Source organism: Salvelinus fontinalis, chromosome 1 (genome assembly GCF_029448725.1).
Source record: "Salvelinus fontinalis isolate EN_2023a chromosome 1, ASM2944872v1, whole genome shotgun sequence".
Classification (NCBI taxonomy): Eukaryota; Metazoa; Chordata; class Actinopteri; order Salmoniformes; family Salmonidae; genus Salvelinus; species Salvelinus fontinalis.
The window spans coordinates 81,858,396-81,930,035 of record NC_074665.1 but is presented as its reverse complement, the minus strand read 5'-3'; the positions used below and the strand labels follow the sequence as shown (position 1 = coordinate 81,930,035).

Here is a 71,640-nt window from a genome sequence, read left to right as displayed (position 1 = left end):
GGTGTCTCCTGTTCTATAATATGGCTGCTCTGTGGTGTCTCCTGTTCTATAATATATATGGCTGCTCTGTGGTGTCTCCTGTTTTATAATATGGCTGTCCTGTGGTGTCTCCTGTTCTATAATATGGCTGTTCTGTGGTGTCTCCTGTTCTATAATATGGCTGCTCTGTGGTGTCTCCTGTTCTATAATATATATGGCTGCTCTGTGGTGTCTCCTGTTCTATAATATATATGGCTGCTCTGTGGTGTCTCCTGTTCTATAATATGGCTGTTCTGTGGTGTCTCCTGTTCTATAATATGGCTGTTCTGTGGTGTCTCCTGTTCTATAATATGGCTGCTCTGTGGTGTTTCCTGTTCTATAATATGGTTGCTCTGTGGTGTCTCCTGTTCTATAATATGGCTGCTCTGTGGTGTTTCCTGTTCTATAATATGGCTGCTCTGTGGTGTCTCCTGTTCTATAATATGGCTGTTCTGTGGTGTCTCCTGTTCTATATTATGGCTGTTCTGTGGTGTCTCCTGTTCTATAATATGGCTGTTCTGTGGTTTCTCCTGTTCTATAATATGGCTGTTCTGTGGTGTCTCCTGTTCTATAATATGGCTGTTCTGTGGTGTCTCCTGTTCTATAATGTGGCTGTTCTGTGGTGTCTCCTGTTCTATAATATAGCTGTCCTGTGGTGTCTCCTGTTCTATAATATATATGGCTGTTCTGTGGTGTCTCCTGTTCTATAATATGGCTGTTCTGTGGTGTCTCCTGTTCCATAATATATATGGCTGTTCTGTGGTGTCTCCTGTTCTATAATATAGCTGTCCTGTGATGTCTCCTGTTCTATAATATATATGGCTGTTCTGTGGTGTCTCCTGTTCTATAATATAGCTGTCCTGTGGTGTCTCCTGTTCTATAATATGGCTGCTCTGTGGTGTCTCCTGTTCTATAATATATATGGCTGCTCTGTGGTGTTTCCTGTTCTATAATATGGCTGCTCTGTGGTGTCTCCTGTTCTATAATATATATGGCTGCTCTGTGGTGTTTCCTGTTCTATAATATGGCTATTCTGTGGTGTCTCCTGTTCTATAACATGGCTGTTCTGTGGTGTCTCCTTTTCTATAATATGGCTGCTCTGTGGTGTCTCCTGTTCTATAATATGGCTGTTCTGTGGTGTCTCCTGTTCTATAACATGGCTGTTCTGTGATGTATCCTGTTCTATAATATGGCTGTTCTGTGGTGTCTCCTGTTCTATAATATGGCTGTTCTGTGGCATCTCCTGTTCTATAATATATATGGCTGTTCTGTGGTGTCTCCTGTTCTATAATATGGCTGTTCTGTGGTGTCTCCTGTTCTATAATATAGCTGTCCTGTGGTGTCCCCTGTTCTATAATATGGCTGCTCTGTGGTGTTTCCTGTTCTATAATATGGCTGTTCTGTGGTGTCTCCTGTTCTATAATATGGTTGCTCTGTGGTGTCTCCTGTTCTATAATATGGCTGCTCTGTGGTGTTTCCTGTTCTATAATATGGCTGCTCTGTGGTGTCTCCTGTTCTATAATATGGCTGTTCTGTGGCATCTTCTGTTCTATAATACATATGGCTGCTCTGTGGTGTCTCCTGTTCTATAATATGGCTTCTCTGTGGTGTCTCCTGTTCTATAATATGGCTGTTCTGTGGCATCTCCTGTTCTATAATATATATGGCTGTTCTGTGGTGTCTCCTGTTCTATAATATGGCTGTTCTGTGGTGTCTCCTGTTCTATAATATGGCTGTTCTGTGGTGTCTCCTGGTCAATAATATGGCTGTTCTGTGGTGTCTCCTGTTCTATAATATGGCTGTTCTGTGGTGTCTCCTGTTCTATAATATATATGGCTGCTCTGTGGTGTCTCCTGTTCTATAATATGGCTGCTCTGTGGTGTCTCCTGTTCTATAATATGGCTGTTCTGTGGTGTCTCCTGTTCTATATTATGGCTGTTCTGTGGTGTCTCCTGTTCTATAATATGGCTGTTCTGTGGTGTCTCCTGTTCTATAATATGGCTGCTCTGTGGTGTCTCCTGTTCTATAATATATATGGCTGTTATGTGGTGTCTCCTGTTCTATAATATGGCTGCTCTGTGGTGTCTACTGCTCTATAATATGGCTGTTCTGTGGTGTCTCCTGTTCTATAATATGGCTGTTCTGTGGTGTCTCCTGTTCTATAATATATATGACTGTTCTGTGGTGTCTCCTGTTCTATAATATAGCTGTCCTGTGGTGTCTCTTGTTCTATAATATATATGGCTGCTCTGTGGTGTCTCCTGTTCTATAATATAGCTGTCCTGTGGTGTTTCCTGTTCTATAACATGGCTGCTCTGTGGTGTTTCCTGTTCTATAATATGGCTGCTCTGTGGTGTTTCCTGTTCTATAATATGGCTGTTCTGTGGTGTTTCCTGTTCTATAACATGGCTGCTCTGTGGTGTTTCCTGTTCTATAATATGGCTGTTCTGTGGTGTCTCCTGTTCTATAACATGGCTGTTCTGTGGTGTCTCCTGTTCTATAATATGGCTGCTCTGTGGTGTTTCCTGTTCTATAATATGGCTGTTCTGTGGTGTCTCCTGTTCTATAATATGACTGTTCGGTGGTGTCTCCTGTTCTATAATATGGCTGTTCTGTGGTGTCTCCTGTTCTATAATATAGCTGTCCTGTGGTGTCTCCTGTTCTCTAATATATATGGCTGTTCTTTGGTGTCTCCTGTTCTATAATATGGCTTTTCTGTGGTGTCTCCTGGTCTATAATATGGCTGTTCTGTGGTGTCTCCTGTTCTATAATTTGGCTGCTCTGTGGTGTCTCCTGTTTTATAATATATATGGCTGCTCTGTGGTGTCTCCTGTTTTATAATATGGCTGCTCTGTGGTGTCTCCTGTTCTATAATATAGCTGTTCTGTGGTGTCTCCTGTTCTATAATATGGCTGCTCTGTGGTGTCTCCTGTTCTATAATATATATGGCTGCTCTGTGGCATCTTCTGTTCTATAATACATATGGCTGCTCTGTGGTGTCTCCTGTTCTATAATATGGCTGTTCTGTGGTGTCTCCTGTTCTATAATATGGCTGTTCTGTGGTGTCTCCTGTTCTATAATATGGCTGCTCTGTGGTGTTTCCTGTTCAATAATATGGTTGCTCTGTGGTGTCTCCTGTTCTATAATATGGCTGTTCTGTGGTGTCTCCTGGTCTATAATATGGCTGTTCTGTGGTGTCTCCTGTTCTATAATATGGCTGCTCTGTGGTGTCTCCTGTTCTATAATATATATGGCTGCTCTGTGGTGTCTCCTGTTCTATAATATGGCTGCTCTGTGGTGTCTCCTGTTCTATAATATGGCTGTTCTGTGGTGTCTCCTGTTCTATATTATTGCTGTTCTGTGGGGTCTCCTGTTCTATAATATGGCTGTTCTGTTGTTTCTCCTGTTCTATAATATGGCTGCTCTGTGGTGTCTCTTGTTCTATAATATATATGGCTGTTATGTGGTGTCTCCTGTTCTATAATATGGCTGCTCTGTGGTGTCTACTGCTCTATAATATGGCTGTTCTGTGGTGTCTCCTGTTCTATAATATGGCTGTTCTGTGGTGTCTCCTGTTCTATAATATATATGACTGTTCTGTGGTGTCTCCTGTTCTATAATATAGCTGTCCTGTGGTGTCTCTTGTTCTATAATATATATGGCTGCTCTGTGGTGTCTCCTGTTCTATAATATAGCTGTCCTGTGGTGTTTCCTGTTCTATAACATGGCTGCTCTGTGGTGTTTCCTGTTCTATAATATGGCTGCTCTGTGGTGTTTCCTGTTCTATAATATGGCTGTTCTGTGGTGTTTCCTGTTCTATAACATGGCTGCTCTGTGGTGTTTCCTGTTCTATAATATGGCTGTTCTGTGGTGTCTCCTGTTCTATAACATGGCTGTTCTGTGGTGTCTCCTGTTCTATAATATGGCTGCTCTGTGGTGTTTCCTGTTCTATAATATGGCTGTTCTGTGGTGTCTCCTGTTCTATAATATGACTGTTCGGTGGTGTCTCCTGTTCTATAATATGGCTGTTCTGTGGTGTCTCCTGTTCTATAATATAGCTGTCCTGTGGTGTCTCCTGTTCTCTAATATATATGGCTGTTCTTTGGTGTCTCCTGTTCTATAATATGGCTTTTCTGTGGTGTCTCCTGGTCTATAATATGGCTGTTCTGTGGTGTCTCCTGTTCTATAATTTGGCTGCTCTGTGGTGTCTCCTGTTTTATAATATATATGGCTGCTCTGTGGTGTCTCCTGTTTTATAATATGGCTGCTCTGTGGTGTCTCCTGTTCTATAATATAGCTGTTCTGTGGTGTCTCCTGTTCTATAATATGGCTGCTCTGTGGTGTCTCCTGTTCTATAATATATATGGCTGCTCTGTGGCATCTTCTGTTCTATAATACATATGGCTGCTCTGTGGTGTCTCCTGTTCTATAATATGGCTGTTCTGTGGTGTCTCCTGTTCTATAATATGGCTGTTCTGTGGTGTCTCCTGTTCTATAATATGGCTGCTCTGTGGTGTTTCCTGTTCAATAATATGGTTGCTCTGTGGTGTCTCCTGTTCTATAATATGGCTGTTCTGTGGTGTCTCCTGGTCTATAATATGGCTGTTCTGTGGTGTCTCCTGTTCTATAATATGGCTGCTCTGTGGTGTCTCCTGTTCTATAATATATATGGCTGCTCTGTGGTGTCTCCTGTTCTATAATATGGCTGCTCTGTGGTGTCTCCTGTTCTATAATATGGCTGTTCTGTGGTGTCTCCTGTTCTATATTATTGCTGTTCTGTGGGGTCTCCTGTTCTATAATATGGCTGTTCTGTTGTTTCTCCTGTTCTATAATATGGCTGCTCTGTGGTGTCTCTTGTTCTATAATATATATGGCTGTTCTGTGGTGTCTCCTGTTCTATAATATGGCTGCTCTGTGGTGTCTCCTGTTCTATAATATGGCTGTTCTGTGGTGTCTCCTGTTCTATAATATGGCTGTTCTGTGGTGTCTCCTGTTCTATAATATATATGACTGTTCTGTGGTGTCTCCTGTTCTATAATATAGCTGTCCTGTGGTGTCTCCTGTTCTAATATATATATGGCTGCTCTGTGGTGTCTCCTGTTCTATAATATAGCTGTCCTGTGGTGTTTCCTGTTCTATAACATGGCTGCTCTGTGTTGTTTCCTGTTCTATAATATGGCTGCTCTGTGGTGTTTCCTGTTCTATAACATGGCTGCTCTGTGGTGTTTCCTGTTCTATAACATGGCTGTTCTGTGGTGTCTCCTGTTCTATAATATGGCTGCTCTATGGTGTTTCCTGTTCTATAATATGGCTGTTCTGTGGTGTCTCCTGTTCTATAATATGGCTGTTCTGTGGTGTCTCCTGTTCTATAATATGGCTGTTCTGTGGTGTCTCCTGTTCTATAATATAGCTGTCCTGTGGTGTCTCCTGTTCTCTAATATATATGGCTGTTCTTTGGTGTCTCCTGTTCTATAATATGGCTGTTCTGTGGTGTCTCCTGGTCTATAATATGGCTGTTCTGTGGTGTCTCCTGTTCTATAATATGGCTGCTCTGTGGTGTCTCCTGTTCTATAATATATATGGCTGCTCTGTGGTGTCTCCTGTTTTATAACATGGCTGTCCTGTGGTGTCTCCTGTTCTATAATATGGCTGTTCTGTGGTGTCTCCTGTTCTATAATATGGCTGCTCTGTGGTGTCTCCTGTTCTATAATATATATGGCTGCTCTGTGGTGTCTCCTGTTCTATAATATGGCTGCTCTGTGGTGTCTCCTGTTCTATAATATGGCTGTTCTGTGGTGTCTCCTGTTCTATAATATGGCTGTTCTGAAGGTGTCTCCTGTTCTATAATATGGCTGCTCTGTGGTGTTTCCTGTTCTATAATATGGTTGCTCTGTGGTGTCTCCTGTTCTATAATATGGCTGCTCTGTGGTGTTTCCTGTTCTATAATATGGCTGCTCTGTGGTGTCTCCTGTTCTATAATATGGCTGCTCTGTGGTGTCTCCTGTTCTATAATATATATGGCTGCTCTGTGGTGTCTCCTGTTCTATAATATGGTTGCTCTGTGGTGTCTCCTGTTCTATAATATGGCTGCTCTGTGGTGTTTCCTGCTCTATATTTCATTTTATTTTATTTGTCTCTCTCTTTCTCTCTCTCCACAGGTGCTCTTTAAAATGGTCCTGGGCAGTGCCAAGTTTGGGGAGGCAGCGCTCTTTCTGACGATCGTCGGCGGGGCTAATTTTGTGTTCATCAGCTTTGTGCCAGTCATCCTGTACTTCACCCATGTGGAATACTTTGGTTCTCTTGAGGACATCCCCTGGTTATACCTCTGTGGGGTAGCAGGCCTGCTCTTTGGTAAGCACTGACTTCTGTAGATCACTTTAAGTGTGGAGGCTGATGCAAACCTGCAACCAGTGTGGAGACTGATACAAACCTGCAACCAGTGTAGAGACTGATGCAAACCTGCAACCAGTGTAGAGACTGATGCAAACCTGCAACCAGTGTAGAGACTGATGCAAACCTGCAACCAGTGTAGAGACTGATGCAAACCTGCAACCAGTGTAGAGACTGATGCAAACCTGCAACCAGTGTAGAGACTGATGCAAACCTGCAACCAGTGTGGAGACTGATACAAACCTGCAACCAGTGTAGAGACTGATGCAAACCTGCAACCAGTGTAGAGACTGATGCAAACCTGCAACCAATGTGGAGACTGATGCAAACCTGCAACCAGTGTAGAGACTGATGCAAACCTGTAACCAGTGTGGAGACTGATGCAAACCTGCAACCAGTGTAGAGACTGATGCAAACCTGCAACCAGTGTAGAGACTGATGCAAACCTGCAACCAGTGTAGAGACTGATGCAAACCTGCAACTAGTGTAGAGACTGATGCAAACCTGCAACCAGTGTGGAGACTGATGCAAACCTGCAACCAGTGTAGAGACTGATGCAAACCTGTAACCAGTGTGGAGACTGATGCAAACCTGCAACCAGTGTGGAGACTGATGCAAACCTGCAACTAGTGTAGAGACTGATGCAAACCCCCCCTCCCGCCCACCCAATTAATTTAGTCAATGAGCTGCATTGAAAAGTTGCCTTATACTTGCTGACTAGTTCCTCTTTTTGACTGTGAGTAAAATATTTGTAGTTAATAAGTAAAGTTGAACTTTTTCTCCTCCACAGCTTTCAATATCCTGGTGAACTTTGGCATTGCCATCACGTACCCCACATTAATCTCCCTGGGCATCGTCCTGAGTGTCCCTGTCAATGCCCGTAAGTCTCTGCTCCTTCTCCTCCAACTCTACTGTGTCCTTTCCTCCAGATATTTATCCCATCCAGTGGAACAACTTTAACTCAGGCCGGGATTCAATTATAGAAGTTGTGGCTTTTGAAGGTAATGTTCGCAGAGATCCCATTCACGGTAAACGCTGCATATGTCGGTTCAATCGGGAAATTGCTTTTAAAAGCCGCAGTGCCTATAATCCGCGATGGAATTGAATCTCGGCCTCACTGGTTAACGTTCCTATTCCCTGGAAATAATCAGAATTCATGTAAACATTACAGTTTGGAAAACATAGCTTGTCCAAAAAAAAAGTGGTCTCTTGGCACAACTTTCCCCGAGTGAAACAAGGGTGTCTCAACTTCCCCCTTTGACTCAACTTCCCCCCTCTCCCCTAGAGTTGACTCAACTACCCCCTTTGACTCAACTTCCCCCCTCTCCCCTAGAGTTGACTCAACTACCCCCTTTGACTCAACTTCCCCCCTCTCCCCTAGAGTTGACTCAACTTCCCCCTTTGACTCAACTTCCCCCCTCTCCCCTAGAGTTGATTCACATTGATGTGTTGTGTTGTGGACCTGTTTGTGTTAATGTTATATCACTTCTGTCAGCGTTATGTTATGAAAGGCCTGATCATTGGTTAAGTTTTAGGTAATATAACCCCTTGTTGTGTTCCAGTGGTTGACCTGTACACGTGTGAGATCCACTTCAACGCAGTGCGTCTGATCGCCGTGTTGATCATCTGCCTGGGCTTCCTGATGTTGCTGCTTCCAGAGGACTGGGACCAGTGTTTCATCCAGCTCCACGCTAAGCTGCAGAGTAAACGGGAGGAACCAGCCGAGGAGGAGGCAGGGCCCGGGTCCAGCCTCAACTGGAGCAGGAGAGCAAGGACCTCCATGTCTACCTTTACACACTGACCACCGTTAAATGTGGAGGGATGGACGGGCGGACACACTGAAACAGACAGCGGCAAACATGGACACGAATGGATGAATGAACAGATGGACACACACACACACACACACACACACACACACACACACACACACACACACACACACACACACACACACACACACACACACACACACACACACACACCCCCCCAGTCCACCGTGGACACTTGATTGCCACGATGACCTGCATGGTCGACCTCTGCCCTCCGCCTTCTCTCTCTCTTTCCCCTTCCCTCTCACTAGTTTCTGCCTGGAAACCTTTCTGTTGGTCTGTCGGTCCGTCTGTTCATTTCACTGCAAAAAGCACTGATATCAATATTTGTTAATTTCACAATCAACAAACAATGATTTCCTACTTGACCTCCACCATATTAGAAGTCATCAGAGTTGGTGCATGGGCTCACGTCATTTAGCAATACCTCAAAGTCATTCCATTGGACAGATACATTTATTTACATCATGCCTGGGAAGACTTGCGAACTTGCCTTTGCTTTTCAAAAGACAAGGATAGATTGACAGACAATTGTTCAATTTTCTGTCTGTTTTTTGTCAGACTGATGATGGACTTTCTGGCTTTAACATCATGTTCCCATCAACCTTCAAGATCCAAAGAAGAAGAAAACTAGGAGAGGGAGTTCTAGTGGGCATGTCCCGGTTGTCCCTCAGGTGTCAACATAATGGCAAATACCTGGCTTTAGTGCACTGTAGATCTCCATAGCCCAATTCCAAACAGACCCTAGCCCCTAAACCCTAGCCCCTACTACTTTGGCAGTTCATGTAGATCTGAAAAAATTAGATAGGTATAATCAGTAAGGTAATGGTTCCATATTGTCCTCTATTAGATAGGTATAATCAGTAAGGTAATGGTTCCATATTGTCCTCTATTAGATAGGTATAATCAGTAAGGTAATGGTTCCATATTGTCCTCTATTAGATAGGTATAATCAGTAAGGTAATGGTTCCATATTGTCCTCTATTAGATAGGTATAATCAGTAAGGTAATGGTTCCATATTGTCCTCTATTAGATAGGTATAATCAGTAAGGTAATGATTCCATATTGTCCTCTATTAGATAGGTATAATCAGTAAGGTAATGGTTCCATATTGTCCTCTATTAGATAGGTATAATCAGTAAGGTAATGGTTCCATATTGCCCTCTATTAGATAGGCATAATCAGTAAGGTAACGGTTCCATATTGTCCTCAGAATTTCCACCATATTGCTTATACCTTTTCAATTCTCTTAGATCTTCACAACTGCATAGGGGGTAGAGGGTAGGGGGAAGGGGGCGATTTGGGATTAGACGTTAATTCACATTTTGGTTGCCCTCCAGCTCAGGAGCCTGTAGATGTTAGGGTGTGAAGGAATCTGTCTGGGCTTTTCACTATCAATCTGAGCCATGGAATGTCTCGCTGTGCCTCCAGCAAATGAGAAGAGCCAGAGCCATCTACAGCCACACTGATTGGCCACCTGCTGTGATACACTTCCCCCTTAGGTCAGATCCAGAGCTCCAGCTGGTTCCAGGCTGACACCCTCAGATCCAGAGCTCCAGTTGGTTCCAGGCTGACACCCTCAGATCCAGAGCTCCAGCTGGTTCCAGGCTGACACCCTCAGATCCAGAGCTCCAGCTGGTTCCAGGCTGACACCCTCAGATCCAGAGCTCCAGCTGGTTCCAGGCTGACACCCTCAGATCCAGAGCTCCAGCTGGTTCCAGGATGACACCCTCAGATCCAGAGCTCCAGCTGGTTCCAGGCTGACACCCTCAGATCCAGAGCTCCAGCTGGTTCCAGGCTGACACCCTCAGATCCAGAGCTCCAGCTGGTTCCAGGCTGACACCCTCAGATCCAGAGCTCCAGCTGGTTCCAGACTGACACCCTCAGATCCAGAGCTCCAGCTGGTTCCAGGCTGACACCCTCAGATCCAGAGCTCCAGTTGGTTCCAGGCTGACACCCTCAGATCCAGAGCTCCAGCTGGTTCCAGGCTGACACCCTCAGATCCAAAGCTCCAGCTGGTTCCAGGCTGACACCCTCAGATCCAGAGCTCCAGTTGGTTCCAGGCTGACACCCTCAGATCCAGAGCTCCAGCTGGTTCCAGGCTGACACCCTCAGATCCAGAGCTCCAGCTGGTTCCAGGCTGACACCCTCAGATCCAGAGCTCCAGCTGGTTCCAGGCTGACACCCTCAGATCCAGAGCTCCAGCTGGTTCCAGGCTGACACCCTCAGATCCAGAGCTCCAGTTGGTTCCAGGCTGACACCCTCAGATCCAGAGCTCCAGCTGGTTCCAGGCTGACACCCACTGCTCAGTCCCATGGCTTCAGTCATGACACGCCAGACCAGCCAAACTTAACCAAGCAGCTACATTTGCATTATTTCAACCTCATATAAACCTCCTTAGCCACCACTAAGCCTCTGCTTTGATACCTGTCAGTAGATTTCCCACCTTTAAAGTCACCTTGTCGTGAAGCAGACGTACTATAGTGGTATACTCTGTCAGTTAGCCAGTGTTGCAGCAACACTAGCCTGGATTCCAGTCTGTTTATGCCCTCTTACCAACTCCTTATAGAATTGTCATGGCTTGGGAGTTGGAAAGAGCACAACCAGATCTGGGATCAGGCTAATGACACACAGGGACAAATCAAACTGCAAATGATTATCTGTAAGGGTGTTGTCTCCTGTGCAAACCTTATTCCAAGATGCACAGCCAGGGGTGGGTAGAAATTATTACTCTGGCTGTGGCGTTTTGGTTGAGGCCCCATTAAGGAAGTCCTATTGAAGTCATAGGGAGATCTGCTACGACATGTTCTGGCTGTGGTGGGATCCAGCTTTGTCTTTCAGATACTGTTTTATTCCATTGATTATGTTTCTAAGGCAAGTTAACCACTGTGAAGACTCTTCAGGGTTACTGATGAGGTAACGAACCCAGAAAAACACAGACCACAATGTTGGCGCGGCTTCAAACAGGAAGTGGGCAGAACCTCTGTCTTGTTGTGAATGTATACATGACCACTGCTCAACACTCACCATGTGCTATCTATCTTTTCTATTTCTTCGGAGGGGGGCACCATTAGACTGGACATGCCACAGCCTCACACTACAACGACCATTCTTCTTGCACTCATCCTTCTTCAACGAACTCTGTGATGCATCTTATTAAAAAATGGACATGTTTTTCTATTTCTGCATTTAGTTTGACCACTGATGTGAAGGGACAGCGAGTGACTGACATGCCATCTACAGAACAAGCATGCAGAGATGACCAGATATAACTGAGCAGTCCAGTCCATTCACTGCCTATTCTTTTTGTTCTGCAATAGAGTACAGGGTTGGGCTCAGTTTCATTTCAATTCAGTCAAGTCTGGAAGTAAACTGAAATTACAATTCTCCTCATTGAAAAGCATTGAGGAACATTTTAATTGAAGTTTGGAATTGGAATTTCAGTCCTAAGTTGGCTGAATTGTAATGGTACTCAACCCTGAATAGAAGTACTACATCAGCACTGTAATCTCCCATTGTCATTCTTCGAAATGACAATATAATAATGATATTGTATTCCTCTGGAATTATTGCTAGACATAACTGTAAACCTTTGTAAGGAATGAAGCTGACTTTTACACTGAACTAATAAATGCAACATATGATTATCACATCTGAAGAAGAACACAGCGTGGTTGGATTACATGATGACGCCGTGTGTTAGATCAGTTAGTTCTTCAACAAGTGTCATCACATGTACTATATACAAATGTTCTTTTTGAAAACATTTATTTGTTTACTGGATTAGTATAAAATATGTATCTCACACTGAAGTTTTTTATTTTTACAGGATTTGCAATGTGCGTCTTTGAATGTGTTGAATTGTCCCTATATGTTGGACATGTGAAAAGGAAATAACTATCAAGAAGGAACTAGACAGTATAACAGATTTAATTTACAAAGGAACTAGACAGTATAACAGATTTAATTTACAAAGGAACTAGACAGTATAACAGATTTAATTTACAAAGGAACTAGACAGTATAACAGATTTAATTTACAAAGGAACTAGACTGTATAACAGATTTCATTTACAAAGGAACTAGACAGTATAACAGATTTAATTTACAAAGGAACTAGACAGTATAACAGATTTAATTTACAAAGAAACTAGACAGTATAACAGATTTAATTTACAAAGGAACTAGACAGTATAACAGATTTAATTTACAAAGGAACTAGACAGTATAACAGATTTAATTTACAAAGGAACTAGACAGTATAACAGATTTAATTTACAAAGAAACTAGATAGTATAACAGATTTAATTTACAAAGGAACTAGACTGTAACGTGTGCGCTGGGAGTCAGGAAGCAAGTTCAAGGAGTGAATCGTTTAATAAATAAAAGAAAACATAATACAAAACAAGAAACACGAACAACACAGACATGAAACTGGAACAGAAACAATGACGCCTGGGGAAGGAACCAAAGGGAGTGACAGATATAGGGAAGGTAATCAGGGAAGTGATGGAGGTGCGCGTAACGATGGTGACAGGTGTGCGCCCTAACGAGCAGCCTGGTGACCAAGAGGCCGGTGAGGAATCACACGTGACAGATTTCATTTACAAAGGAACTAGACAGTATTCCTAATGAAGGTGTAGATTACATATCACATTCCAGTGTTCCTAATGGAGGTGTAGATTACATCTCACATTCCAGTGTTCCTAATGGAGGTGTAGATTACATCTCACATTCCAGTGTTTCTAATGAAGGTGTAGATTACATCTCACATTCCAGTGTTCCTAATGGAGGTGTAGATTACATCTCACATTCCAGTGTTTCTAATGAAGGTGTAGATTACATCTCACATTCCAGTGTTCCTAATGGAGGTGTAGATTACATCTCACATTCCAGTGTTCCTAATGAAGGTGTAGATTACATCTCACATTCCAGTGTTTCTAATGAAGGTGTAGATTACATCTCACATTCCAGTGTTCCTAATGAAGGTGTAGATTACATCTCACATTCCAGTGTTTCTATTGGAGGAGTAGATTACATCTCACATTCCAGTGTTCCTAATGAAGGTGTAGATTACATCTCACATTCCAGTGTTTCTATTGGAGGAGTAGATTACATCTCACATTCCAGTGTTTCTAATGAAGGTGTAGATTACATCTCACATTCCAGTGTTTCTATTGGAGGAGTAGATTACATCTCACATTCCAGTGTTTCTAATGGAGGAGTAGATTACATCTCACATTCCAGTGTTCCTAATGAAGGTGTAGATTACATCTCACATTCCAGTGTTTCTATTGGAGGAGTAGATTACATCTCACATTCCAGTGTTTCTAATGGAGGAGTAGATTACATCTCACATTCCAGTGTTCCTAATGAAGGTGTAGATTACATCTCACATTCCAGTGTTTCTAATGGAGGTGTAGATTACATCTCACATTCCAGTGTTCCTAATGAAGGTGTAGATTACATCTCACATTCCAGTGTTTCTATTGGAGGAGTAGATTACATCTCACATTCCAGTGTTTCTAATGAAGGAGTAGATTACATCTCACATTCCAGTGTTCCTAATGAAGGTGTAGATTACATCTCACATTCCAGTGTTTCTATTGGAGGAGTAGATTACATCTCACATTCCAGTGTTTCTAATGGAGGTGTATATTACATCTCACATTCCAGTGTTTCTATTGGAGGAGTAGATTACATCTCACATTCCAGTGTTTCTAATGGAGGTGTATATTACATCTCACATTCCAGTGTTCCTAATGGAGGAGTAGATTACATCTCACATTCCAGTGTTTCTAATGGAGGTGTATATTACATCTCACATTCCAGTGTTTCTATTGGAGGAGTAGATTACATCTCACATTCCAGTGTTCCTAATGAAGGTGTAGATTACATCTCACAATCCAGTGTTCCTGATGGAGGTGTAGATTACATCTCACATTCCAGTATTCAAACTTGTAAACAAGACTGTATAGGGTTTCTGTTAATCAGACTCCTTGCAGCCAATGACAATGTCTGCTATAGGTATAATGCCGGGAGCCACTTGTGGAATTGACAGCTCTAACACAGTTCTGCCTCCGACACCATCAAAACAACTGCTATGCTAATGTTGGCTAAAGCAGATCTGATTGAATCGAGCCGTTAGTCTTCTGTTTGACCCCATGTCCTCTGAGGTTGGAGCGCAGGGTAAGTCATAGTACAGCACTCCTGGAGACGTTTCAGTGCCTTGCTCAACGACAGATCGATGGTTCATAAAGATCTTAATCCGTTCCGACTAGCATACATCATGCTCTACCCTCACTGTGATCTGTCCATAGAAGAAGGTTGCCTGTCTGTCTCTGGTGGCTGCAGAGAACGGCAGACTGCTGCCCTCTGCTGTCCTGGTGGGAACCTGCAGGCACTCCAACCTCCTGTTTGAACTCCTCTCCCCACCTCCTCCAACTGAGTCCTGCCACAGGTGGCAGGAGGAGGAGGAGTATCCAGAGGAGGTGGAGGAAGAGGCGGAGCTACCGGGGCGGAACACACCACATACACGCTCCCTGGAGCTGTCCGAGAAGTTGGAGTCGACTGTGAAGACGGAAGAGCAGTAGGCCCGCCTCAGCCCCTCTCCTACAGGTGGGTTGTGGATGTCAGACCCAGGTCCAGGGCATACTAGGCCAGGATGGGGGCGGGGCCACTGGGGGCGGGGATGGACAGAAGTCAGAGTACATGGGTCACATGGTTCACTGCTCCTCCCCTCCTCTCCCTCCCTCCTGGTCTCGCTTCCCCCCCTCCCCACCACGTTCCCCTCCAGGCGCACTCTGATCTTCTGCTTCAGGCACTGCAGAGCCCCCTGGAACCTCTGACTGAGCAGAGCATACAGCAGAGGATTGATGTCTGAGTTCAACAGAACCAACCAATAGGAGAAGGTGACCGCTGAGGGCGGGACTAAGGAGGACTTACACGATAGGGCGGTCTCCGTGGCCTGCACTAGCGCTACGCCTATATATGGAGTCCAACACAGGAAGAAGACGGAGATAACCAGGAAGAGACGTACAACCCCGTGGTGATGGAGGTGATTGGAGTTGGAGTTCTGGTGGGGCGGATGGGGGTGGCCATGGGGGGCGTGTTGGGCCAAGAAGGGGAACAGTCTCCGGGATGCAGCATTGGAGCTGGAGGCAGAGCCTGGGTGGCTGGAGGTCTGTGGAGCTCCAGCAGTTTGATCTGACCCTGAAGGAACCCCGTCCCCAACCTCTCCATGGGTCTCCGATACAAACCGCCCACTCAGATGATACACCAGCCTGGAGGTGGAAGGACCGTGGGCACCTAGACACCTCGGACTAGTCCGCTCAGAAGTAATCTGGGTCGGGAAGGAGGAGCTCGGCATTCCAGTGTTTCTCTGGAGCTGGTCCTCCAGGGTGTGGATCCTCCTGGCGTGGCTCCGGGCTACACGGACGATGATGACGTAACAGAAGAGGATCACTGCAGCAGGTATGAGGAAGGACAGGGCAGCCATGAAGGCTGTGTAGCTGGGACTGCTCTTCCAGTTCACCGCACAGCTGAAATAATAGTACATGGTGATAGTTTACATTCGTGACCTTATTACTGTAACATGTCCTGGAAGTACTGTACAGTCTAACAAGCATTGGAATTTCTCACTGTTACACAACACTGTAAGAATGAGTAATAGCAATTATTGATACATTGTACTCACAGGAAATATTACATATTAATATGGGCATTGCACTCTTTTACCTAAAGCAAACGTACATTTTAGTGCTTACAGTGAGGGAAAAAAGTATTTGATCCCCTGCTGATTTTGTACATTTGCCCACTGACAAAGAAATGATCCGTCTATAATTTTAAAGGTAGGTGTATCAGGACAATAGGCAAGCAGCTTGGTGAGAAGGCAACAACTGTTGGCTCAATTATTAGAAAATGGAAGACATTCAAGATGACGGTCAATCACCCTCGGTCTGGGGCTTCATGCAAGATCTCACCTCGTGGGGCATCAATGATCATGAGGAAGGTGAGGGATCAGCCCAGAACTACACGGCAGGACCTGGTCAATGACCTGAAGAGAGCTGGGACCACAGTCTCAAAGAAAACCATTAGTAACACACTACGCCGTCATGGATTAAAATCCTGCAGCGCACGCAAGGTCCCCCTGCTCAAGCCAGCGCATGTCCAGGCCCGTCTGAAGTTTGCCAATGACCATCTGGATGATCCAGAGGAGGAATGGGAGAAGGTCATATGGTCTGATGAGACAAAAATTTAGCTTTTTGGTCTAAACTCCACTCGCCGTGTTTGGAGGAAGAAGAAGGATGAGTACAACCCCAAGAACACCATCCCAACCGTGAAGCATGGAGGTGGAAACATCATTCTTTAGGGATGCTTTTCTGCAAAGGGGACAGGACGACTGCACCGTATTGAGGGGAGGGTGGATGGGGCCATCTATCGCAAGATCTTGGCCAACAACCTCCTTCCCTCAGTAAGAGCATTGAAGATGGGTCGTGGCTGGGTCTTCCAGCATGACAACGACCCGAAACACACAGCCAGGGCAACTAAGGAGTGGCTCCGTAAGAAGCATCTCAAGGTCCTGGAGTGGCCTAGCCAGTCTCCAGACCTGAACCCAATAGAAAATCTTTGGAGGGAGCTGAAAGTCCGTATTGCCCAGCGACAGCCCCGAAACCTGAAGGATCTGGAGAAGGTCTGTATGGAGGAGTGGGCCAAAATCCCTGCTGCATTGTGTGCAAACCTGGTCAAGAACTACAGGAAACGTATGATCTCTGTAATTGCAAACAAATGTTTCTGTACCAAATATTAAGTTCTGCTTTTCTGATGTATCAAATACTTATGTCATGCAATAAAATGCAAATTAATTACTTAAAAATCATACAATGTGATTTTCAGGATTTTTGTTTTAGATTCCATCTCTCACAGTTGAAGTGTACCTATGATAAAAATTACAGACCTCTACATGCTTTGTAAGTAGGAAAACCTGCAAAATCGGCAGTGATCAAATACTTGTTCTCCCCACTGTACATGCCCATCTGAAGTTTGCCAATGAACATCTGAATATTTCAGAGGACAACTGGATGAAAGTGTTGTGGTCAGATGAGACCAAAATGGAGCTCTTTGGCATCAACTCAACTCGCTGTGTTTGGAGGAGGAGGAATGCCTATGACCCCAAGAACACAATCCCTACTGTCAAACATGGAGGTGGAAACATTATGCTTTGGGGGTGTTTTTCTGCTAAGGGGACAGGACAACTTCACCGCATCAAAGGGATGGTGGACGGGGCCATGTACCGTCAAATCTTGGGTGAGAACCTCCTTCCCTCAGCCAGGGCATTGAAAATGCGTCGTGGATGGGTATTCCAGCATGACAATGACCCAAAACATACGGCCAAGGCAACAAAGGAGTGGCTCAAGAAGAAGCACATTAAGGTCCTGGAGTGGCCTAGCCAGTCTCCAGACCTTAATCCCATAGAAAATCTGTGGAGGGAGATGAAGGTTCGAGTTGCCAAACGTCAGCCTCGAGACCTTAATGACTCGGAGAAGCAAAGAGGAGTGGGACAAAATCGCTCCTGAGATGTGTGCAAACCTGTTGGCCAACTACAAGAAACGTCTGACCTCTGTGATTGCCAACAAGGGTTTTGCCACCAAGTACTAAGTCATGTTTTGCAGAGGGGTCAAATACTTATTTCCCTCATTAAAATGCAAATCAATTTATAACATTTTTGACATTCGTTTTTCTGGATTTTTTTGTTGTTATTCAGTCTCTCACTGTTCAAATAAACCTACCATTAAAATTATAGACTGATCATTTCTTTGTCAGTGGGCAAACGTACAAAATCAGCAGGGGATCAAATACTTTTTTCCCCTCACTGTACATTCCATGCATTTTGAGATCATACATTGTTAGTATATTTGACCCCAGTGGGAATCGAACCCACACCAACCTGTACATGGGAGCCATGTAGGACACAGTGCTCCAGCCCAGCAGAGGAGGACAGCTGGTGACCAGGGCCTGGAGCCAGATCCACAGCACCACAACACACTTCCTCCACAGGGTACAGTGAGAACTGGAATAATAATAAAAATAACTCGAAAAGTTCAATTTTCTGAAGGAAATGTCGGTGCTTGATTGAACTGTTTCTAATCTAGATCTATAGTCTAATGAGATGTCCTAGGTTTAGTTCGGATTGGTCTATAGTCTAATGAGATGTCCTAGGTTTAGATCTGATTGGTCTAGATCTATAGTCTAATGAGATGTCCTAGGTTTAGATCTGATTGGTCTAGATCTATAGTATAATGAGATGTCCTAGGTTTAGATCTGATTGGTCTAGATCTATAGTCTAATGAGATGTCCTAGGTTTAGTTCGGATTGGTCTATAGTCTAATGAGATGTCCTAGGTTTAGATCTGATTGGTCTAGATCTGTAGTCTAATGAGATGTCCTAGGTTTAGATCTGATTGGTCTAGATCTATAGTCTAATGATATGTCCTAGGTTTAGATCTGATTGGTCTAGATCTATAGTCTAATGAGATGTCCTAGGTTTAGATCTGATTGGTGTAGATCTATAGTCTAATGAGATGTCCTAGGTTTAGATCTGATTGGTGTAGATCTATAGTCTAATGAGATGTCCTAGGTTTAGATCTGAGTGGTCTAGATCTATAGTCTAATGAGATGTCCTAGGTTTAGATCTGATTGGTCTAGATCTCCAGTTAGTAGTACAGTACCTTCAGAAAGTATTCTCACCCCCTGGGAATACTTTCTGAAGGCACTGTATCATTTGTCTAGATCTCTTTTAGTTGGTTCAAATGTATAGTCTTGTAATTAGTCAGGATCATTGAATTACCTGTAGCGCAGACAGTCCATGATAGAGTGGTAGCGGTCCAGGGCGATGGCTGCCAGGGTCAGGACTGAGGCTGTACAGTAGACTGAGGAGGTGTACCCAACATACAGACACAGGTCCTAGCAAACAGAAGTAAGGAGAATGAGATTCACCAGTCCAGTCACTGTTGTGGGACACATTTCTCACACACAGACGATCAAATAAAGGTTTGAAAGACTCACTAGTGTTATGGAAGGGGCAGCCAATGACAACCCTGCTACAGGAGAGTTACCCACCTGACAACCCTGCTCCAGGAGAGTTACCCGCCTGACAACCCTGCTCCAGGAGAGTTACCCGCCTGACAACCCTGCTCCAGGAGAGTTACCCGCCTGACAACCCTGCTCCAGGAGAGTTACTCGCCTGACAACCCTGCTCCAGGAGAGTTACCCGCCTGACAACCCTGCTTCTGGAGAGTTACCCGCCTGACAACCCTGCTCCAGGAGAGTTACCCGCCTGACAACCCTGCTCCAAGAGAGTTACCCGCCTGACAACCCTGCTTCTGGAGAGTTACCCGCCTGACAACCCTGCTCCAGGAGAGTTACCCGCCTGACAACCCTGCTCCAAGAGAGTTACCCGCCTGACAACCCTGCTCCAGGAGAGTTACCCGCCTGACAACCCTGCTCCTGGAGAGTTACCCGCCTGACAACCCTGCTCCAGGAGAGTTACCCGCCTGACAACCCTGCTTCTGGAGAGTTACCCGCCTGACAACCCTGCTCCTAGAGAGTTACCCACCTGACAACCCTGCTCCAGGAGAGTTACCCGCCTGACAACCCTGCTCCTAGAGAGTTACCCGCCTGACAACCCTGCTCCAGGAGAGTTACCCGCCTGACAACCCTGCTCCAGGAGAGTTACCCGCCTGACAACCCTGCTCCAGGAGAGTTACCCGCCTGACAACCCTGCTCCAGGAGAGTTACCCGCCTGACAACCCTGCTCCAGGAGAGTTACCCGCCTGACAACCCTGCTCCAGGAGAGTTACCCACCTGACAACCCTGCTCCAGGAGAGTTACTCGCCTGACAACCCTGCTCCAGGAGAGTTACCCGCCTGACAACCCTGCTCCTGGAGAGTTACCCGCCTGACAACCCTGCTCCTAGAGAGTTACCCGCCTGACAACCCAGTAGCATTAGGAGGGTTGGCCTCCCCTGGGTTATGGTACACCCCTGGGTTATGGTACACACCTGGGTTATGGTCCACCCCTGGGTTATGGTACACCCCTGGGTTATGGTCCTCCCCTGGGTTATGGTACACACCTGGGTTATGGTACACCCCTGGGTTATGGTCCTCCCCTGGGTTATGATACATCCCTGGGTTATGGTACACCCCTGGGTTATGGTACACCCCTGGGTTATGGTACACCCCTGGGTTATGGTCCTCCCCTGGGTTATGGTACACCCCTGGGTTATGGTTCTCCCCTGGGTTATGGTCCACCCCTGGGGTATGGTCATCCCCTGGGTTATGGTCCTCCCCTGGGTTATGGTACACCCCTGGGTTATGGTTCTCCCATGGGTTATGGTCCTCCCCTGGGTTATGGTACACCCCTGGGTTATGGTTCTCCCCTGGGTTATGGTACACCACTGGGTTATGGTCCTCCCCTGGGTTATGGTCCACCCCTATGTTATGGTCCTCCCCTGGGTTATGGTCCTCCCCTGGGTTATGGTACACCCCTGGGTTATGGTTCTCCCATGGGTTATGGTACATTGTGAGTTATAACACTACAGATTAACTATATGACTGCTTAGAGGCACTATAACAGCAATGACACTCTCTCTCTCACACACACACACACACACACACACACACACACACACACACACACACACACACACACACACACACACACACACACACACACACACACACAGATGAATAGAAGCCCCAGGTCAGACTTACAGTAGAGTCGACCCATCCGTTGTTCATGATGGAGAGAGCTATGAAGGGCATGACCCCAACCCCGACCAACAGGTCACTGATGGCCAGGTTCATAATGAGCACCGATGTCACACAGTGGAAGGTCTTGGTGGCCGCCACTATCACAATCACCAGGATGTTACCTACAGTGTGAACAGACATTTTTGGATGTATAAATGAACAGTGTGGACTCGAGTTTGACTCCCGTCAGAAATTGGATGACTTGAGGATAGACTTAGAGCCTCAAAACTCGGACTTGACTTGAGGGTTATGGTCTAAACAGTCAGTTTGCTGGCCCTCTCATTGGACCAGCAAACTGTCAGTCAACACAGGTCAGATGAGCTAGTGGTTGTCAAAGTGGGGGTTGGTCGTGAGAGGGTTTTTGGGGGTCAGAGTGTGAAACTGAATGGAAAAAATATATTTTTCATAGAAATTGTTTTAATAGGCTACATGGGTATAGCCTACCATTTGCATATTTTATATGTATAACTAAGCCTATTCGATCTGGTCACCAACATAGGCCTATGGCATTACACCAAATTCCTTTCTCAAAAACATCTCATCTGTGCTTCAGAACTGAAAAGATGTGCCTACTGACTGTTGACCAATGACCAGTCTGCAGCATCGGCCGCCCTGCGCATATCCAGATAAGTGACCAAAAATCACTTGTTTCACCCTCTCCGGTTTTGCCTGGTAACAACAGAGTAGCCTACGTTGATATTATCTATATACAGCTCAGGAATCTGTTACAGAGCATCTTTGCCAGAACAACAGGCAACATGGCAATTTCATTGATAATTTTCATATTTCAGATAAGCCTAGTTTGGGTGAGTTAATTAAGATATATATATAGTACCTCAGTTCTGCGCATTGGCTATATGTTATAAGATAGCTGTAACATCGCACTGCCTTCAGTACTTATGAGATGAAGATGTAACATACTGTGGAATTTATATGTATAGCGAATGCTGAACCTCCGCTGCATACAGTGAGTAGGCCTTGTAACCGAACACACCACAGTAAATTTGCATTTTGGAACACCAGAATTACATTAATTTCCAATGAAACGCTGCGTTTGCTTTACAGCATTGCGTTGCAGAGGCAATTGCGGTGCGTTCGGTATGGTGCATACGTTGGATTTATCGAACGTATGCGTCAAACTGTATGCGTTAACGGCTTGACAGAAATGGTAGCAGAAGGTGAATGTTGAACTTTTGTTGCATACATATCCATATTATGCCGCATACTATTTAGCGCCAAAACACTGTCGGTGTGTTCGAAGCGTTATGATGCTGTTTGCTCTGGACTCTAGAGAAGTGACAGGATATCCCTAGTTAATATTGACAGACATGAATGACTTTCAGATCAAATGCAGGTGTAAAACACAGTTTATTTCTGTATCTTGTGTTTTGAAAATGCATAACCGTTTATGGCTGTATGAATTCTTATTTCTATGTCAATGACAGGCTACATCTGCTCAGAGATTGTGTTCGCGTGTGCATGTGCGTGCGCGGGAGTTCGCGAGCGTTGAACCACTCATTTTTGGCGCACTCCGGTCAAAACGTTTAGGAAACAATGATCTAGCGAACAGATTGCTGCTTTGCTGTACAACTATAGGATCGGGTGCCGGCAAACGTCACATTATAGAGAGAGAGGATTGCCATAAATAAATATGCAGCTCCAAAATAATATTAACTGTTTACTTTACAAGCGCACCAGCAATGGGCCGGCCATCAAGCAGCACAATTACTAGCATAGGCCTACTTGTCTTTTGGTATGTCGAAATTGCTTGAAACTGATCATTTACTTATGAAGCTTGCATTTGGAATTTGTTGTTCAAATTCATTATTACATAATCAAAATGTGTTGTAGAGAAAACAATGAAAAGGACTGTCTGGTAGCCTCAATAAATAGACACATATTTGTAGTTGAACAAGTCATTGCATGTATCGTTTTTTTTATTTTACTTGACTTGAAAAAAAACCTGTGACTTGACTTGCTCTTACAATGCACGACTTGGACTTGACTCCAAACTCGACCAGTTCTATTTGTGACGGGACTTGTGATTTGGACCTTATGTCTTGAGACTTGCTTGTGACTCGAATAATAGTGACTCGGTCCCACCTCGGTAAATGAATGATACAGGTAACTGCCAAAATAAAGGAAACACCAACATACAGCGTCTTCATAGGGCGCTGGGCCACCACGAGCCAGAACAGCTTGGCATAGATTCTACAATTGTTTGGAACTTTATTGGAGTGATGAAACACCACTCTTCCATTAGAAATTCCATCATTTTGTGTTTTGTTGATGGTGGAAACCGCTGTCTCATGTGCAACTCCAGAATCTCCCATACAGTAAGTGTTTAATTGGGTTGGGATCTGGTGACTGCCTGGGTGACTGACACAGCCACAACTGAGATCTCTTCTAGCCATGGTAGCCAGAATAATGGGCAACTGGGCATCTTTATACATGACCCTAAGCATGATGGGATGTTAATTGCTTAATGATCAATATACACTTTGTATCCCTCATTTACTCAAGTGTTTCCTTTATTTTGGCAGTTATCTGTATGTACCCATTGATTCTTGAAGAATTTAATTTATGCCTCATGAGCTTAGTTCAACTGTCCTTCCTCATCAGAACCCAAAATATAAACTTGTTTAACACCAATGTTTGTAAACAAAGTACATGTAAAGACACTCTTTAGCCTCAGAACATGGTCAGTCCTGTCATCCATAGCTACGTCCATGAATTTGAGAGTGGTTATATTTCTTCAGCCCCAACCCTCAGCTTTATAGAGGAACGGGGCAGGGAAAACGCTTGGTTGTTGTTGTTTCACCTGCTGATTGCCGCTTTAATTTAAACAGCAAGTTTCAGAGTAGGCCCACTGTTGAGGTCTCAAAGCATTTTCTAAGAAAAGACATTGCTACAAAATCCATTGAAAGAATAAGGCAACATCAAAAACAATATTTCGATGCTTGTGGTGCTTTAATCACAAACATGGCCGGTGTCATTCTAAAAGAAAGCACATCACACAGAGAGACATCTGCCACCAATGTATAGCAGCACCCAGCGGGGATTTGTACAGCAGGCATCACACCAGCGTTTCCCCTTGATTATTTTACACAGGCATAAAAGGCTCTCCAAATCAGTGTTCAGGGCATCTTTAATCAGTGCTCAGTCTTTTTAATCAGGGTTTAGGACCTCTTCAACCCAACATTTTAATTAAAACCATTATAGGAGCCCAATGTATTGAAGGCAGAGGGGAACATCATTGGCGTCTAAAGCTACAATGAAGATAAAGCATATAACTGGAAGTCAGTGAACACTAAAAAGCGATTGACTTTTTCGAAATTATTAAGTATATTTTCATGAGCTGTATGAAAATAAAAAGTTTTCCTTGCAGTTCCGCATCTGCGTTATGATGACACACACCTGTGACTGCGCCGAGACACATCAACACCATCAGGACCTCCAGAACCAGCTTAGTTCGGGGGGACAAGTTGAGCCGAGCCTCCGCCGTCGCATTCCGGGCTGAAATCCGCATCTCATCCGGGAAAGGGGCACCTGTATCCAGCCAAGCGCCACCTAGCTGCTCCATAGCCCACTCTCTCCTTTTTTGATGCAATTTAGCCTAGTTGAAACTTTTTGTTGATACTGATTGGAAATAGTTTTGGACGCCAAATATCCATAGGCTATTAATTCTACACAGGGTAAACGACATACATTTTAGTCATCTTGTAAATACGTTTCCTTCTCATTATCCATTGTTCCAATCCTCTACCGGTCTAATGTCACCGCCGCACCGCTCAGTGGTTCGTTCACCTGCGCAACGTTATTCTTGGTCAAAGTTGGGCGTGGTGCACGGCACCTTTCAGGAAACTACTGTGAGCTAATGTTCTTTCTGCGCTATGAACGGCTCCGTGAGAAATAACATGCTTTGTAAAGGAAAACATAAATCAAACAAATGTGTGTGATAAGAAAAACAGAGTTCTTACGAAATAATTGTTTTATTTGTTTAAAAAGATGCATTACTTTCTCCACTCCAAAAAAAATCATTTGGACTCGGGGAAAATCAAGTGTCTGCTGCTTTCCTGGGAAAGGATTTGGAAACATGACCCTGTCCAAACGACATTGGCATATTCTAATGTAATATCTAGCCACGGCTAAAGCGGAAATAACCTCCAATGGATCTGAGATGGGTTCTAGGTCTAATAACAAGTCACCACTTGTAAGACTAACATCCATTCTCTACATCTATGGCCCATTGGAGGGTTAAGGCTGCATTTTAAATGGGTAAAAAAAAAGGATAAAATTCATTTTTAAAAATTCTACAAAACACAGAAACTGTGACCTTATGTTCACAGCATATGGAAGAGTTAAGTAATGGTTTCTCCTTTGATGAGTGACACCTGCCTGAGGTGGGACTTTGACCATAACAAGAAACTCTCTGGTTTGAACAACATATCAATAGTAATGAGGTCGATTCCTCTCCTAGTCTCCTAGACGCCTTGTCTCCTTTCCTTCATGACCAGATCTCAGAGGCCTGAAGTAGGGTTGACACTGGGTTTCTGTTGGGTCAGTGGCATGTTTTCCCCTCAAATGGTTAAGGTTAGGACTTGGGGAGGGCATTCAAGCTGATCTTAGATCTGTGCCTAGGGGCAACTTCACACTTCATCACAAAGAGGTTCCAGGTTCCAGGTTCAGAGGTCACCCCAGAAGCAGGGCCAGTAGGGGGGAGGTAATGGCCAGGTGTACACCCACACCAGCAGGGTTAGGGCGTTACAGAGAGGGGTCAATCACCACAGCAGATTCACTAGGTCTGGGGTGAAGTTGCCTGTAGGTACATATATAGGACCAGCTTCCCCTGCCCCAATTCTAACCTTAACCATTAGTGGAGAAAGGCCCCGTGTAGCTCAGTTGGTAGAACGTGGTGCTTGCAACGCCAGGGTTGTGGGTTTGATTCCCACAGGGGACCAGTATGATATTGTATGTACTAACTACTGTAAATCGCCCTGAAAAGAGCATCTGCTTAATGACTAAAATGTTAAGGGGCAACTTCACCCTACTCCGCAGCGGCGGGGGCAGGTACTGGCGGCTTTACCCCCACACTAGGGTTGTGTTCATTAGTGCACGCAATGGAACATTTTTCAAAAAACATTTTTCAACAGAGTGAAAATGTTTGTTTCTTATCGGACAAGTCCAGGTCGTCCCTCCCTGTTTCAGTCTGACTTCCCTCCAGTAGAGGACATGTACTGGCAGGTGTACTCCCAAACCAGCAGGGCGGCGCTCACGTGTACGTTGAGGGAACGGATGACACCTTGCTGAGGGATCTCCACACACACGTCCAACAGCTGGAGCAGGTTAGCTGGGATACCTTCACGCTCATTACTAAAGTAGGTGGGAGGGAGGAGGAGGGGGAGAGAGAAAGTATGAATAAAAAGGAGAATAACTAGACAGGTGAAATATGGAACAGAGTGCTAGGAGACGAGATAGGATGTTGGTCCACAGAAATAAAAGGACTGGAACACTGGACATTCCCATTCAAGTCAATGTCATTCTATTTCTAGAGCGTAAGGTCGAAGTTCATTTAGATCCGTGTTAGATCCAGATATATATAGGTCCACGCAACAGATATTTAAAGGTAATTTCCAATTGAGCCGACATATGCAGTGGTTACCTACAATGTGGTCTCTGAAAATGCAGGAGCAAAGCCTTTAATAGGTGCATAGCTGAAAAGGGGCAATGGGGTTGAATTCTGGCCTTAGTCACTGATCTACAGAACATTCACCCTGGCCTGCTGTGAACAATATGACAGAGACAGGTACAGATATGGTTGTAATGGGTTACATTAGACAAACACCATGCTGTGAACAATATGACAGAGACAGGTACAGATTGTATGGTTGTAATGGGTTACATTAGACAAACACCATGCTGTGCTGGAACAGAGCAGACAACAGGTGGAGTGTTCACTGGCTAATGGCTGCGTGTGTGTGCTGGTTGTGTTCATTACAAATAACAGCTCTCCTCGGCCCTCTCAGCTTAAACAAACTGTATGTTTGACCGAGCTCAACCACCCCACCCAGGAATAATCAGCCTCCAATAACAGAGAGGCCGATTGGAGACTGTACACACAGTAGAGAAAAAATGTGTATTACTGAACAATGTGTGTCTATTGATCAAACATAATTCTGTAGCTTGTGTGTGTGTGTGCGTGTGTGTGTGTGCGTACACGGTTGAAGTGGGAAGTTTACATAAACTAGTTTTAATGACTCCAACATAAGTGTTTCAACCACTCCACAAATGTCTTGGTAACAAACTATAGTTTTGGACATCTACTTTGTGCATGACAAGTAATTTTCCCAACAATTATTCACAGACAGATTATTTCACTTATAATTCAATGTATCACAATTCCAGTGGGTCAGAAGTTTACATACAGTAAGTTGACTGTGCCTTTAAACAGCTTGGAAAATTTCAGAAAATTATGTCATGGTTTTAGAAGCTGTTAATAGGCTAATTGACATGATTTGAGTCAATTGGAGTTGTACCTGTGGATGTATTTCAAGGCCTACCTTCAAACTCAGTGCCTCTGCTTGACATCATGAGAAAATCAAAAGAAATCAGCCAAGACCTCAGAAAAAATAATGTAGACCTCCACAAGTCTGGTTCATCCTTGTGAGCAATTTCCAAATGCTTGAAGGTACCACGTTCATCTGTACAAACAATAGTACGCAAGTATAAACACCATGGGACCATGCAGCCGTCATACCGCTCAGGACGGAGACACGTTCTGTCTCCTAGAGATGTACGTACCTTGGTGCGAAAAGTGCAAATCAATCCCAGATCAACAGCAAAGGACCTTGTGAAGATGCTGGAGGAAACAGGTACAAAAGTATCTAGAGCCATAGTAAAACGAGTCCTATATCAACTTAACCTGAAAGGCCGGTCAGCAAGGAAGAAGTCACTGCTCCAAAACCGGCATAAAAAAAGCCAGACAATGGTTTGCAACTGCACATGGGGACAAAGATTGTACTTTTTGGAGAAATGTCCTCTGGTCTGATGAAATAAAAATATAACTGTTTGGCCATAATGACCATCGTTATGTTTGGAGGAAAAAAGGGGACGCTTGCAAGCTGAAGAACACCATCCCAACCATGAAGCACAGGGGTGGCAGCATCATGTTGTGAGGGTGCTTTGCTGCAGGAGGGACTGGTGCACTTCACAAAATAAATGTCATCATGAGGAAGGGAAATGATGTGGATATATTGAAGCAACATCTCAAGACATCAGTCAGGAAGTTAAAGCTTGGTCGCAAATGGGTTTTCCAAATGGACAATGACCCCAAGCATACTTCCAAAGTTGTAGCAAAATGGCTTAAGGACAACAAAGTCAAGGTATTGGAGTGGACATCACAAAGCCCTGATCTTAATCCTATAGAACATTTGTGGGCAGAACTGAAAAAGCGTGTGCGAGCAAGGAGGCCTACAAACCTGACTCAGTTACACCAGCTCTGTCAGGAGGAAAGGGCCAAAATACACCCAATTTATTGTGGAAAGGTTGTGGAAGGCTACCCAAAACATTTTACCCAAGTTGAAATTGTTTAAGGCAATGCTACCAAATACTAATTGAGTGTATGTAAACTTCTGACCCACTGGGAATGTGATGAATGAAATAAAAGCTGAAATAAATTATTCTCTCTAATATTATTCTAACATTTCACATTCTTAAAATAAAGTGATGATCCTAACTGACCTAAGACAGGGAATTTTTACAAATATTAAATGTCAGGAATTGTGAAAAACTGAGTTTAAATGTATTTGACTAAGGTGTATGTAAACTTCCAACTTCAACTGTATATGTGTATGTCAGTGAGGCACGGCTGTAGTTTGTGCTCCCTGTTCTTCCCTCCACAGAAGACCCATTAGAGACCAGCATGCCTGGGCACGTCTCCTCACTGCAGCAGGAAGCAGAGCTGTGTGTGTGTCTGCCTGATAGGGGCCCAGGGGAACACTCACTCCATTATTGAGATTCCATTAAAGAGCCTTGTCAGCTTCCTCCCTGACCCGTGAGACAGTCCCGGCCATGGCTGTGTATGTAAATGTGTGTTTATACAGTCAATTCAATGAATTGATGTGCAATAAGTATGTCATGCATTGATTGTTAATTTATGTGGTTTGTCTGTTAGTGAATAATTGCATTTCATGTCATGGCTTGTGTTGAAGCAGAAAATACTTCCAATATGACACAAAGTTATATACAACTGGACATGACAATGTGCTCTGCTGTCATACAGGAGAGTGGTTTTACCCCAGCAGTAACAGAGTCTTCTCAGGGAACCTATAGTCCTTTAGACTCTGACTATTGGCTGTCTGCTCCACTCCCACAATGCAGTAGCCCTCCCTCTTCTTCAGCTGCAGGAAGTCAGCTAGTTCTACGGGCTTCACCTGGTAGAGACACAAATATATGATGTTAACATAATACTTTTTTAGCTGCCTAAAAAGTAAGTTGAACACAGTAGAGTTAAAGAACTTGGTGTGCATCTCAATATTCTAGAGTGTTCTGCTGTCCTCCTTCCGCTACATCTGCACTGAACCCTCCACTACAGCACTGAAGACTTCAGGTCAAGGGAGTCCAAATCATTCCATGGAGGGCCAAGTGTCAGCTGTTTTTTTTTTTTTTCCTTTCAATTAAAACCTAGACAACCAGGGGGGGGGACTTCCTTACTAATTAGTGACCTTAATTCATCAATCAAGTACAAGGGAGGAGTGAAAACCTGCAGACACTCAGCCCTCTGTGGAATGAGCTTGACAGGTGTGGTTTAGGCTACTAAAGTGTTGTTACCTACCTCCAGTAGGGGGAGCCATAGCTCAGAGGAGACACTCAGGGCCTGGAAGTGTTTATCACTGACGTGGCGAAGACTGTCCAACACCAGACCACTGGCCCCGAAGATCTCACACGTCCTACACAGACCTTCACACACACACACACAGAGAGAGACAGAGAGAGAGAGACAAAGAGAGAGAGAGTGAGAGAGACAAAGGGAGAGAGAGACAGAGAGCGCGAAAGTGTTTATCACTGACTTGGCAAAGACTGTCCAACACATACTACACTGAACAAAATAATAAATGCACCATGTAAAATGTTGGTCCCATGTTTCATGAGTTGAAATAAGATGCCAGACATTTTCCATACGCACAAATAGCTTATTTGTCTCAAATTTTGAGCACAAATATGTTTGCATCCCTGTTAGTGAGCATTTCTCCTTTACCAAGATAATCCATCCACCTGACAGGTGTGGCAAATCAAAAAGCTGGTTAAACAGCATGATCATTACACAAGTGCACCTTGTGCTTGGGATATTAAAAGGCCACTAAAATATGCAGTTTTGTCACACAATGCCACAGATGTCTCAAGTTTTGAGAGAGCATGCAATTGGCATGCTGACTGCAGGAATGTCCACCAGAGCTGTTGCCAGAGAATGTAATGTGCATTTCTCTACCATAAGCCACCTCCAACATCATTTTTGAGAATTTGGCAGTACATCCAACTGGCCTCACAACCGCAGACCACATATAACCAAGTCAAACCAGGACCTCCAATATCCGGCTTCTTCACCTGCGAGATCGTCTGAGAACAGCCACCCGGACAGCTGATGAAACTGTGGGTTTACACAACCAAATAATTTCTGCACAAACTGTCAGAAACCGCCTCAGGGAAGCTCATCTGTGTGCTCGTCATCCTCATCATGGTCTTGACCTGACTGCAGTTCGTGATCGAAGCCGTTCTTTTTGTTTTCTTTTAAGGTATTTGTGACCAACAGATGCATATCTATATTCCCAGCCATGTGAAATACATAGAATAGGGCCGACTTAATTTACTAATTGACTAATTTCCTTATACGAACTGTAACTCAGTACAATCTTTGAAATTGTTGCATGTTGCGTTTATATTTTAGTTCAGTGTTTAATGGTCGATATGGTATATCTACAGACCACTCGCCCCAAAGAGCTCACACGTCCTACACACACACATGTATGTACACATTAACAAACAATTACACAACCACTATTTACATGTTTCAGTTATTGGTATGCTACAGGTCTAAGGAGATATTTTCTTCAGACAGAGCATGCTACATTTTTATTTTATTTAAAGGCCCAGTGCAGTCAAAATTCAGTTTTTCCTGTGTTTTGTATCAGCTGATAAAACTAACACTGTAAGTGTGAAAACATTTGCTGTTTGAAAATACAATCTACAAAGGACTTTCTAATCAGCAGGTTTTGCATGGGTCGAGCTTAAACTTAATTAGTTAATAGACCAATAACAAACCTCTCTGCCAATAACAGCTAGTTTTCAGTTTTCTCCTCCCCATTCAGACCACTCCCAGTCCTATAACAATTATTGCTTGAGATTTTTTTGTTGCTAAAAAGCTATTTTTGTCAATTTTAATGGAAAACTACTTAATTGTTACCCAGAAATGATTTGACTGATATAAAAATGGCTGCATTAAGCCTTTAAACTACTACACAGCCCGGCAGACAGACACACAGAAATATAAAATAAAACAAAAACACAACAATGATTTACACAATCATTATTTAAATGTTTCAATTATTCTGAATGCTACAGGTATAGAGTGATATTTTCTTTATGCAAAAGAGCCCAGATCAGCACATAAAATACTGTAAAAGTCATATTTTGCAGTGATTTGTCAACCTTATGTTAATGAAGTGTGTACTAAGGAGGTGATTATTTAACCAGATACTCGTCAGCTTTTTGATTCTGTGGGATGCACAAGTTGCAGCCTTAAGAACTCACATTTAAATCTCTCTGTTTGGAATCTAACACTATGATAGCCACACTGTATAAAATATAATATTGTTGAAAATCCACCTTAAAAATATCCATCTTTACTCAAGACCATGTGACTGCATTAAAGCCAATCACAGTCCACAGTTCACACCCATCTTAGAACTGAAAGTAACTCTTACAGCGGGAAAGGCTACTTTACAGCAGTTCTCTCATGTCTTTCTTTTGTTTATTTGGACATTGATTCATTGTCTGTTAGGAGTGGAACTAACTGAGATTGGGAGAGGAAGTCAAATTCACAAGGTGACGTTTGGACAATAAAAAGGGAAACTGGCTAGACATTTCCTGTCGTAAATGGATTACAACTGATACACAGTAGTGGATACCTGACAACACGTACCAGAGGATTTCTTTTTTCCTCACGTTTTGAGGCTATACCGTGTTTGTTTACAATTACGATGTTAACAAGTGTTGCCATAAAGCAAGCTTATATTCTGGGTTCTGATGGGGTACGACAGTTGAACTAAGCTCATGAGCTATTTGAAAATTATATTCTTCTAGAGTCAATGGCCTAGCAAGAACATTACTGCTTTATAAGTCCAAAAGTGGATGTAGCCACTGCAGATTGTCCCTTTGGAGTGAAAATGGCAACATCAAAAGATCAAGATGTTGATAACTGTGAAACTAGCACTCCTGAACAGTCAAATCCTCTGCTGCCCCAGTTGTCACAACTTGAAGAGCTCTCAAACGTAATTGAAAGCGAAGAACCTAGTGAACAGCAATTGAAGACTATAGTTGCCCTTCTTCTGTCTCTTGGGGATACTATTGAACATGATTTAAAACAACAGCACTCAATGATAGATAGGCTTGTAGTCATACATACAAAAATCATGGACAAACTTAGTCCTGGTCAAAAGGATGCTAGTAGTGCCACCACTGGAACAATGAGACAGTTCTACAACAAGGCCCTGGATTCAGTAGGAACAATCATCACTAAACTGGCCAAAGAGATTGGAGTCAACTATTCAGAGTCAAATATGTTTCTTCAAAAAGAGTTTGGCCTTAAAACCGATAGTCCAAAGGCATGTTTGAATTGCAACCATATAAAGAGCTCAATATCCTGGATTCAGGTTGAACCCTCCGTGTCTACAGAGGATGAGACCACCGTCTACACACTTGACTCTTCTGCAGCAGGGCATTACGAGTGCATCTCATCAGGGCTGCGGTGGGTATGTGAGAGCAAAGTCAGCCTGCGATACCAGTTCAGCTCCTGGGAGCTTCACAGGGCCACTCTGAACAACATGCAGCTGGAAGAAGGAGGTCCATTACTGGACATCACAATGATTTCTGGCAAACTAGAAGAAATTAGTCTGCCACACTTTGTCTGTATAGATCCAGACTACCCACAATCCTCCTTGAGAGAAGACATGAAGGTTCTACATGTGAAAGACAACAGAATGCTTGTGGAAGAAGTGGATGAGGTGACGCGGTTCCACGCCAAACTGCTTCATCCCTCCTTCTCTGGCAGGGGTTTGGTACTGAGACGTGGGTTGCATTGGAGAGTGCACTGTGACCTTCTGATCTTCAGGTCCACCAGAGCACTCCTCACCTTACACACATATGTGATCCGATGTGATCCTTCTCTAGCACGGGAGGTGGAGGCACAGGAGAAGTCATATGGATTCTTAAGACTTCCAAAGCCAAAGCCAGAGAAGTCCCATCGGAAGGGGAGTCGCTTCACCCTCAAGACCTCGTGTCAATCCTCGATTACGCCAGAAAAGATCAAGCTGAGAAGCACCAGGCCAAACTACTTTGAAGTGTACATAAAGGACGCTGCGATAGACTTTGAAATGGAGTTGATAAGTGAGAAGGGAGAATCTTTATGGAAAGCTGAAATACGAACAGATGAATACAGAGACGATTCATCCACAAGAGACATTGAGTTTGTAGATGAATTCAGACCACAGCTCATTCAAAGAGTCAATAATGTGTCTGCCATAGCAGATGTTCTCTTGACAAAGGGCATGATTGGTGGAGAGATCAATGCAAATATCAGCGCTGCACCGACCCGGCAGGACAAGATGAGAGTGATATACGAGGCACTGAATTCAGGTGGACCACACGTCAAAGCTGCATTCTTTACTGCACTCAAAGAAAAGGAACCATTTCTAGTCAAAGACTTGGATAAATAATACCTTTTCGCTCAATCTCTCATTCTTATAGCAAGGGTGGAGGAAAGAGTGATAAGAACTATGAAAGAAGAGACTTTTCAGGGTTAGAATCCCTGAACAAAAAGACCTAAAATGGTTCTCACATTTCTATATATTTTTTAATTGAACCTTTATTTAACTATGCAAGTCAGTTAAGAACAATGACGGCCTACCGGGGAACAGTGGGTTAACTCAAATCAAAAGTATTTATATAGCCCTTCTTACATCAACTGATATCTCAAAGTGCTGTATAGAAACCCAGCCTAAAACCCCAAACAGCAAGCAATGGTGTAGAAGCACGGTGGCTAGGAAAAACTCCCTAGAAAGGCCAAAACCTAGGAAGAAACATAGAGGAACCAGGCTATGAGGGGTGGCCGGTCTTCTTCTGGCTGTGCCGGGTGGAGATTATAACAGAACATGGCCAAGATGTTCAAATGTTCATAAATGACCAGCATGGTCAAATAACAATAATCACAGTAGTTGTCGAGGGTGCAGCACCTCAGGAGTAAATGTCAGTTGGCTTTTCATAGCCGATCATTAAGAGTATCTCTAACGCTCCTGCTGTCTCTAGAGAGTTGAAAACAGCAGGTCTGGGACAGGTAGAACGTCCGGTGAACAACTGCATTGTTCAGGGGCAGAACGACAGATTTTTACCTTGTCAGCTCAGGGATTCGATCCAGCAACCTTTCAGTTACTAGCCCGACGCTCTAACCACTAAGCTGACATTAAAAGGTCAACTTTGGCGACGAAAACAAATAACTCCACCCCTTTCTCAATTTTCGAACAGAAACAGGGTGTGCCTTTGGTGGCTCATCGATGATGATAATAAGTTACTCCTACTCGTCAGAAAAAGTAACTGTATTAGTTAACACCCTTCTTTGAGTTTTTTCCCCAAAGTCAACCTTTAATATGGGCCATGGAGGTGATGAACTAGACACATCTACGATGACAAACTGTACCGAGTCTGTTTTAACATAGTACCTTGTATAAATATATTTGATTTACATTTAATTCAATTTTCACTGTATTACATTTTCATGTCATTGTATTTGTTGTTAATCATGTATTGGATCAATTAAAGATGTACCACAGCATTATCTCTACTGAATGCATATGATGTAGCCTCTCTCTATGTACAGTATCAACCTAACAACCTATGTGGACACATCCAGGACTTTTTGCAGTACCATTGAGTCTGATTCCTAATATAGAAAAATATGTACAAAATGTCTCTGTGTGCTAAATCTACAAGTATGATGGCAACATATATCCTAAAGGTTAGCTTAACAAATCGCTATCGTTCTCTAACATGCAAAGTCTTACATAAGGTGTTTCTGAGTGAGTGACCATGTAAGACAAAAGGAATGTCAATCAATGACCAAATCAACAACCAGCGGCTCTTTAACATTTCTGTGGGATACAAACGCTTATATAGACATTACCTGGATATGTTGCATTCAAAGGAAAAAACAGAAACATTTGATTTAAAAAAAGAAAGAAACGTCATTACACAACAAGACATCTGGGGAGATTGTATCCTAGACCAAACAGCCTGGACATCTGGGGAGGTTGTATCCTAGACCAAACAGCCTGGACATCTGGGGAGGTTGTATCCTAGACCAAACAGCCTGGACATCTGGGGAGATTGTATCCTAGACCAAACAGCCTGGACCAGACATCTGGGGAGGTTGTATCCTAGACCAAACAGCCTGGACCAGACATCTGGGGAGGTTGTATCCTAGACCAAACAGCCTGGGCCAGACATCTGGGGAGATTGTATCCTTGACCAAACAGCCTGGACCAGACATCTGGGGAGGTTGTATCCTAGACCAAACAGCCTGGACCAGACATCTGGGGAGGTTGTATCCTAGACCAAACAGCCTGGACCAGACATCTGGGGAGGTTGTATCCTAGGCTAAACAGCCTGGACATCTGGGGAGATTGTATCCTAGACCAAACAGCCTGGACCAGACATCTGGGGAGGTTGTATCCTAGACCAAACAGCCTGGACCAGACATCTGGGGAGATTGTATCCTAGACCAAACAGCCTGGACCAGACATCTGGGGAGATTGTATCCTAGACCAAACAGCCTGGACCAGACATCTGGGGAGGTTGTATCCTAGACCAAACAGCCTGGACCAGACATCTGGGGAGATTGTATCCTAGACCAAACAGCCTGGACCAGACATCTGGGGAGGTTGTATCCTAGACCAAACAGCCTGGACCAGACATCTGGGGAGATTGTATCCTAGACCAAACAGCCTGGACCAGACATCTGGGGAGGTTGTATCCTAGACCAAACAGCCTGGACCAGACATCTGGGGAGGTTGTATCCTAGACCAAACAGCCTGGACCAGACATCTGGGGAGGTTGTATCCTAGACCAAACAGCCTGGACCAGACATCTGGGGAGGTTGTATCCTAGACCAAACAGCCTGGACCAGACATCTGGGGAGGTTGTATCCTAGACCAAACAGCCTGGACCAGACATCTGGGGAGGTTGTATCCTAGACCAAACAGCCTGGACCAGACATCTGGGGAGGTTGTATCCTAGACCAAACAGCCTGGACATCTGGGGAGATTGTATCCTAGACCAAACAGCCTGGACATCTGGGGAGGTTGTATCCTAGACCAAACAGCCTGGACCAGACATCTGGGGAGGTTGTATCCTAGACCAAACAGCCTGGACATCTGGGGAGGTTGTATCCTAGACCAAACAGCCTGGACATCTGGGGAGGTTGTATCCTAGACCAAACAGCCTGGACATCTGGGGAGGTTGTATCCTAGACCAAACAGCCTGGACATCTGGGGAGATTGTATCCTAGACCAAACAGCCTGGACATCTGGGGAGGTTGTATCCTAGACCAAACAGCCTGGACCAGACATCTGGGGAGGTTGTATCCTAGACCAAACAGCCTGGACCAGACATCTGGGGAGGTTGTATCCTAGACCAAACAGCCTGGGCCAGACATCTGGGGAGATTGTATCCTGGACCAAACAGCCTGGACCAGACATCTGGGGAGGTTGTATCCTAGACCAAACAGCCTGGACCAGACATCTGGGGAGGTTGTATCCTAGGCTAAACAGCCTGGACATCTGGGGAGGTTGTATCCTAGACCAAACAGCCTGGACAAGACATCTGGGGAGGTTGTATCCTAGACCAAACAGCCTGGACATCTGGGGAGATTGTATCCTAGACCAAACAGCCTGGACATCTGGGGAGGTTGTATCCTAGACCAAACAGCCTAGACATCTGGGGAGGTTGTATCCTAGACCAAACAGCCTGGACATCTGGGGAGATTGTATCCTAGACCAAACAGCCTGGACATCTGGGGAGGTTGTATCCTAGACCAAACAGCCTGGACATCTGGGGAGGTTGTATCCTAGACCAAACAGCCTAGACCAGACATCTGGGGAGGTTGTATCCTAGACCAAACAGCCTGGACATCTGGGGAGGTTGTATCCTAGACCAAACAGCCTGGACATCTGGGGAGGTTGTATCCTAGACCAAACAGCCTGGACATCTGGGGAGGTTGTATCCTAGACCAAACAGCCTGGACATCTGGGGAGGTTGTATCCTAGACCAAACAGCCTGGACATCTGGGGAGGTTGTATCCTAGACCAAACAGCCTGGACATCTGGGGAGGTTGTATCCTAGACCAAACAGCCTGGACATCTGGGGAGGTTGTATCCTAGACCAAACAGCCTAGACCAGACATCTGGGGAGGTTGTATCCTAGACCAAACAGCCTGGACATCTGGGGAGGTTGTATCCTAGACCAAACAGCCTGGACATCTGGGGAGGTTGTATCCTAGACCAAACAGCCTGGACATCTGGGGAGGTTGTATCCTAGACCAAACAGCCTGGACATCTGGGGAGGTTGTATCCTAGACCAAACAGCCTGGACATCTGGGGAGGTTGTATCCTAGACCAAACAGCCTGGACATCTGGGGAGGTTGTATCCTAGACCAAACAGCCTGGACCAGACATCTGGGGAGATTGTATCCTGGACCAAACAGCCTGGACCAGACATCTGGGGAAGTTGTATCCTAGACCAAACAGCCTGGACCAGACATCTGGGTAGGTTGTATCCTAGACCAAACAGCCTGGACCAGACATCTGGGGAGATTGTATCCTAGACCAAACAGCCTGGACATCTGGGGAGATTGTATCCTAGACCAAACAGCCTGGACCAGACATCTGGGGAGGTTGTATCCTAGACCAAACAGCCTGGACATCTGGGGAGGTTGTATCCTAGACCAAACAGCCTGGACCAGACATCTGGGGAGGTTGTATCCTAGACCAAACAGCCTGGACATCTGGGGAGATTGTATCCTAGACCAAACAGCCTGGACCAGACATCTGGGGAGGTTGTACCCTAGACCAAACAGCCTGGACCAGACATCTGGGGAGATTGTATCCTAGACCAAACAGCCTGGACCAGACATCTGGGGAGGTTGTATCCTAGACCAAACAGCCTGGACCAGACATCTGGGGAGGTTGTATCCTAGGCTAAACAGCCTGGACAAGAGGCAGGGGCAGTCAGGGTTAGACAGAACAAACACCTATCCTCCCATGTTTTCTTCCTCCTTCTGTGGATAAATTAATAAACATTTACAGTCCAAGTATCACCCTCCTCTTTTATATCATCGTGTCTGTGCCCTATATGTGGGCACCCTGTTCCCTATATAGTGTACTACCTTTGACCAGGGAAAACAGGGCTCTGGTCAAAAGTAGTGCGCTACATAGGGAATAGGGTGCTATTTGGACATAGCTGAGCGGCAGGTAGCCTAGTGGTTAGAGTGTTGGACTAGTAACCGAAAGGGTGCAAGATCAAATCCCCGAGCTGACAAGGTAAAAATCTGTCGTTTTGCCCCTGAACAAGGCAGTTAACCCACCGTTCCTAGGCCGTCATTGAAAATAAGAATATCTTCTTAACTGACTTGCCTAGTTAAATAAAGGCTAAATAAATAAAAAAATTCAATATTGGTTCATAAAATAGGTCTTCTCCTGTATAAACTAATTTACATCAACGTAAGGCTTACATAAACTGAGATAACAGGCAGCGCTGCAATACAGCAGCCCAGTGGAGAACATAAAATGAGTCTGTTATGATGCAGTCCTAGTGGTCCTTAGACAAACTCTGATTAGGACTGATTGGTTTATGTAGCTCTGCCTGCTGCTCTCTGTTTGCATGGCAACGCTTAGCAACACCAAGTATATTGGGTAGCTAATGGAAAATAATAGAATACAATGCAATACAATATAGCTGGATAGAAATGGCTGTGGGTTCATATGTGACCAACTGGATTCAAACCAGGGTCTCCTGCACACTACATAACTGTGTTAGCTCCTTGAGCTCAGGCCTGGGGAGCTAACGCAAGTCTTCAGGTCTCAAGCAAGGTTACTCATCATGTGAACATGGTTCATCATTCCACCTCCGTTACACATAGAACCCAGAGAGATCAGCAGATGATGGTTAAAACATTCATCCTGTACCAAGTTGTTCAGCATTGACTTACCTGTATAAATAGAGGTTAAATAGAAAATAAATAACTAACCTCCCAGGTTGGTGGGCTTGTCTATGAGCGAGGCAACCACCAGGAGGGCACTGTGCAGCTTGCCCAGGCGTGCTGCTCTCTGCTGGGGCACCAGACCCAGCTCTGGCTCCTGTTCCTGGATCCCCAACCTCCAGGGGGTCATCTTCTTCTGGACCTCGGCCCAGCGCTCCTCACCATCCTGATCCCCTAACAAACAACAACACACTGAGGCATCTACACCGGGGCTTTTAAACTGAAGTCCTGGAGGGCCAGAACACTTCTGGTTCTCATTCCTTCATTAGAAAATCAGGGATCTGGCCAATCAATTTCATGAATTGATCATTTAACTACCAGGTAGAAAGGAGAACCAGCAGTACTTCAGCCCAATAGTTGAATAGCTGTGATCTCCACTTTAACCAGAGTAGCTGTCTGTTGGGTACAGTCTCTGCTGCCATCTAGTGGTGATACCTTTTTCAGGTCAGTACAACTTCATTTATCCCCTCAGGGGAATGTACCTTTATCCTGCTGGATCCAGTCTCCAGGCTGAATCTGGCTCAGGTCAGGGACAGGGTTCCTCAACGGGAGAGATGCATTCTGGGAAAAGTCCACCAACTTCTCAAACTTCCAGGGCGGAATCCACTCGTCCTCAAACACCTCCGATAGGCTGGGGAATGTGTAGAATATGGTCTGGCATGGGAGAGACGGGAGGAAAAAGGACAGTTTACACACGTCGTCTCTCGTCAATCACCACTCAGTTCATTCCTTTTTAGAGACCCTAAGCAATTAGGCCAATTAACAATGAATCAAGAGATTTTAAAAGATTCACATACAAAAACATTTGATACTTCAAATTGACACAATCAATCAACAACACAATGGTTGCAGTGTCTTACTTCCACACTATAGTCTCTAACAGGATGAAAGACACCAAAGAAGAAGTGGTCCTGAATCCTGGTCCAGTTCTTATTGGCATTTCTGTACAGAGATATACAGTAGTTATAGGAGTCCAATAATGTATTTATTTAACTAGGCAAGTCAGTTAAGAACACGTTCTTATTTACAATGACAGCCTACCCCGGCCTAGTGGTTAGAGCGTTGGACTAGTAACCGAAAGGTAGCTAGATCGAATCCCCGAGCTGACAAGGTAAAAATGTGTCGTTCTGCTCCTGAACAAGGCAGTTAACCCACTGTTCCTAGGCCGTCATTGAAAATAAGAATTTGTTCTTAACTGACTTGCCTAGTTTAATAAAAAAAACTTAGAAGACACCTTTATCCAAAGCCATTTAGCAGTCACTTTAATCCAAAGCGATTTACAGTCATGCGCGTATATACATGTTATGAATAGTGTACAGAATTAATTTTAGAATGTGATTCCTGCGGCCTAGTTCATATGTAACTCACTCACCCAGTACTCTGCATAGCCTCAGCCTGGTGCAGACAGGCCTTAACGACGGTGGCCAGCCCCCCGAGCCCATCCTCCCCCCCGGCCCCCTCCTCGGCCTCGGCCCTCGCCCCCTCCAGACCCCACACCCTCTTCAGGGCCAGCAGGGCGTACAGACGAACACTGAAGTTATGGCTGAAACACCACTGGAGAATAACATCCAGGGCCTTACGCCACTGTACTGCCTGGTGGGGGGGGGGGGGGGGGGGGGGTACAGAGAGAGAGACAGAGAGAGAAAGACAGAGAGAGATAGAGGGAAAGACAGAGAGAGAGAGATACAGAGAGAGACAGAGAGAGAGAAGTGTGAACACTGAAGTTATGGCTGAAAGACACCTGGAGGATCGTGTCCATGGGCTTAAGCCACTGCCTGATGGGGAGGGACACAGAGGAGGAGGAGAGGGGCTCAGGAGAGGAGGAAGAGTCCCCTGTGCTTTGAAGGTTTTACTTCATGATGGTGACATGTGGATCTTACCTTCTCCTTGAGTTGAGGCATGATGATGTTGAGGTGGACCAACACAGACAGGAAGGTACAGACACTGGTCTTGGTCTTCTCTTGATCCTGTTCAGACACAAATCACATCAATTAGACACATTGGCTATAGATCAATATTGACTATTACAAGTTCTTTAAGCCAGTGAAAATAGACACCAGTTTTCATTCAGTGACAATACAATAGATGCCAGTTTTGTGGTATTATGTGGCACAGTGGGTAAGACCATGGCACTAGCAACACCAAGGTTGAAGGTTCAATTCCCACAGTGGTCAGATACACATCCGAAAAGGGTAAGCACTCATCACCCAGATCACCCATCTGCCACTCACCACACTGAAGCAGGTCCAGAGTCAGTCTGTATTCAGGGTACTGGACTAGGATTAGAACCATCTGCCACTCACCACCCTGAAGCAGGTCCAGAGTCAGTCTGTATTCAGGGTACTGGACTAGGATTAGAACCATCTGCCACTCACCACCCTGAAGTAGGCCCAGAGTCAGATTGTGTTCAGGATACTGGACTAGGATTAGAACCATCTGCCACTCACCACACTGAAGCAGGCCCAGAGTCAGATTGTGTTCAGGATACTGGACTAGGATTAGAACCATCTGCCACTCACCACACTGAAGCAGGTCCAGAGTCAGTCTGTATTCAGGGTACTGGACTAGGATTAGAACCATCTGCCACTCACCACACTGAAGCAGGCCCAGAGTCAGATTGTGTTCAGGATACTGGACTAGGATTAGAACCATCTGCCACTCACCACACTGAAGCAGGCCCAGAGTCAGATTGTGTTCAGGATACTGGACTAGGATTAGAACCATCTGCCACTCACCACACTGAAGCAGGTCCAGAGTCAGTCTGTATTCAGGGTACTGGACTAGGATTAGAACCATCTGCCACTCACCACACTGAAGCAGGCCCAGAGTCAGATTGTGTTCAGGATACTGGACTAGGATTAGAACCATATTCCACTCACCACACTGAAGCAGGCCCAGAGTCAGATTGTGTTCAGGATACTGGACTAGGATTAGAACCATCTGCCACTCACCACACTGAAGCAGGCCCAGAGTCAGATTGTGTTCAGGATACTGGACTAGGATTAGAACCATCTGCCACTCACCACACTGAAGCAGGCCCAGAGTCAGATTGTGTTCAGGATACTGGACTAGGATTAGAACCATCTGCCACTCACCACACTGAAGCAGGTCCAGAGTCAGTCTGTATTCAGGGTACTGGACTAGGATTAGAACCATCTGCCACTCACCACACTGAAGCAGGCCCAGAGTCAGATTGTGTTCAGGGTACTGGACTAGGATTAGAACCATCTTCCACTCACCACCCTGAAGCAGGTCCAGAGTCAGTCTGTATTCAGGGTACTGGACTAGGATTAGAACCATCTGCCACTCACCACACTGAAGCAGGCCCAGAGTCAGATTGTGTTCAGGATACTGGACTAGGATTAGAACCATCTGCCACTCACCACACTGAAGCAGGCCCAGAGTCAGATTGTGTTCAGGATACTGGACTAGGATTAGAACCATCTGCCACTCACCACACTGAAGCAGGCCCAGAGTCAGATTGTGTTCAGGATACTGGACTAGGATTAGAACCATCTGCCACTCACCACACTGAAGCAGGTCCAGAGTCAGTCTGTATTCAGGGTACTGGACTAGGATTAGAACCATCTGCCACTCACCACACTGAAGCAGGCCCAGAGTCAGATTGTGTTCAGGATACTGGACTAGGATTAGAACCATCTGCCACTCACCACACTGAAGCAGGCCCAGAGTCAGATTGTGTTCAGGATACTGGACTAGGATTAGAACCATCTGCCACTCACCACACTGAAGCAGGTCCAGAGTCAGTCTGTATTCAGGGTACTGGACTAGGATTAGAACCATCTGCCACTCACCACACTGAAGCAGGCCCAGAGTCAGATTGTGTTCAGGGTACTGGACTAGGATTAGAACCATCTTCCACTCACCACCCTGAAGCAGGTCCAGAGTCAGTCTGTATTCAGGGTACTGGACTAGGATTAGAACCATATTCCACTCACCACACTGAAGCAGGTCCAGAGTCGGTCTATGTGTTCAGGATACTGGACTAGGATTAGAACCATCTTCCACTCACCACACTGAAGCAGGCCGAGAGTCAGATTGTGTTCAGGATACTGGACTAGGATTAGAACCATCTGCCACTCACCACACTGAAGCAGGTCCAGAGACGGTCTATGTGTTCAGGATACTGGACTAGGATTAGAACCATCTCCCACTCTATCAAGTACTTGACTGAGGCCTGGTTACTGACGAAACCTGCCTCAAACACACGACCCAGAACGGTACCTACAAACTCCTGGATGAACACAAACACAGGGTTAATAGAGGGTTAATTCAGGTGTGTGTGTGTGTGTGTGTGTGTGTGTGTGTGTGTGTGTGTGTGTGTGTGTGTGTGTGTGTGTGTGTGTGTGTGTGTGTGTCTGTCTGTCTCACCCCTCTCAGTTTGGGCAGCAGCATCAGTAGTGTCTGCCACACCCTGTTCTTGACACGATGCTGCAGGGAGTTGCTATAGTAACGCTGTTTTGACTTCGATATGGCCTCATCCTGAAAGAGAAAAAGACTTAGGCCTGTCTTTAAAACCACACATGAACTAATAACTACTGTGTTGGAGCTCAGGGAGATGGACAATGGTCTTTAATATATTATTGCAGTATGAACTGGATTCATGTGTGTGATGCTATGAACACACACACTGAATGAGTAGACATCATGGACTATAAACAAGCCAAATCTCCAGCTGTATCAGTCTTTCCTTGATTCCTACCGTCCTCTCTGGTCACCTCCTCCTCAAAATGAATTGGAGGATAAGATCTGAGAGGAGAAACCTAGGATGTTCTCCTCTAATGCGTTTTGAGGAGGTAAGGAGAGAGGACGCGAGGAAAGACTAATTGAGGAAGAGCCCTGGTCTTACCTTTTTCAGCAAGCGAAGAACCAGTTCTTCCATCAGTCTCTCATGCAGCTGATTAGAGGGCTGGAGGCGGCTGAGGAACGCCACGACACACACACGTGGGAACTGGTCATCCCGGTTATCACTGCCAGAGAGAAACAGAAAGCTTAGAGATAAATGGATCTCTGCAGAGAAATAGGGACTAGGGCTAATATGTTCCAGTCCCACTACAGTGAGGGGTCAGGTAATATGTTCCAGTCCGACTACAGTGAGAGGTCAGGTAATATGTTCCAGTCCGACCACAGTGAGAGGTCAGGTAATATGTTCCAGTCCCACTACAGTGAGGGGTCAGGTTATAGGTTCCAGTCCCACTACAGTGAGGGGTCAGGTGATATGTTCCAATCCCACTACAGTGAGGGGTTAGGTTATGGGGTTCTAGTTCCACTACAGTGAGGGGTTAGGTTATATGTTCCAGTCCCACTACAGTGAGGTGTCAGGTGATATGTTCCAATCCAACTATAGTGAGGGGTCATGTGATATGTTCCAATCCCACTACAGTGAGGGGTTAGGTTATAGGTTCTAGTCCCACTACAGTGAGGGGTCAGGTGAATGTTCCAATCCCACTACAGTGAGGGGTCAGGTGATATGTTCCAATCCCACTACAGTGAGGTGTCAGGTGATATGTTCCAATCCCACTACAGTGAGGGGTTAGGTTATATGTTCCAGTCCCACTACAGTGAGGTGTCAGGTAATATGTTCCAGTCCCACTACAGTGAGGGGTCAGGTTATAGGTTCCAATCCCACTACAGTGAGGGGTTAGGTTATGGGGTTCTAGTTCCACTACAGTGAGGGGTTAGGTTATATGTTCCAGTCCCACTACAGTGAGGTGTCAGGTGATATGTTCCAATCCCACTATAGTGAGGGGTCATGTGATATGTTCCAATCCCACTACAGTGAGGGGTTAGGTTATAGGTTCTAGTCCCACTACAGTGAGGGGTCAGGTGAATGTTCCAATCCCACTACAGTGAGGGGTCAGGTGAATGTTCCAATCCCATTACAGTGAGGTGTCAGGTGATATGTTCCAATCCCACTACAGTGAGGGGTTAGGTTATAGGTTCCAGTCCCACTATAGTAATAAATAATACTAATATATACCATTTACCATTTAACAGACACCTTTATCCAAAGCAACATACAGTCATGGGTGCATACATTTTATGTATGGGTGGTCCCGGGAATCAAACCCACTATCCTGGCATCGCAAGCCCCATGCTCTACCAACTGAGCTCCAGAGGACCACGACAGTATAGTACAGTAGACTACAGTATAGTAAACTATTGTACAGTAGACTACAGTATAGTACAGTAGAGTAGACTACAGTATAGTACAGTAGACTACAGTGCACTGTGTACAGTAGAGTACAGGACAGTAGACTACAGTACAGTAGACTGCGTATTAGAGGTCGACCGATTATGACCGATTATTACAGTAGACGACAGAACAGTAGACGACAGAACAGTAGACGATAGAACAGTAGAGTAGACGACAGAACAGTAGACGACAGAACAGTAGACGACAGAACAGTAGACGACAGAACAGTAGAGTAGACGACAGAACAGTAGACTAGACGACAGAACAGTAGACGACAGAACAGTAGACGACAGAACAGTAGAGTAGACGACAGAACAGTAGAGTAGACGACAGAACAGTAGAGTAGACGACAGAACAGTAGAGTAGACGACAGAACAGTAGAGTAGACGACAGAACAGTAGCGTAGACCACAGAACAGTAGAGTAGACTACAGAACAGTAGCGTAGACCACAGAACAGTAGAGTAGACTACAGAACAGTAGAGTAGACGACAGAACAGTAGAGTAGACAACAGAACAGTAGACTACAGAACAGTAGAGTAGACGACAGAACAGTAGCGTAGACCACAGAACAGTAGAGTAGACTACAGAACAGTAGAGTAGACGACAGAACAGTAGAGTAGACAACAGAACAGTAGACTACAGAACAGTAGAGTAGACCACAGAACAGTAGAGTAGACTACAGAACAGTAGAGTAGACGACAGAACAGTAGAGTAGACGACAGAACAGTAGAGTAGACGACAGAACAGTAGAGTAGACTACAGAACAGTAGAGTAGACGACAGAACAGTAGAGTAGACTACAGAACAGTAGAGTAGACCACAGAACAGTAGAGTAGACTACAGAACAGTAGAGTAGACGACAGAACAGTAGAGTAGACGACAGAACATTAGACGACAGAACAGTAGACGACAGAAGAGTAGAGTAGACGACAGAAGAGTAGAGTAGACGACAGAACAGTAGACGACAGAACAGTAGATGACAGAACAGTAGATGACAGAACAGTAGACGACAGAACAGTAGACGACAGAACAGTAGAGTAGACGACAGAACAGTAGAGTAGACGACAGAACAGTAGAGTAGACGACAGAACAGTAGACTACAGAACAGTAGACGACAGAACATTAGACGACAGAACAGTAGAGTAGACGACAGAACAGTACAGTATAGTACAGGACAGTAGACTACAGTATAGTACAGTATAGTACAGTAGACTACAGTATAGTGCAGTATAGTACAGTAGACTACAATACTCTACAGTACAGTAGACTACAGTGCACTGTGTACAGTAGAGTACAGTAGACTACATATAGTACAGGAGAGTAGACTACAGTACAGTAGACTGTGTATAGTACAGTACAGCAGACTATAGTACAGTACAGTAGACTACAGAACAGTATAGTACAGTAGACGACAGTATAGTACAGAACAGTAGAGTAGACGACAGAACAGTAGAGTAGACGACAGAACAGTAGACGACAGAACAGTAGACGACAGAACAGTAGACGACAGAACATTAGACGACAGAACATTAGACGACAGAACAGTAGAGTAGACGACAGAACAGTAGAGTAGACGACAGAACAGTAGAGTAGACGACAGAACAGTAGAGTAGACGACAGAACAGTAGAGTAGACGACAGAACAATAGAGTAGACGACAGAACAATAGAGTAGACGACAGTACAGTAGAGTAGACGACAGAACAGTAGAGTAGACGACAGAACAGTAGCGTAGACCACAGAACAGTAGAGTAGACCACAGAACAGTAGAGTAGACGACAGAACAGTAGAGTAGACGACAGAACAGTAGAGTAGACGACAGAACAGTAGAGTAGACGACAGAACAGTAGAGTAGACGACAGAACAGTAGAGTAGACAAACAGAACAGTAGAGTAGACGACAGAACAGTAGAGTAGACGACAGAACAGTAGAGTAGACTACAGAACAGTAGAGTAGACAAACAGAACAGTAGAGTAGACGACAGAACAGTAGAGTAGACGACAGAACAGTAGAGTAGACGACAGAACATTAGACGACAGAACAGTAGACGACAGAACAGTAGAGTAGACGACAGAACAGTAGAGTAGACGACAGAACAGTAGAGTAGACGACAGAACAGTAGACGACAGAACAGTAGACGACAGAACAGTAGACGACAGAACAGTAGACGAAAGAACAGTAGAGTAGACGACAGAACAGTAGACGACAGAACAGTAGACCACAGAACAGTAGACGACAGAACAGTAGAGTAGACGACAGAACAGTACAGTATAGTACAGGACAGTAGACTACAGTATAGTGCAGTATAGTACAGTAGACTACAATACTCTACAGTACAGTAGACTACAGTGCACTGTGTACAGTAGAGTACAGTAGACTACATATAGTACAGGAGAGTAGACTACAGTACAGTAGACTGTGTATAGTACAGTACAGTAGACTATAGTACAGTACAGTAGACTACAGTACAGTACAGTAGACTACAGTACAGTACAGTAGACTACAGTATAGTACAGTAGACTACAGTACAGTAGACTACAGTAGAGTACAGTAGACTACAGTACAGTAGACTACAGTATAGTACAGTAGACTACAGTACAGTAGACTACAGTACAGTACACTACAGTATAGTAGACTACAGTACAGTACAGTAGACTACAGTAGACTACAGTACAGTAGACTACAGTATACTACAGTATAGTACACTACAGTATAGTACAGTAGACTACAGTACACTACAGTATAGTACAGTAGACTACAGTACACTACAGTACAGTACAGTAGACTACAGTAGACTACAGTACACTACAGTAGACTACAGTACACTACAGTAGACTACAGTACACTACAGTAGACTACACTACACTACAGTATAGTACAGTACACTACAGTACAGTAGACTACAGTAGACTACAGTACAGTACAGTAGACTACAGTACAGTACAGTAGACTACAGTACAGTACAGTAGACCACAGTATAGTATAGTACAGTAGACTACAGTACAGTACAGTAGACTACAGTATAGTACAATAGACTACAGTACAGTACAGCAGACTACAGTATAGTACAGTACACTACAGTACAGTAGACTACAGTACAGTACAGTAGATGAAGTGAGTTCAGCAGCTGACCTGGGGACTGCAGTGTTAGCAGCACACTCCTCTCCAAGCCTCTCCACATAGACCTGGACCTCCTGGATCAGCCTATGGAGAAGACGATCCATTATCCAGACATGACCCTCAGTCCACAACCACCACTCCAGTAACACACACTCTCACATTCTCTGTCCCTCGCTCACATCTCTCATTCTCATTCCCTCACTCACATTCTCTCACACTCCACACCCACCTTTGGTCCCTCCTGAACACAGGTCCATACACACATGCCTCAGCCAGGATGTCAAGGTGCAGTAGGGCACTGGAGAACATGGCATCTGATTGGCTCTCGCCGTCACTTCCTGGGTCAGAGGGCAGCCAGGTGTGGCAGCAGTGTTGGATCAGAACGTTGAATACACCGGTCTTGGCCTGGGAGAGTTCCATCAACTCGACGGCTATCTAGAGATTGAGAGGGAGTCAGTAGTGGGTTAATTACACATCAGTTGTGTCCACATCACCGCTGTGTTTTAATACTCATAATAACCACAACATGTTCCGCTAAACACTTGAAACTAATTGCCAATCCACATTTATCCTAGTAGTGAATATGTAGCACGTTGCCTGCACAGCACGGATCTGTCCATACAGACCTGGGTTCAATTAGGATTTATTTTCTTTTAAATACTTTAGCTGCTCTTGATTGAGCTAGCCTGGCAAAATGGAACCAATGGAATAGTCCGCCTATCTGCGCGCTCAGACAACAGCTCAAAGTATTTGAACGACTTAAGCCACTTTTTCAGCCCAGGTGTTGATACCCTATGCCTCCCTCTAGTTACCTGTTGATACCCCATGCCTCCCTCTAGTTACCTGTTGTAGAGTAACAGTGAGCCCAGGTGTTGATACCCCATGCCTCCCTCTAGTTACCTGTTGATACCCCATGCCTCCCTCTAGTTACCTGTTGTAGAGTAACAGTGAGCCCAGGTGTTGATACCCCATGCCTCCCTCTAGTTACCTGTTGTAGAGTAGCAGTGAACCCAGGTGTTGATACCCCATGACTCCCTCTAGTTACCTGTTGATACCCCATGCCTCCCTCTAGTTACCTGTTGTAGAGTAGCAGTGAGCCCAGGTGTTGATACCCCATGCCTCCCTCTAGTTACCTGTTGATACCCCATGCCTCCCTCTAGTTACCTGTTGATACCCCATGCCTCCCTCTAGTTACCTGTTGATACCCCATGCCTCCCTCTAGTTACCTGTTGATACCCCATGCCTCCCTCTAGTTACCTGTTGATACCCCATGCCTCCCTCTAATTACCTGTTGTAGAGTAGCAGTGAGCCCAGGTGTTGATACCCCATGCCTCCCTCTAGTTACCTGTTGTAGAGTAGCAGTGAGCCCAGGTGTTGATACCCCATGCCTCCCTCTAGTTACCTGTTGATACCCCATGCCTCCCTCTTGCTACCTGTTGTAGAGTAACAGTGAGCCCAGGTGTTGATACCCCATGCCTCCCTCTAGTTACCTGTTGTAGAGTAGCAGTGAGCCCAGGTGTTGATACCCCATGCCTCCCTCTAGTTACCTGTTGATACCCCATGCCTCCCTCTAGTTACCTGTTGATACCCCATGCCTCCCTCTAGTTACCTGTTGATACCCCATGCCTCCCTCTAGTTACCTGTTGATACCCCATGCCTCCCTCTAGTTACCTGTTGATACCCCATGCCTCCCTCTAATTACCTGTTGTAGAGTAGCAGTGAGCCCAGGTGTTGATACCCCATGCCTCCCTCTAGTTACCTGTTGTAGAGTAGCAGTGAGCCCAGGTGTTGATACCCCATGCCTCCCTCTAGTTACCTGTTGATACCCCATGCCTCCCTCTAGCTACCTGTTGTAGAGTAACAGTGAGCCCAGGTGTTGATACCCCATGCCTCCCTCTAGTTACCTGTTGTAGAGTAGCAGTGAACCCAGGTGTTGATACCCCATGCCTCCCTCTAGTTACCTGTTGATACCCCATGCCTCCCTCTAGTTACCTGTTGTAGAGTAACAGTGAGCCCAGGTGTTGATACCCCATGCCTCCCTCTAGCTACCTGTTGTAGAGTAACAGTGAACCCAGGTGTTGATACCCCATGCCTCCCTCTAGTTACCTGTTGTAGAGTAGCAGTGAGCCCAGGTGTTGACACCCCATGCCTCACTCTAGTTACCTGTTGTAGAGTAGCAGTGAGCCCAGGTGTTGATACCCCATGCCTCCCTCTAGTTACCTGTTGATACCCCATGCCTCCCTCTAGTTACCTGTTGTAGAGTAACAGTGAGCCCAGGTGTTGATACCCCATGCCTCCCTCTAGTTACCTGTTGTAGAGTAGCAGTGAGCCCAGGTGTTGATACCCCATGCCTCCCTCTAGTTACCTGTTGATACCCCATGCCTCCCTCTAGTTACCTGTTGTAGAGTATCAGTGAGCCCAGGTGCCTGCTGCTCTGTTAACTCCAGCAGGCTGTGGTGAAAGGCCATGGTCACAAAGCCCTGCAGGGTGGGCCAGAAGTCATGAGGGTTACTGCTCAGTCCCAGCACCAGCTTCCAGGAGACAGTCACAGCCTCTACACACAGGGCCTCATCAGACAGCGCCACCTGGTGGGGGGAGGGGGAAATACAGGTTCACTATTTCATATTGCCTTATCAGAAGCCATATAAAGCAGGACATAAATGACTCGGCCACATGACCACTGAAACAGTGTTGCAGTCAAAATCATCTGTTAAACAAAACCAAGAATTGGATTTCACGGTCTTTAACCATAGACTGCTTACAAGGTAAGGAAATATTTTGTTTTGTAATTTGGGTGAACTATTCCTTTAAACATGGTTATTGGTGTGGACAAGCCTGTCGAGAGCTGGGTGAGAAAGAATGTCTCAGCCAGGTAGTAGACATGATAATATCAGCTGTAGTCAATTCTAAGACTCACCTGTGGCAACATGGAGGCCATGAAGTCCAGTACAGGCAGTACCAGGCCACTGGGTAGCAGAGACAGAGCCTCTATAGCAGCCTGGAGGGACCCTGATGCCCTGGGGAGCTCCAGGGGCCCGGGTGGGCCTATTCTCCTCCCGTAGCCCAGGCACGTCCACTGGTCCCGGATGAAATGAGCTGCCATACGGCCCCAGTCCTTGAGGAGAGGACCCTGCTCCGAAACACTGTGACAGATGACACACTCTTAATATTTCAGAGATATTGGCATGGCCCTCTGATTACTACTATCTCCCAGACAACACATCTACTAGGGACCTTTGATTACCAAGGCCACCAAAACCCAAATTAGAGCTGTGCAAAATAGCTTTTAGTTTCAGGGAAGGGAGAAAAAAAAACTAACTTGCCAAATAGCTGTGTTAAGATGTCTTAAACGACTAGACTGGGTCTAAGAGGTTATTGTAATATGTTCTGTTGTATTTAAATTCATATGTGCACATGAGTTACAGGTCCTGTGTGGCTCAGTTGCTAGAGCATAGCATTTGCAACACCAGGGTTGTGGGTTCTATTCCCACGGGGGACCAGTAAGGAAACAATAACAAATATGAAAACGTATGCACTTACTGCTTGCTGTAAGTCACTTTGGAAAAGAGCGCCTGCTAATTCCTTAAAAATGTTTAAAAATAATAATGGGTGTGTGTGTGGAGGAGGGTTGGGCTGGGTGGTGTAATATGTATAGGTAACAGGAATGGGTATGTGTGTGGAGGAGGGTTGGGCTGGGTGGTGTAATATGTATAGGTAACAGGAATGGGTATGTGTGTGGAGGAGGGCTGGGTGGTGTAATATGTATAGGTAACAGGAATGGGTATGTGTGTGGAGGAGGGTTGGGCTGGGTGGTGTAATATGTATAGGTAACAGGAATGGGTATGTGTGTGGAGGAGGGCTGGGTGGTGTAATATGTATAGGTAACAGGAATGGGTATGTGTGTGGAGGAGGGCTGGGTGGTGTAATATGTATAGGTAACAGGAATGGGTATGTGTGTGGAGGAGGGTTGGGTGGTGTAATATGTATAGGTAACAGGAATGTGTATGTGTGTGGAGGAGGGTTGGGTGGTGTAATATGTATAGGTAACAGGAATGGGTATGTGTGTGGAGGAGGGCTGGGTGGTGTAATATGTATAGGTAACAGGAATGGGTATGTGTGTGGAGGAGGGTTGGGTGGTGTAATATGTATAGGTAACAGGAATGGGTATGTGTGTGGAGGAGGGTTGGGTGGTGTAATATGTATAGGTAACAGGAATGGGTATGTGTGTGGAGGAGGGTTGGGTGGTGTAATATGTATAGGTAACAGGAATGGGTATGTGTGTGGAGGAGGGTTGGGTGGTGTAATATGTATAGGTAACAGGAATGGGTATGTGTGTGGAGGAGGGTTGGGTGGTGTAATATGTATAGGTAACAGGAATGGGTATGTGTGTGGAGGAGGGTTGGGTGGTGTAATATGTATAGGTAACAGGAATGGGTATGTGTGTGGAGGAGGGTTGGGTGGTGTAATATGTATAGGTAACAGGAATGGGTATGTGTGTGGAGGAGGGTTGGGTGGTGTAATATGTATAGGTAACAGGAATGGGTATGTGTGTGGAGGAGGGTTGGGTGGTGTAATATGTATAGGTAACAGGAATGGGTATGTGTGTGGAGGAGGGTTGGGTGGTGTAATATGTATAGGTAACAGGAATGGGTATGTGTGTGGAGGAGGGTTGGGTGGTGTAATATGTATAGGTAACAGGAATGGGTATGTGTGTGGAGGAGGGTTGGGTGGTGTAATATGTATAGGTAACAGGAATGTGGATGTTGTGTGGAGGAGGGTTGGGTGGTGTAATATGTATAGGTAACAGGAATGTGGATGTGTGTGGAGGAGGGTTGGGTGGTGTAATATGTATAGGTAACAGGAATGGGTATGTGTGTGGAGGAGGGTTGGGTGGTGTAATATGTATAGGTAACAGGAATGGGTATGTGTGTGGAGGAGGGTTGGGTGGTGTAATATGTATAGGTAACAGGAATGGGTATGTGTGTGGAGGAGGGTTGGGTGGTGTAATATGTATAGGTAACAGGAATGTGGATGTGTGTGGAGGAGGGTTGGGTGGTGTAATATGTATAGGTAACAGGAATGTGGATGTGTGTGGAGGAGGGTTGGGTGGTGTAATATGTATAGGTAACAGGAATGGGTATGTGTGTGGAGGAGGGTTGGGTGGTGTAATATGTATAGGTAACAGGAATGGGTATGTGTGTGGAGGAGGGTTGGGTGGTGTAATATGTATAGGTAACAGGAATGGGTATGTGTGTGGAGGAGGGTTGGGTGGTGTAATATGTATAGGTAACAGGAATGGGTATGTGTGTGGAGGAGGGCTGGGTGGTGTAATATGTATAGGTAACAGGAATGGGTATGTGTGTGGAGGAGGGTTGGGTGGTGTAATATGTATAGGTAACAGGAATGGGGATGTGTGTGGAGGAGGGCTGGGTGGTGTAATATGTATAGGTAACAGGAATGGGGATGTGTGTGGAGGAGGGTTGGGTGGTGTAATATGTATAGGTAACAGGAATGGGGATGTGTGTGGAGGAGGGCTGGGTGGTGTAATATGTATAGGTAACAGGAATGGGGATGTGTGTGGAGGAGGGTTGGGTGGTGTAATATGTATAGGTAACAGGAATGGGTATGTGTGTGGAGGAGGGTTGGGTGGTGTAATATGTATAGGTAACAGGAATGGGTATGTGTGTGGAGGAGGGTTGGGTGGTGTAATATGTATAGGTAACAGGAATGGGTATGTGTGTGGAGGAGGGCTGGGTGGTGTAATATGTATAGGTAACAGGAATGTGGATGTGTGTGGAGGAGGGTTGGGTGGTGTAATATGTATAGGTAACAGGAATGGGTATGTGTGTGGAGGAGGGTTGGGTGGTGTAATATGTATAGGTAACAGGAATGGGTATGTGTGTGGAGGAGGGCTGGGTGGTGTAATATGTATAGGTAACAGGAATGGGTATGTGTGTGGAGGAGGGTTGGGCTGGGTGGTGTAATATGTATAGGTAACAGGAATGGGTATGTGTGTGGAGGAGGGTTGGGTGGTGTAATATGTATAGGTAACAGGAATGGGGATGTGTGTGGAGGAGGGCTGGGTGGTGTAATATGTATAGGTAACAGGAATGGGGATGTGTGTGGAGGAGGGCTGGGTGGTGTAATATGTATAGGTAACAGGAATGGGTATGTGTGTGGAGGAGGGTTGGGTGGTGTAATATGTATAGGTAACAGGAATGGGTATGTGTGTGGAGGAGGGTTGGGTGGTGTAATATGTATAGGTAACAGGAATGGGTATGTGTGTGGAGGAGGGTTGGGTGGTGTAATATGTATAGGTAACAGGAATGGGTATGTGTGTGGAGGAGGGTTGGGTGGTGTAATATGTATAGGTAACAGGAATGGGTATGTGTGTGGAGGAGGGTTGGGTGGTGTAATATGTATAGGTAACAGGAATGGGTATGTGTGTGGAGGAGGGCTGGGTGGTGTAATATGTATAGGTAACAGGAATGGGTATGTGTGTGGAGGAGGGTTGGGCTGGGTGGTGTAATATGTATAGGTAACAGGAATGGGTATGTGTGTGGAGGAGGGTTGGGTGGTGTAATATGTATAGGTAACAGGAATGGGGATGTGTGTGGAGGAGGGCTGGGTGGTGTAATATGTATAGGTAACAGGAATGGGGATGTGTGTGGAGGAGGGCTGGGTGGTGTAATATGTATAGGTAACAGGAATGGGTATGTGTGTGGAGGAGGGCTGGGTGGTGTAATATGTATAGGTAACAGGAATGGGTATGTGTGTGGAGGAGGGCTGGGTGGTGTAATATGTATAGGTAACAGGAATGGGTATGTGTGTGGAGGAGGGTTGGGTGGTGTAATATGTATAGGTAACAGGAATGGGTATGTGTGTGGAGGAGGGCTGGGTGGTGTAATATGTATAGGTAACAGGAATGGGTATGTGTGTGGAGGAGGGTTGGGTGGTGTAATATGTATAGGTAACAGGAATGGGTATGTGTGTGGAGGAGGGTTGGGTGGTGTAATATGTATAGGTAACAGGAATGGGTATGTGTGTGGAGGAGGGTTGGGTGGTGTAATATGTATAGGTAACAGGAATGGGTATGTTGTGTGGAGGAGGGCTGGGTGGTGTAATATGTATAGGTAACAGGAATGGGTATGTTGTGTGGAGGAGGGCTGGGTGGTGTAATATGTATAGGTAACAGGAATGGGTATGTGTGTGGAGGAGGGCTGGGTGGTGTAATATGTATAGGTAACAGGAATGGGTATGTGTGTGGAGGAGGGCTGGGTGGTGTAATATGTATAGGTAACAGGAATGGGTATGTGTGTGGAGGAGGGCTGGGTGGTGTAATATGTATAGGTAACAGGAATGGGTATGTGTGTGGAGGAGGGTTGGGTGGTGTAATATGTATAGGTAACAGGAATGGGTATGTGTGTGGAGGAGGGTTGGGTGGTGTAATATGTATAGGTAACAGGAATGGGTATGTGTGTGGAGGAGGGCTGGGTGGTGTAATATGTATAGGTAACAGGAATGGGTATGTGTGTGGAGGAGGGTTGGGTGGTGTAATATGTATAGGTAACAGGAATGGGTATGTGTGTGGAGGAGGGTTGGGTGGTGTAATATGTATAGGTAACAGGAATGGGTATGTGTGTGGAGGAGGGTTGGGTGGTGTAATATGTATAGGTAACAGGAATGGGTATGTGTGTGGAGGAGGGTTGGGCTGGGTGGTGTAATATGTATAGGTAACAGGAATGTGGATGTGTGTGGAGGAGGGTTGGGTGGTGTAATATGTATAGGTAACAGGAATGGGTATGTGTGTGGAGGAGGGTTGGGTGGTGTAATATGTATAGGTAACAGGAATGGGTATGTGTGTGGAGGAGGGTTGGGTGGTGTAATATGTATAGGTAACAGGAATGGGTATGTGTGTGGAGGAGGGTTGGGTGGTGTAATATGTATAGGTAACAGGAATGTGTATGTGTGTGGAGGAGGGTTGGGTGGTGTAATATGTATAGGTAACAGGAATGGGTATGTGTGTGGAGGAGGGTTGGGTGGTGTAATATGTATAGGTAACAGGAATGGGTATGTGTGTGGAGGAGGGCTGGGTGGTGTAATATGTATAGGTAACAGGAATGGGTATGTGTGTGGAGGAGGGTTGGGTGGTGTAATATGTATAGGTAACAGGAATGGGTATGTGTGTGGAGGAGGGCTGGGTGGTGTAATATGTATAGGTAACAGGAATGGGGATGTGTGTGGAGGAGGGTTGGGTGGTGTAATATGTATAGGTAACAGGAATGGGTATGTGTGTGGAGGAGGGTTGGGTGGTGTAATATGTATAGGTAACAGGAATGGGTATGTGTGTGGAGGAGGGTTGGGTGGTGTAATATGTATAGGTAACAGGAATGGGTATGTGTGTGGAGGAGGGCTGGGTGGTGTAATATGTATAGGTAACAGGAATGGGTATGTGTGTGGAGGAGGGTTGGGTGGTGTAATATGTATAGGTAACAGGAATGGGTATGTGTGTGGAGGAGGGCTGGGTGGTGTAATATGTATAGGTAACAGGAATGGGTATGTGTGTGGAGGAGGGCTGGGTGGTGTAATATGTATAGGTAACAGGAATGGGTATGTGTGTGGAGGAGGGCTGGGTGGTGTAATATGTATAGGTAACAGGAATGGGGATGTGTGTGGAGGAGGGTTGGGTGGTGTAATATGTATAGGTAACAGGAATGGGTATGTGTGTGGAGGAGGGTTGGGTGGTGTAATATGTATAGGTAACAGGAATGGGTATGTGTGTGGAGGAGGGTTGGGCTGGGTGGTGTAATATGTATAGGTAACAGGAATGGGTATGTGTGTGGAGGAGGGCTGGGTGGTGTAATATGTATAGGTAACAGGAATGGGTATGTGTGTGGAGGAGGGCTGGGTGGTGTAATATGTATAGGTAACAGGAATGGGTATGTGTGTGGAGGAGGGTTGGGCTGGGTGGTGTAATATGTATAGGTAACAGGAATGGGTATGTGTGTGGAGGAGGGCTGGGTGGTGTAATATGTATAGGTAACAGGAATGGGTATGTGTGTGGAGGAGGGTTGGGTGGTGTAATATGTATAGGTAACAGGAATGGGTATGTGTGTGGAGGAGGGCTGGGTGGTGTAATATGTATAGGTAACAGGAATGGGTATGTTGTGTTTGTACTTTGCCATTGTTGTTTTATACATTTCTGTATGTTTTTGTACATTTCTTAAGGACTCTTGGAAGACTAGCCCTTGAGCTAAAAGAGATCCTTATAAAATCCATTAATTTCTATTGGGCACCAAATAATCTGAAACACAACCAAAACAAACAGCAAATACATCCAACAAGTTGGTAGAGTCACTAGCTTGATGTAATCATTGTGTGCTAGGAATGTAGGACCAAATACTAAACGTGACTACTTTAATACACATAAGTTAATTTGACCCAATACTTTTGGTCCCATAAAAAGGGGGGACCATGTACAAAAAGTGGTGTGATTCCTAAACGGTTCACCCTATATGGAGGACAATACCCTCAAATGAAAGCTGACAGTCTGAACTTTAAACTCATCGTCATTGTATCATTTCAAAGTGCTGGAGTACAGAGCCAAAACTACTGTCCCAATACTTCAGTAGCTCACTGTAGATGTGCATATCCTTGACACAATCTCCGTTTGACCATTTGACCTGTAACCTCTGGGAAGGGTTCTCTCACATGTCAATTCCAGGTTGAACAGCAAATTATTTAATAGCATGTGACCAAAACAGTCACAATTTAGAGCCGTGACTGGCAGAAAAATGAAGGCCATATAGTGTTTATACTAGTGGTTTACTTAAGCAATAAGGCCCGGGGGGGTGTGGTATATGGCCAATATACCACGGCTATGGGCTGTTCTTAAGCGTTACGCAACACAGAGAGCCTGGACAGAGCCCTTTGACGTGGTACATTGACCATATACCACAAACCCCCAGGTGCCATATTGCTATTATGAACTGGTTACCAATGTATTTAGAGCAGGAAAAATAAATGTTGTCATACCCGTGGTATACGATTTGATATACCACGGCTGTCAGCCAATCAGCATTCAGGGCTCGAACCACCCATATACAACAACACATTATCCTGATGATACAGTACATCTGCATTTAAACAATACCATGCGTACTATATACTACACAAAGTGTTCTGTACTGACCCTGTTGACGGATCTGCAGTTGGAGGTTTCAGCAGGCGCTGGTTGAAGTTGACCAGAGAGAGAGGAGGGGCTGGGAGTGGAGCAGGGGAGTAGAAGTAGCTAGACAGATGGACCAGTAGAATCGTGGTCTCTGATTGGAGGTTGAACACTCCCAGCGCTGCAACCTCACAGGTCATGGCCAACGACGCCATGGCAACCGCCCTGGACACCTGACCTGCCACAGAGGGGATCTAAGAGAAACACACAAGTCCCTTCCAGTTCTATAGTGAAAACCATGATGAATATTAATATGTCATGACAAATAGCAGTTCAACTAGTCTTTTTGAAATCAGAGTCTAACTGCTAAAGAAAATGTCCCATTATTCAAATTGACACATGAATCCAATGATGTATGAACTGACTAGTGAAGGAGAGCAGCCTGAGAGAGAGGAGATCGATCCTGTAATACTGTACCTGGTCAGCTTCTAGGGTCCTCAGGACGTATCTGAGGAGTCTGGGGAAATAGGCCTCCTGTACCTTGGAGTGGTTCCACTCTAACACACTGTACATCAGCACCACCTCCTTCAGCACTGACAGGTAGAGCTCAGCACGCTCTACATCACATAGCTGGAGAGGACAGACAAACAAAACACAGAAGGAGGAGAAATGCAGGTACATGATCAATGTTGTAGGATGTGACAGTGAGTGAGAGACAGTGAGTGAGTGAGAGAGTGAGTGAGTGAAAGTGAGTGACAGTGAGTGAATGAGTGAGTGAGTGAGTGAAAGCGAGAGAGTGAGTGACAGTGAGTGAATGAGTGAGTGAAAGCGAGAGAGAGTGAGTGACAGTGAGTGAGTGAGTGCGAGAGAGAGTGACAGTGAGAGAGAGAGTGACAGTGAGAGAGAGAGTGACTGTGAGAGAGAGAGTCGCAGTGAGAGTGACAGTGTGAGAGTGTGAGAGTGTGAGAGTGAGTGAGTGAGTGAGTGAGTGTGTTCACCTCCTTTAGTTCTCCACTCAGTCTTCGGAGGATGAACTCCTGAATGGGCTCCACCACGCCCAGAACCAGCGTCTCCATGGAGACCGTCACACTGTCCTCTGTATAAGACAGAAGACAAAACACTTTAAAAAAAAACAATGAATGACATCTTATTTTGCATGTTTCCAGTGCTATGAATCAATATGGATCATTACTAAGAATCAATTTGAATCACTGCTATGGATCACTACTTGAGTCAAGTTGAGAAGAGGAGAAGAGTTGAGTCGAGAAGGGTACAGTAGAGTACAGTACAGTAGAGCAGAGCACAGTAGAGTAGAGTGGAGTACAGTAGAGTACAGTAGAGCACAGTACAGTAGAGCAGAGCAAAGTCCTGCAGAGTACAGTAGTTTACAGCAGAGTACAGTAGAATAGAGCAGAGAACAGTACAGTAGAGTACTGTAGAGTATAGCAGAGTACAGTAGAGTAGAGCACAGTAGAGCACAGTAGTTTACAGCAGAATACAGTAGAGTACAGTAGAGCAGAGAACATTACAGTAGAGTACTGTAGAGTACAGCAGTAGAGTACAGTACATTAGAATACAGTAGAGTACAGTAGATACCTTGTTCTTTCTCTACTGCAGCAGGGGTGTGTCTGGCTGGTATGAGCTGCAGTAATCGTAGCAGCAGCTGCAGGCTCTTGTCAGTCTTGCGTAGCGGCAGGTAGACATTAGTGTGGAGCCTGCTCAGTGTGTCCAGTAGGGGGCGTAAGAGCGAGTCCATCCCACCGCTGACACCAGTAGTCTCCTTTCCTCCAGACCTCCTCTGAGTCCTCCCCTCTATGTCAACACACAGTAGGATGGCCTTGGCTAGCAGCTCCGCCTCTCCTGGGTCTGGGACACTGTCTGTCTGGTCTGTTGGACGTCACAACAAAGTTCATCAGTACAGTCACCTATTCTATATACTAGAGGTGAGTCCATCTACACACACACTCGTATCTGTACCTGTTGATATTCTTGATCGGATAATACTCTAATTGGAAAAACTGATTCACCTGTGCTAGCCGGGACTCACCTGTGCCAGACGGGACTCACCTGAGCTAGCCGGGACTCACCTGAACTAGCCGGGACTCACCTGAGGTAGCCGGGACTCTGAGGAAGAACTCCATCTGGTGTTGGACGTAGCCTCTCACAGTCTCTCTCTCTGGAGAAGTACTGGTACTGGTACCATCAGCTGGTTCTCTGACACAGGGCCTGAAGCTGCCTTCACTGTCAGCCAGCCAGTCACACAGCTAGTGAGGAGACACAGAAACACAAGGGACAACTGATGGAAATACAATACATATTTAAAAAACAGTTTGAAAAGATCAGAGCTCTCCCCTCATTCCACCCCCAAACAGTACCTGATTCCAGAGAACAGAGCTCTCCCCTCATTCTACCCCCACACAGTACCTGATTCCAGAGAACAGAGCTCTCCCCTCATTCTACCCCCAAACAGTACCTGATTCCAGAGAACAGAGCTCTCCCCTCATTCTACCCCCACACAGTACCTGATTCCAGAGAACAGAGCTCTCCCCTCATTCTACCCCCACACAGTACCTGATTCCAGAGAACAGAGCCCTTCCCTCATTCCACCCCACACAGTACCTGATTCCAGAGAACAGAGGTCTTCCCTCATTCCACCCCACACAGTACCTGATTCCAGAGAACAGAGCTCTTCCCTCATTCTACCCCCACACAGTACCTGATTCCAGAGAACAGAGCTCTCCCCTCATTCCACCCCCACACAGTACCTGATTCCAGAGAACAGAGCTCTCCCTTCATTCTACCCCCACACAGTACCTGATTCCAGAGAACAGAGCTCTCCCCTCATTCCACCCCCACACAGTACCTGATTCCAGAGAACAGAGCCCTTCCCTCATTCCACCCCCACACAGTACCTGATTCCAGAGAACAGAGCCCTTCCCTCATTCCACCCCCACACAGTACCTGATTCCAGAGAACAGAGCCCTTCCCTCATTCCACCCCCACACAGTACCTGATTCCAGAGGACAGAGCTCTCCCCTCATTCTACCCCCACACAGTACCTGATTCCAGAGAACAGAGCTCTCCCCTCATTCCACCCCCACACAGTACCTGGTTCCAGAGTGATGTTCCTCATTCCACCCCCACACAGTACCTGATTCCAGAGTGGTGTTCCTCATTCCACCCCCACACAGTACCTGATTCCAGAGTGGTGTTCCTCTACGTAGAGACTCGTCTGCTCTGAAATGCAGCAGCAAACTAAACACATCATCCAACGTCACTGAGGTCTGCAAAAGATGGAACAAAGGTCATCAAAAGAGCAGTTGCTAAACAGATGATGTTGTCATTTGTACGCTGACAGATAGAATCTCTTCTTCAACACTGTATTTGGGTGCAAAATGTCATCACTTTGCACCAGCCACACAGCCTCAAACACATCATCGTGTCGTACCACATCTGTCAGGGAGAGGGCAGTGTTGAGCAGGAAACACTGGGCAGCTCCTCTCAGTAGCACCTGGTGGGTGATCATAGTGCAGCGCAGCACCTCCCTGAGATACAACACAGAAACCATTAGAGACAGTTTCCCGGACACAGACTGCCCCTAGCCATCGACTTGAACAGTCTGTTCAGTAGAGATTCATAGAATCCACACTTCCACACCAAGAAATGCCACTATGGCCATAACGAACAAGAAATAACCTAATGTCAGGTTAGAGTCTAGACAATGTCTGCATCTGAAATGGTACCCTATTCCCTACGCAGGCTGTCAGGGGCCAGGAGAGGACAGGGAGGAAGATGGGACAGGGCCCAGGAGAGGACAGGGGGGAAGATGGGACAGGGCCCAGGAGAGGACAGGGAGGAAGGTGGGACAGGGACCAGGAAAGGACAGGGAGGAAGATGGGACAGGGCCCAGGAGAGGACAGGGAGGAAGATGGGACAGGGCCCAGGAGAGGACAGGGAGGAAGGTGGGACAGGGCCTGAGAGAGGGCAGGGAGGAAGGTGGGACAGGGACTGAGAGAGGGCAGGGAGGAAGGTGGGACAGGGCCTGAGAGAGGGCAGGGAGGAAGGTGGGACAGGGACCAAGAGAGGGCTGAGAGGAAGATGGGACAGGGCCAAGGAGAGGACAGGGAGGAAGGTGGGACAGGGACCAGGAGAGGGCAGGGAGGAAGGTGGGACAGGGACCAGGAGAGGGCAGGGAGGAAGGTGGGACAGGGCCTGAGAGAGGGCAGGGAGGAAGGTGGGACAGGGACTGAGAGAGGGCAGGGAGGAAGGTGGGACAGGGCCTGAGAGAGGGCAGGGAGGGAGATGGGACAGGGCCCAGGAGAGGACAGGGAGGAAGGTGGGACAGGGACCAGGACAGGACAGGGAGGAAGGTGGGACAGGGACCAGGACAGGACAGGGAGGAAGGTGGGACAGGGAATGAGAGAGGGCAGGGAGGAAGGTGGGACAGGGTCAGAGAGGACAGGGAGGAAGGTGGGACAGGGCCCAGGAGAGGGCAGGGAGGAAGGTGGGACAGGGACTGAGAGAGGGCAGGAAGGAAGGTGGGACAGGGCCCAGGAGATGGCAGGGAGGAAGATGGGACAGGGCCCAGGAGAGGGCAGGGAGGAAGGTGGGACAGGGACCAGGAGAGGACAGGGAGGAAGGTGGGACAGGGAATGAGAGAGGGCAGGGAGGAAGTTGGGACAGGGCCTGAGAGAGAGCAGGGGGGAAGGTGAGACAGGGACTGAGAGAGAGCAAGGAGGAAGGTAGGACAGGCTACCTGAGAGCTTGCAGGCCGTCAGGGCCCAGGAGAGGGCAGGGAGGAAGGTGGGACAGGGCCCGGGAGAGGAAGAGGATGGGGACAGCACACCAGTGTTGAGAACCTAGCCGCTGAACAAGCTGCAGCAACACAGGACCTGGGGAGACAGAGGATCAACATTACACCATCTCTGATGAACAGTCATTACTGTTACAACAAGCTGCAGTACAAACATCTGGCTCAAGTTCAGTTGGTAGAATTATTATTTTTTAAATGTACATGAATTTGTCCAATAATAAGAACCCAGATTTTCCTCTGCAAAAGGTTGTGCTACGGTGTATCCTACTGAACATGGCCCAGGTTATTCAGTGCCCTGTGATGAAGCTCTGTTACAGTACCTCTGTTTTCCTGTGGCAGGCTGCTGAAGAACGTGACCATGAAGACCTGCAGCTTGCCTCCCAGCTCAGGACACTCTCCTACACTCTGTCCTGCAGTCCTGGAGATTAGGAGACATACCCTTCCTCAACAGTCACTCTAAATAGGCCTAACTCACTACTTCATCACTAGCAGAAACTGCATCATCTATAAATCAATATTGTGTTTTGCTGTTGTGCTGCTATGAGCGCTGGCTCACCTGTGAAAGAGGGAGCTTTCAGACATCACATCCATAAAAGGACCCACAATGAACTGAGGAACAAAGGATAAGAAGAGGTCAATCTCTCATACACTAACCCCCTACTCTCCCTCATCATCTCACCCAACAACACAACAAACTAAACAACGACCGCAAATACACCACTACTGAAAAGGAAGTTGCTGACTATTGGCCAGTACATTCCCAATCTGGCCCTCATACCATCACGGTCACCTATCATCCCCATCACGGTCACCTAATCATCCCCATCACGGTCACCTAATCATCCCCAGCTTCCAATCAGCTCATTCATCCCCCTCCTCTCCCCTGTAACTATTCCCCAGGTCACTGCTGTAAATGAGAATGTGTTCTCATTCAACTTCCCTGGTAAAATAAGGGTTAAATGTGAGAAGGCCAGGGCGAAGGCAGGGCGAAGGCAGGACGTCAGAGCACCTGGAGTCTGGACTGATGTTCTAACACTGACTGACAACAGTACCAGGTACCTGTGAGAAGGCCAGGGCGAAGGCAGGACGTCAGAGCACCTGGAGTCTGGGTTGATGTTCTAACACTGACTGACAACTGTACCAGGTACCTGTGAGAAGGCCAGGGCGAAGGCAGGGTGTCAGATCACCTGGAGTCTGGGTTGATGTTCTAACACTGACTGACAACTGTACCAGGTACCTGTGAGAAGGCCAGGGCGAAGGTAGGACGTCAGAGCACCTGGAGTCTGGGTTGATGTTCTAACACTGACTGACAACTGTACCAGGTACCTGTGAGAAGGCCAGGGCGAAGGCAGGGTGTCAGAGCACCTGGAGTCTGGGTTGATGTTCTAACACAGACTGACAACTGTACCAGGTACCTGTGAGAAGGCCAGGGCGAAGGCAGGGCGAAGGCAGGACGTCAGAGCACCTGGAATCTGGGTTGATGTTCTAACACAGACTGACAACTGTACCAGGTACCTGTGAGAAGGCCAGGGTGAAGGTAGGACGTCAGAGCACCTGGAGTCTGGGTTGATGTTCTAACACAGACTGACAACTGTACCAGGTACCTGTGAGAAGGCCAGGGCGAAGGCAGGGCGAAGGCAGGGTGTCAGAGCGCCTGGAGTCTGGGTTGATGTTCTAACACTGACTGACAACTGTACCAGGTACCTGTGAGAAGGCCAGGACGAAGGCAGGGTGTCAGAGCACCTGGAGTCTGGGTTGATGTTCTAACACTGACTGACAACTGTACCAGGTACCTGTGAGAAGGCCAGGGCGAAGGCAGGACGTCAGAGCACCTGGAGTCTGGGTTGATGTTCTAACACTGACTGACAACTGTACCAGGTACCTGTGAGAAGGCCAGGGCGAAGGCAGGGTGTCAGAGCACCTGGAGTCTGGGTTGATGTTCTAACACTGACTGACAACTGTACCAGGTACCTGTGAGAAGGCCAGGGCGAAGGCAGGGTGTCAGAGCACCTGGAGTCTGGGTTGATGTTCTAACACTGACTGACAACTGTACCAGGTACCTGTGAGAAGGCCAGGGCGAAGGTAGGACGTCAGAGCACCTGGAGTCTGGGTTGATGTTCTAACACTGACTGACAACCGTACCAGGTACCTGTGAGAAGGCCAGGGCGAAGGTAGGACGTCAGAGCACCTGGAGTCTGGGTTGATGTTCTAACACTGACTGACAACTGTACCAGGTACCTGTGAGAAGGCCAGGGCGAAGGCAGGGTGTCAGAGCACCTGGAGTCTGGGTTGATGTTCTAACACAGACTGACAACTGTACCAGGTACCTGTGAGAAGGCCAGGGCGAAGGCAGGACGTCGGAGCACCTGGAGTTCCAGCAGGTGATCCACTCCCTCTCTCATCACGGACTTGTTCTCACTGTGGAACATACGCTGGTACACACCCAGCAGCCATGACGGGTGGAACAGACTGACGCCTGAGAGAAGACAGACGGATGATTGGTAGGCAGTATTTAGCGGGATTTAAAAGGTTTGGGTTGTCACCTTATGGTTGAGAGAGACACACACACACACACACATCACCTTGACTATCATTCGCTGCTGTTTGGATCAACGTATGGATTCTGTTGAGCACAGGGCGGACCACATGAATCTACACAACACAGAGGAAAGGTCATAGTTCTTTACGACGTCATAATGGTGTTATAAATGTATAATGCATTATGAAGAGGGGTTTCATAGCAAGTGATATCCATATTATAACTTACCTGGTTCTCCTCCAGTGTCTCCATAACCAAGGCATAGTCCTCCCAGAACTCTCTGAGCAGCTTGCATCTGTCTGGGGCCCATCTGAATATGATCTCCTCATTAACTGCAAAGGACTCACATAGTTACAATTAGGTTAAACTATACCGTTTTAGAGACTTGAGTATTATTCTGTATGGTGAAGAAAGTATTTTAATATGGTTAATATTATAATCAAGCCTGTCTGTCTGAATGTCAGTCACATGTATCAGCATCTTACCTTCACTTGACACTGAACTGCTTGGAAAGTCAACCGCCTTATCCTCTGACAGAGCGACACACCTTTTCAGTAGGTACAACGCCCGCTTCCGGGACACGTTGTCTTTGTGCGTCAGTCCATCTTGTAGAATCCTCCAGAACTGCAGAGAACGACGAGGGTCTGGTCGAGTATAGCTCAGACTTTGAGGAAGGGTGTGTTGCTGTAGTTTAGCCGGAGAGAAGAGATAGTCCGAGAGAGTTGTTAAACACAGCAAAGTGCGTTCTGTCACCACAGGTGAGTCCGTGTTTGAGCTGTCACTCTTGTGCCAGCTACACAAATCCTCTAAAATGAACTGGAGTTTACTCGCTATCCCATCCTCGCTGTAGCAGTTGAGGAGAGTGAAAATAAGCCGAACGGTGATTTTGGAGACCAGAGTATCCGATAACGTCCTGATACAGGACAGGGCAGATGAGAGGATCGACGTGGTCAATTCTTCGTTGGATGAGAGAGTGGGTAGGATGACTGACATGGCTTCGATAGCCACGTCGATACCCAGCCGCCCCTCACCCTGTCCGGGAAGCTCTTCCTCTGTCTCCCCGTCTGCCCGCTGGAAGGATGGCAGGACAGCGCGGGCGACTCGCCCCGAAACTGCCGCGTCACACAGTGTGTTGATGCAGACAGAAAGAAGCCTGCACACAGCGATGGTGATTTCAGCCCTTCCATCTTGCACACGTTTACCTTTGCATGCCCCGTCTCCGTTAGAAACTTTCAAGAGAAGTGGTAAACATTGTGTCCAAATGATCGATTCAACTTTTCGGAGAAAGATGTCTCTTTTTGCAGCTGAAAAGGCAACTTTGTCGCCATCGTCAGATGTGTCAGACTGGGGTAGTTTACCAATTCCGTCAATAAACGTTGTCAGTGCCTCTACTCTTTCTGTGTCCGGCCACGAGTCAGTTGGCCAGCACAACGTGTTAAACAAAGTATCCGGATCATGGCAACTTGATAAAAGGGCATTGATTAAAATAGAAGACATTTCAAAAGTCTACTTCAATGTGTTCACAGAGATTCACACATGACCTCTTGTTTCCTGTCGGTATGTAAACTTCCTGATACGTCACTCACTGTTGCCAAACGCAACTCTCGCGAGAGAAATAAACTATTTAGCAACCCAAAGCTTCAAACTAGCCCAACTGCACCATATTTGCAAATATGTATATAAATACATGTGGCTCACTTAACCTGAGAAGAAGGAATTATTGTACTCTATACAACTCTCTATATATATTACCTGCAGTGAAAAAGTGTTTTATATTTCAAACATCCCTAATCTGAGACAGACCCACACCACTGACCACTCACATGTAACCTTTATTTAACTAGGCAAGTCAGTTAAGAACAAATTCTATTTACAATGATGGCCTACCCCGGCCAAACCCGGACGACGCTGGGCCAATTGTGCGCGGCCCTATAAGACTCCCAATCACGGCCGGATGTGACATGGCCTGGATTCGAAACAGGAACTGTAGTGACACCTCTTGCACTGAGATGCAGTGCCTTAGATCACTGCACCACTTGGGAGCCCAAAATAATTATTGTCAGATACAAAGCCTCTCTTTCTCTCGCTCTATTAATGGCAGGTGCACTTGGTGCAACATGCAGGACAGTCAGACTGATTGTGTTGGGTGGTTGAGGCAGGACATCAGACTGTGTTGGGGGGTTGAGGCAGGACATCAGACTGATTGTGTTGGGGGGTTGAGGCAGGACATCAGACTGATTGTGTTGGGTGGTTGAGGCAGGACATCAGACTGATTGTGTTGGGGGGTTGAGGCAGGACATCAGACTGATTGTGTTGGGGGGTTGAGGCAGGACATCAGACTGGTTGTGTTGGGTGGTTGAGGCAGGACATCAGACTGTGTTGGGTGGTTGAGGCAGGACATCAGACTGGTTGTGTTGGGGGGTTGAGGCAGGACATCAGACTGATTGTGTTGGGTGGTTGAGGCAGGACATCAGACTGATTGTGTTGGGTGGTGAGGCAGGACATCAGACTGGTTGTGTTGGGTGGTTGAGGCAGGACATCAGACTGGTTGTGTTGGGTGGTTGAGGCAGGACATCAGACTGATTGTGTTGGGTGGTTGAGGCAGGACATCAGACTGATTGTGTTGGGTGGTTGAGGCAGGACATCAGACTGATTGTGTTGGGTGGTTGAGGCAGGACATCAGACTGATTGTGTTGGGGGGTTGAGGCAGGACATCAGACTGTGTTGGGTGGTTGAGGCAGGACATCAGACTGATTGTGTTGGGGGGTTGAGGCAGGGCGATTGCAGGAGTAGCAGTAAATGCATTGGGTCACATATGAAGCTCATGTGATCTGTTGAGATTCAGTGGATCAGGAGATACTTTTCAGCATCAACGCATAACAATATACACCAATACAACACACACCAATACAACACACACCAATAGAAAACACACCAATACAACACACCAATAGAACACACCAATAGATGGCACCAATAGACACCACTATAACTCACCTGTTGTATTTGTTTCTACTATCAATCACTACAATAGTTATGTCTTTCATTGGAAGGAGAGTGTTCTTGAGCAAATCAACAAAAACATTCAAAAACTAGCAAATAAACTGGAGAAATAATGTCACTATTTCCTTGGATTAGTATTAAGATCATTCCATAGACCAGTGGCCTTCAAAACGTTTTCAGCGGGAACCCCATTTATTTCTGACAGAATTTCTGGGGACCAAATTGTTTTCACAATGATTTCCTAATGACATCACCCCATGCCAATATAATTTCAAACTCATGACCTTAAAATCAGTACATTCGATTTTTACATCAAATAACCTTCAATTCATAACATTTCTCTTATCAAAATGAAAAGAAACCAATAAATAAATTTCAAATTAAATTTTTCGAAATATCTTAATCAAAAACATATATTGTCCCATACAATAATCCATACTCTTAAATGTTTGTTTGGCGACACCCCTGCCGTTTCCCCTCAGCCCCACTAGGGGTCGCAACCGAATTTGAATATCACTGCCATTGAATGTATTGTATCAAAAAAGAGATCAGTGTTTAGGCTTATCGTATCTAATCCAAAGTGCACCATTTACACGCTACAGTAACAAAGAGGTAATGGACCAATATAAAAGACAACTGATTTGTGTATTGTTGTGAATTGTTAGATAATACTGCACTGTTGGAACTAGGAACAAAAGCATTTCGCTACACGTGCAATAACATCTGCTAAATATGTGTATGTGACCAATAACATTTGATTTGATTTGACCCTAATATGTGCGTTGAGCAACGTACGGAGAGATTCGTCATCATTGCTTTATTTATATAATCATTCCAGTGTGCATGAAGACAATCACAGAAATAGTTCATAGTAATGTGCTGCTCTACTTATAGGTTTTTACTTTCTTAGTATAGAAAGAAAACATTTAGAAATATATTTAATACACAGGTAGTTTGACACAGGAGTGAATGTAAGATTGTCAAACAGTGCAAGCATGTTGAACTGTTTTTTACATTTTCATTTTTTGAGTTTTAGATACAAAAAAAAAAAAAAGGATAATACATTGTTGCAGCTATGGCAGACTTGTAATATCATCACGACAAAATACACCATCTTGTATATGTGATGGTCATTTCAGAGCATTCTTTTTTATAGACAAACTGACATACAAGGGAAACAAAAGCAAAACATAAGATTAAAAATGCTGTTGGTTATTTTTAATAATGTAATGATGATACATTTAAATGTACACAGGATGTCAACGTGCAGTAAAGTCCTTTGCTCTTCACAACAGACCATAAAGTACTGCTAGAGATACTCCTGGTTCAAACTATGCCACGATTCACACAAACACCAATTAAGAAACTGAAGAAATGCAATGTTCACCCCTATTTACATACAGCTGTGTATAATTTACAGTTATTGATATGGTTACAATGTGTTAGTACCTCAAAGTAAAAAATATAGTAAAATAGTTGAAAATATAAGACAATTATGTACAAAGTATCTACAAAAGGTAAAACAAAAAGTATCAAACATGTTCAATAAATATGTAGAGTATGGTCTGTATTGGGATGATTATTGAAAGCGATGGCCTCCTTCCGTTTCACAATGAATGCTACCAATACCAATCGATGTCAGACTTCTTCTCTCCTCTTAATGTCCATAAAGTCCTCCAACATCTCTGTGCAGTCTCTCCCCTGTATCTGAGTCATACAGTAGAGCACAGGCATGAAGATGGCCATCCATGGTCCTTGATGTAACCAGGCCAGCACAGTACAGTTCGGCCCGGTTGTGTAAAAACGTTACGTTCTACAGTTAGAACAATCGCTGCATGCAGCCACTCCCCTGTATCCTACAGTTTCATTGGAGGGGGATGTAGGTAGAGAATAGGCTTGAAGAAGGACATTGGTCCTCTGTGTTGTTCTACAGTATAAACTCCAACAGCTGTTCGTCTCCCAGTAGATCCAGAGACAGGCAGTTCATAGACCTGTGTCCATAGAAGGTGCCCTTAGCCGGGCAGTGGATGGGGAGATAGTAGCCCCCGTTGTTACACCCTGGGGGGCTCTTAGCGTTACTCTGGGAGTCCGGGAGGGGCAGGCCAAAGGTGTAGCTGTGGGAGGAGTCAGGGGGTAGAGTCGTGCCGAGGGGGG

At 45.7% G+C, this 71,640-nt stretch overlaps 3 protein-coding genes and 1 long non-coding RNA gene across 5 annotated transcripts in view; 2 read left to right on the top strand and 2 right to left on the bottom strand.

Moving 5' to 3' along the window:
- LOC129862766 (putative thiamine transporter SLC35F3) overlaps positions 1-12,048 on the top strand; it is a 182,447-nt gene extending 170,399 nt beyond the window's left edge. For both annotated transcript variants that reach the window (XM_055934726.1, XM_055934734.1), the window contains 3 exons: positions 6,177-6,369; positions 7,199-7,288; positions 7,971-12,048. In XM_055934726.1, coding sequence (XP_055790701.1) covers positions 6,177-6,369; positions 7,199-7,288; positions 7,971-8,209 — 522 coding nt within the window. In that variant the 3' untranslated portion in view covers positions 8,210-12,048. The remainder of the gene's footprint in view (positions 1-6,176; positions 6,370-7,198; positions 7,289-7,970) is intronic.
- Positions 12,049-13,379: 1,331 nt separating this feature from the next.
- On the bottom strand, positions 13,380-24,934 carry LOC129862754 (5-hydroxytryptamine receptor 1D-like). The gene is made up of 5 exons (XM_055934689.1): positions 24,466-24,934; positions 21,010-21,170; positions 19,086-19,201; positions 18,187-18,309; positions 13,380-15,781 (listed from the first exon to the last, which is right to left on the bottom strand). The coding sequence occupies exons 1-5, from the start codon at positions 24,629-24,631 to the stop codon at positions 14,518-14,520; spliced, it is 1,830 nt and encodes a 609-aa protein (XP_055790664.1). The 5' UTR covers positions 24,632-24,934; the 3' UTR covers positions 13,380-14,517.
- An 87-nt stretch (positions 24,935-25,021) lies between these two features.
- Positions 25,022-68,066, bottom strand: LOC129862755 (probable methyltransferase TARBP1). The gene is made up of 29 exons (XM_055934704.1): positions 66,969-68,066; positions 66,712-66,815; positions 66,527-66,596; positions 66,272-66,420; positions 64,501-64,553; positions 64,265-64,362; positions 63,888-64,023; positions 62,580-62,676; positions 62,326-62,415; positions 61,239-61,395; positions 60,728-61,018; positions 60,130-60,227; positions 59,609-59,761; positions 59,156-59,385; positions 51,881-52,106; positions 51,360-51,548; positions 49,193-49,398; positions 48,976-49,047; positions 44,499-44,619; positions 44,021-44,131; positions 43,734-43,883; positions 41,509-41,595; positions 41,001-41,221; positions 40,489-40,570; positions 40,111-40,282; positions 39,617-39,802; positions 29,882-30,006; positions 29,344-29,480; positions 25,022-26,421 (listed from the first exon to the last, which is right to left on the bottom strand). Exons 1-29 carry the CDS (start codon positions 67,978-67,980, stop codon positions 26,253-26,255), a joined length of 4,992 nt encoding a protein of 1,663 aa, XP_055790679.1. The 5' UTR covers positions 67,981-68,066; the 3' UTR covers positions 25,022-26,252.
- Positions 37,311-38,447, top strand: LOC129862759 (uncharacterized). Its single transcript, XR_008760822.1, has 3 exons — positions 37,311-37,739; positions 37,783-38,010; positions 38,264-38,447. It is a non-coding gene; the product is annotated as an uncharacterized LOC129862759 (long non-coding RNA).
- Positions 68,067-71,640: the final 3,574 nt, after the last annotated feature.

What these genes read in the sequence shown, in the direction of transcription:
- LOC129862754 (XM_055934689.1), bottom strand. Translation starts at nt 24,631, where the DNA reads ATGGAGCAGCTAGGTGGCGCTTGGCTGGATACAGGTGCCCCTTTCCCG. An exon ending in GTGTCTCGGCGCAGTCACAG is followed by an intron (nt 21,171 to 24,465) that starts GTGTGTGTCATC and finishes TTCACACTGTAG; the next exon opens with GTAACATCCTGGTGATTGTG. An exon ending in ACGGATGGGTCGACTCTACT is followed by an intron (nt 19,202 to 21,009) that starts GTAAGTCTGACC and finishes TCTGTTTGCTAG; the next exon opens with GACCTGTGTCTGTATGTTGG.
- LOC129862755 (XM_055934704.1), bottom strand. Translation starts at nt 67,980, where the DNA reads ATGTCTTCTATTTTAATCAATGCCCTTTTATCAAGTTGCCATGATCCG. An exon ending in CAGTTCAGTGTCAAGTGAAG is followed by an intron (nt 66,816 to 66,968) that starts GTAAGATGCTGA and finishes AGTCCTTTGCAG; the next exon opens with TTAATGAGGAGATCATATTC. An exon ending in CAAGCCCACCAACCTGGGAG is followed by an intron (nt 30,007 to 39,616) that starts GTTAGTTATTTA and finishes GTGTGTGTGAAG; the next exon opens with GTCTGTGTAGGACGTGTGAG.